At 40.0% G+C, this 60948-nt stretch overlaps 1 protein-coding gene across 2 annotated transcripts; it reads left to right on the forward strand.

The window, feature by feature from the left end:
- Positions 1–6453: 6453 nt before the first annotated feature.
- On the forward strand, positions 6454–59995 carry neurl1aa (neuralized E3 ubiquitin protein ligase 1Aa). 2 transcript variants are annotated; one of them, XM_034688954.1, is made up of 6 exons: positions 6454–6690; positions 19251–19501; positions 20867–21188; positions 40408–41136; positions 55425–55574; positions 56790–59995. In XM_034688954.1, exons 1-6 carry the CDS (start codon positions 6657–6659, stop codon positions 57029–57031), a joined length of 1728 nt encoding a protein of 575 aa, XP_034544845.1. In that variant the 5' UTR covers positions 6454–6656; the 3' UTR covers positions 57032–59995. The 2 variants fall into 2 exon arrangements, with proteins under 2 accessions (XP_034544845.1, XP_034544846.1); XM_034688955.1 differs by having other exon boundaries at positions 55425–55538.
- Positions 59996–60948: the final 953 nt, after the last annotated feature.

Here is a 60948-nt window from a genome sequence, read left to right on the forward strand (position 1 = left end):
CATTGAGGAGAAACAAAGGAGGACCCAAGACGCAGACTTAAAAATAAAACTGACTTAATAACAAAAACCCAAGATAGACAAACTAACACTATCAGCAAATCCACAGAAAAACAAGAGCACTTAGAACACAGGGAACACAGAACACATGAAAGACATAGAAAGAGGGAAGACAAACAATAATCCAGCAAGGGACAGGGGAAACAGAGAAACTAAATACACAGGGTAATCAACACAGGTGTGGAACAGAGGACATAGGTGAAACTAATCAGGGTGATCACAAAAGGAGGGAAACACACAAGGGCATGACGTAAATCTAAACTGGAGACGCAAGGATTCAGAACTACAAAATAAAACAGTAAACATAAGACTAGACTAAGAAAACACAACAAGAGACAAGGATCACTAAACAGACAAGGGAGACAAAGGATAACTAATACAGAATAAATACGGGGAGGAACCAAGGCATGAAACACAAGGAAAAAACTAAACTAACCAAACCATGACAGTATCAAACCATGACAGATGTGATTTTAAGATTTTCATTTATTTGTTTCCCTGCCTCCTTCATTGTTAAAAGTTTGTTCAAAATAAAAATAAAAAATACTGAGAATCAGCTTTTTTAACCAAGTATGTCAACACGTGAAGAACCAGATAGCACTTACACAAAGTGTAAATATAATACACTTAGACACAGGTAAAATGAGGACATCAAGCTTTATAGCATAGAGCAAAAATGACTGTAACACTCTGCAGCTTCAGAGCAGGCAGATATAGAGAAAGATACCAAAAATGTATTTGTATTAAACAGTTTGTTGATGTGCTATTCACACATCAAAAGCCAAGAGCTACTCCTAGAATTGAAGTGTAAGGGATTAAGAATTACCAGGTATAACTAGTTTACATTAACTCAAGTGGAGCAGCTGATATATGGTATCATTCTGTTGTGTATTGTTGACAAGTTGACTTTCATATTAAAGTAATTGTTATATTGTCAAATTCAAAAGTACATTTAAAATGAGTGGTGGGAGAATTTAGGCACATAGACTGTCAAACAATTAGAAAATGACACTGAGAAGTCATCCATTGGTTTGTTGTAGACAGTTTTAAAGCCTGGAGCCTTTTTGCAGCCTTCGGTTTTTGGAACCAGGAGTGACCGTGTTTGGACAGGAGGGTGGATATGCACCATGACTCCTGTGTCCTGTTGTGCTGGCAGCTTGTCAGTGATATCCATGCCCTAGAAGGTACCCTGTTTATTGTGCTTTTTTATTCCATATCTAAATGGGACCATGACGCTCAAACAACATACAACCTCACGCTGTTTTCAAGGAGACTTTAAACCAGTGACTGAGACATAAACTTGTTCAGAAATGTTGTTCACTTATGAAAAGCATGTGGTTTGTCCTATCTACACTAATAAACTGTATTCATCATATCTACAGCCTTTATTCCTGTGTGGACATGTAGCTAACTCTTAAAGTATTGTCAGAAATGTGAAGCACTCAAGTACTGCAAGAAAGCACAAGACCTGTTCAGAAGAGAGCAGAATTACATCTGTTGATGCGGTATCAGCCGGGGATGTCCACCTGTGGGCAGAGAAAATATGGTTGGAATTAAAGACACACATAAAATCCATTAAGTGTCAAGAAGTAGTAAATCAGCTGAAGCTGTGCATGCATACTCTCATGCCTGTATACTGCAGAACACTATGAGCCAAACCACATTGTCTGAGTAAGTTATATAATGCAATTTTATGTCTCAGAAATGCACTTCAAACATAATGCAGAGAGGACTGCAGGCCAAAGCAGGCTCTCTTATTTAAAGGTTAAGGCGGATAGCGTGGAAGCTGCATTATTAAAACAGGAAGTAAAAGGTAGAGTACAAAGGAAGGATGTTTCAGCATTGCATTCATGTACAGCACCAACGTCAACCCAGGCGAGGAAGTGCACTTAACTTCAGCTCTTTTCCTCTAGTGTGTATCTGCAAGGTTACACGACATAGCTCTGGTGTTTCTTCCTGAAGGTTGTCTGGCCAGCGTCCAGTCACGGCTCTTCTAATAGTCACGTCCTTGCGTGACAAAAGCTGTTATACCTTAGTGCAACTGAGGGGTTGTTTGTAGCATCTGGAAATGTTGAAACTTGGGCTGAAACAGTAAAAATGCATCTGTGATATCAAAGTTGAGAGTCTTGCAAAGTATCCACAAAGTTTTAATAAAAATAAAGTTGAGAAAATCTGTTTCTAAAAGGACTCAATTTCGGTCCAACTTTTACAAGGCTGTGTGAGTGAGGCAGATCACAAACACTGAAGACGTCTCTTTGGTATTAGCTAGAATTTATGCAGTGAGTTGGAATTGGATTTTAGGGGTGAACTTGGGTCAAAAACAGGGTAAAATCAGGTCTGAATGTTTTAAATTTCAACAATTCTCTGACTGGCAAAATATTCAGTTACAAAATCAGCATATTAGAATACACAATTTTTGTGTAGTTGTGAAAATGTGTTTATTTTCAGGGTGAAGGTTGGAGGGGAGTTATTCTTGTAAGGCTTTTTCTCAAAATAAATGTTCCACCGTTTGTTTGTAAGCAGTTAATGCACAGACATACACCCAACTGTTTTATTTCTCATTCAAAATCATAAATACTTCATATTCTGGGCTGCGTGATGTGAACAAGGACGTCCCAAAGCATAGTAATGGCACATGTTTAAAACATTTTTCAACAGAAGAAGTAAAAAGATGTGCATGTGAAGGCACTCCAGCTCTGCAGCTCTGACTATGACCTACTGGATGCTGAATGCTGAATGATATCTAATTAAAGAATAAAAGATCATAGCCGCTGATAATGTTGAGTACTGGGTTTGTATAATTCACTGTAGGTTTGAAACCAACATGTGCTTTTTTTTGCATTTAGTGACTGTGATGCACTGCTAACATGAGATACAACTTAAATTTGGCAATTTATATGTGTTTGAGTTTTATGATGAATTTTTAGATAAAAGCAAATTTCCCCGTGAAATTTGGTCCACCCACAATTACTGAGCCCACTTCTTCATCTTTTTTAAATGCCTGTTCAATGGTAGAATAGTCCTTTTTTGTGCTCTGGGTATTAATAAGAGCAACCCCCCAAACACTTACTGCAAAGGACAGATAAGAAAGAAAGCAAACACTCAGATTGGGATGTGAACATTTATTCGACTAAATGATTAAACGTCATTGGCTCTGATATTCAGCACCAGAATTATTACTTGGTTTAACAAGTTTTTATCAAGCTGAGAGCCTTTTTTAAACAACTGAAGGCACTACCAAAAGAAAATGTGCTACCTAAATAAAAAAAAAAGCCATTTCCAGCCTATTAACAAATCAAATCAAATAGATTACTTTAGCCAAAGCCCCACTAATAATAAGACCAATAGCCAATCATAGCATAGAATTTTGTGGTAGCTCCTGGGGTGACTAATCAGGCTTAATGAGGGGGCAGTGCCACTCCTGGCCAACCCTCTGGACATGCCCCTGGTGCCAGTCATATGTTGTATCCAAGCTATAGCACAAACAAGTGCCTCTAACTAGGGCTGTACATCTGGTGCCAGTCATATGTTGTGTCCAAGCTGTAGCACAAACAAGTGCCTCTAAACAGGGCTGTAGCTCTGATTACTGGCAAATGCATTAATGTCTTAATGCTCTGCTATCCATATGTAAACAAGCAAAGATGACCAACGGCATCTGGTCAACTCTACACAGCTTATAATACATTTCAAGCACAGGCTTATGGACATTAACCTCCCGGGAGGACAAAACGATGGTGGTGCTAGCTCTGCTAACCTTAGCCACACTCAGCAAACCAATATAACCACATGCTTAAGCGTGTTAAATCACTATGGCTCAAAAAGCTTTTATTTCTGAGTTTTTCTTACAAACAAGTCAGTTTGTCAGAAATAAAAATGTAATTTAAATGACAAAAAAATGAGTCATATCCCTGCACTCAAATACCACAGACATGAATAACCTTGAGCACTGGTTGACCATTTTCCTGATTTCTTGGTTCGTTCTAAAGATTATCTTGCCCATATTTGTGTGAGGTATGCAAAGATTGATTTTACTCCCCCCAACGTGCTCAGAAGACGATTGGGGCCACACTAGTTTGAAATCTTAAATATTAAACATGTTCAATATTTACAGTCAGATATCCTGTTGTGTCAGGAGAAACCTTGAAGACAGCCAGGCACGCACTCTTGATTGTTGCTTGGAATGTAATGATTGTCAGTCAGGAAACAAGCTGACTGCACTGAACTGATAGGAAGAGGAGTTGAACAGAAACTGCTAACTTCATGGATGTACTCGGTGAGCATGCAGCTTGCAAATTTAGCTTTACAAACAACCTTTACTCTTGTTTTTGGAGAGGGGAATCAGCTTGTGTCTGATGTGTTGTGTTGGTCATACCATTGCTCTCCAAACACTACAAGAACAAAAAATAACAACAACAAATATGTTATTATTTATCATAATGTGTTTCTCCCACATTTTCAACATCTGTTAAGAATTCAAAAATCTTTCAGTTTAGTCATCTTACTTAACTGATTCAATTTAAATGGTAATCCTTGTTTTTGTATACATGTACATTTAAATAGCTATTATTGGTCTATCTTAGTGTAGTCAGGTACCTAACTTTATTTTTTCTTGATATCTTAAAACTACATTCAAGTCAATTCAGATTATTTAAAATCCTTAAAAATATCTGAAAACAGATGTGACTATTTTGCCTCTGCTCTTTACAATAACTGCCTCTACAGCCAGTGTGTGCACCATGTGTGTCTATAGCATCTCATTTAGCTATTCAGACGTTGACAATGTGGTCCTGATTTCTTTTTGGTAAACAACCCAGTCATCTAGAGTATTTGTTATGGTTACGCGGTTGTGATTATTAAAAGTGGTGGTAAAATGAGGACATGTAAATATTAGCTGCATGGATTTCACATTTATTGCTTCAAACATAAACATGAATGCACAGCACTACACAGTCATTGGTTTAAGTATCATTCAGCCTGTCGTGTTTACAAAAAGACTTCTGTGTAATATCATCACAACCCTGAAGTGAATACAACCAGAAACATAGCCGGACCTTGATGAGTGTTTTGTTCAAATACAAAATGTAATTTTCAGAGTCTTTATGATGAATCAACCAGACACAAAGACTGATCATTCCTAATAAATTATACAATATATGACTAAAATAATACAACTTTGTAAATAATCTAACATACCACAGCCAAATACCATTATTACATTTACTTCAGCATAGCATTTAAACTTTAAAAATTACTTATTAAACAGCATTTCTTCTATTTGCTATGACTACTTTATAAATGTGATGACAACAGGCCAAACTCACATTCAACTAGCTTAATGAGTAATATCTTAAATGAGCATCACCTCCAGAGCATATATAAAGTTATTCTATGGAAATTAGACAATATCGTATTCCAGTTATTTCATAACACCCTAAATTGTTCCGTATTTCATGATAATTATCACACATTTCATAACTGATAGTACTTTTGAAATAAACACACATCACTTGTCACCACGTTAACCTGACAGCATGACCCCTTTTTCAGTTTTTGTGTTATTGTAACACAAAAACAAATGTAGCATGATAGATAGTTCAGGTTAAGAGTTGCTGATGGTGACAGAGCTAGTTGTACCAGGCTTAGTAAGCTGGTTGCTAACTGTGGCTGGCCAATATGCTGTGGCCAGTATGACTTTCACCAAGTAAAATTTAATGTTAAACCATCAGTTCTACTGTCTGATTTAGTTCACCCTGTCCTTAATAGGGCCATTATCGTAGGGCCTGCGGCTCCAGGCCTAAAGTAAACACAGTGGTGTCTGAGATTGGGGGCTGTGAGGTCACCAGGGATACGTGATGACAGCTCAAGTCAAAGATCTGACTCTTGAGGGGTCACCCAGTCCGTCTGCCAGAGGCCTGAGGCACATAAGGAAGTATGTAGGGTGAAGGAGTGAGTGCTGAGAGCAAAGAATGTGACCACTTGCTCTCTGGTGGTCTGGATCCATACTTAGCCTCAGACTTGTGTCTGCTTTATTTTTCAATGAACATGGTCAGTGAGGAAGGACATTAAAAAGGTATTTTATAGTTTTTACTGCCAATTGGAACCACAGTAGGCTATTTGTATAAAATAAAATGCATTTTATCCATTGCTTTTATCAGTAATATGCCTGAGTCTTCATAAAGATACAAATGAATACATCTCTGCAGAACAAAGGCACATATTGAAATACCTCCTGGTTATTTCCTTCCCTCTAGCTCCACAAATACTCCCAGTAATGGCAGCGGTTCAGTGCGGCAGTGACAGTGTTAAAAGCGCTCAGCTAGTCTCCACCTTTTATGCAAATGTCTGTGTGAGTGAGTGGGATCCGAGGCGGAGACAGTGCTCAGTGAATGGGGGGGAGTTGCCTTCACGGATGTGTCCCTGCGCTCACAAGCAGGAGGTGTGGGTCTCTTGTCTCCGCTGTTTAGCATCTATTCGGAGCAAAGAAGCGATAGGCTGTCTTTGAATGCGAACGTGCAATCATGTCACGAGCGCTGGACAGTGCAAACAGAGCATCTGAATAATCCATAAAGGCGATAAGCAGACTCCAAAGGAATAAAGCAATGGGTGGCCAGATAACGCGAAATGCCTTTTACGGTAAGATATAGACGTTTTAGCTCTAAGCTTTGGCTGTGTATTTAAAATATATGCTGTATTGTTTCATTTCCTACCCTCTGCTTTGTTTATTTTATTTTAAAGAGTGGTTTAATGCTTATGTCGTGGCTATGTTTACAGTGCTGACACTGTTATCAGGTACCATATTGCCACTACAGCCTATTCTTTGGTCACGATTACGTCACTCCCCTTAATTAGAATAGGGTTCTGGAGACGCGCAGCTGTGTTCAATTGTCTTTAGATTAACGCAATGCATCAAAGAAGATGTCACCCCCTCTTAACGCTCTATTAAAGGTCTTTTCCTCTACAAAGCTTTTATTAACCGGTTATATTGTGCGGAATAGGAAGCTCGAATATGTGAGTGAAGGATGTAAAGTTGTGGTGTTTCCCTCTGCCATGCTCTGTGCTCTGCTCTGCTCTGCTCTCTGCTGTGGTTTTCCCTCATTAATAAAAAAAAAAAAAAAAGGCAGAGCGTGCAGCTGTGCTTCACAAAATCGATACACTGATTTCCTATCACATCAATCTGGATGCTCACAGTGAGGTCGTGGAGTCCATCACACATGATGCTTTTTGGCTAAAAGCAAAACAGCTGACTGTTTTGAAAAAAAAAAAGTATGAAGTAGGTTACTTTGATTTGATTCGAAAAGTAGGTTGTGTTATTTTTTTGCAGAAATAAATGGACATTAGTCTTTTTGAGTATGGATACAGCAGTCTTTTGGTTTTAGAGCTCAGGGGGCTTTGTGGATTTACTTTCAGTGTATAAAGAGTGAAAGTCAACAGTGTAGCTTCTGTGTGGCTCATAGGAAAATGTGGGCTAGCCTGTGTATCTTGTTTGATCTTTTCTTTGTTGACTATCAGAAACCTCCTTTCATATGTTTTTTTATACTTTATATATATATATATATATATATATATATATATATATATATATATATATATATTGTTACTTTATTAAATGATAAAAGCAGTGCAGAGGCTAAAAAGAGACAGTACTATCCAGAACTCCAGAACTAGTATTAGGATACTAATGTTACGTACATATAAGGCAGCCTTTGGGAGTTAAGCCAAGTCCCTGTTTCTACAGCCTCTCCTGGTTCTGACCACCTGATCTGTCTAATTAAAGCCTCAGGATTAATCCAATTAGTTAAAGAGGGACAGACTACAGCAGGAAGAGACGGCTATGCATCCTTCACATTAGGATCAAGGTCACACAATCACTCTCTGGTGTATGTGTGTCTAAATAGAACCTGATTAATTACCTATTGACTCACTCTGTGGACATGCTTCTTTTATTTAAGTTTAGTTCTTATCATCTTAAGAAAGGCCATGCAGGGTGAGTAAGGTGTTTGTCATTTAAACAGAGCAGGATCCCTCAGGACTGATATAGATTTGACTTTTGAAGTTGACAATTAACCTTTCTTTGAGGATTCTGCACTGGTATGATAATGTAGCTCTAATATACATCTTAAACTAGCTGTAGTTTGAAAGAAGAACTGCAAGGTGAGATGCTTTGCTGAATTTTCTGCAGACAGTGCTGAGAGTCTTCTGAGCTGGACAAATTACATAACCCCCCTCTGCATCGACTCAAGTAAAGTTTTCTCTATGATATGCTCTATAAATAGATTTAATATTCATGTGCATCTGAAATCCATTTCCATCTGCCTGATATTTCTTGAACATTCTGGTACATTTCATTGCTTTGGAATCCCAGAACATTATCCATAAATCAAGTAGCACCAAATAATTGGCCAATTTCAAGTTCTTTAGAGAAATACACAGTAAGCTGGTTATTATTGCAAAACATTTTGCAATAACAAGATTTCTGTACATGATCCTGCTTATTACTTTAGTAAGTATGAAAGAAATCAGTAACTCACACACACTGAAGTGATCAGAGGTGTGTATTTGCAAGATTGTTGCGTAAAAATTATGAATAGGTTTACGTTGTAGTGCATTGCTATGTATGGACGTAGAAACAAGGAGATATAATATTCTAGGAAGTCTTCCATCATAAAAAAGACCACACCAAGCACACTGAGTGTGAGTCAGACAACATTTGTCTTTCAAGCATACACAAAAGCATGATCTGTGTTTTATTTATCATTCCCTGAAACATTAAACACTGCGTCTTTTTAGTAAAGAAAATAACATCCCTCATCAAGTGCATACCAAGAACTTACAGTCTTGTATTTTGGAGGGGTAATTCAATATTAAAAGACATAACATCATGGTCTAAGTATATCTCTAATTACTTGTAATCCAAAAAGTTGTTTAGAAATTTTGAAGGGAATTTAATTTAAATCTAGCGTTTAAACTTCATTCATAGAAATATGAAAAGTAAGATGGTGTGACTTAAGCAGTAAATAGTTATTAATAACTACAGACAACAGTAAGACTAATAATACAAATAAAGTAGTAATTAAAGCTTTGCAAAATGACTTCTTAGTTACATTTACAGATTTGAGTTAGTAAGTAGATAGGGCTAAATTTGATAGCAGAGTTGCTATGGTAACTCATGGCCATTGATAGAAAGCATAATTTGGATGCTTCTGCTGCTTCTTTTTGGAGCTGAAAACAAAGAGACAAATTTAACAAAAGCAGATTTTACTGTAATGTTAAATCCTGTTTTGTTAACTCATATTGTAATAAAGATATACTTCCTCAATCCTAATCTATATCTATTAAAATGTCACTGTCCTACATCTGTGTTCACTGTACACATGTTGGTTTTGAGGAATTCTCTCTAGGTTTGAGAGAGGTGTGACTTACTGAAGAACACATTATGCTTTCTACATTTGCACCTCTGCAGGCTGTTGTTCTCAGGTGTGAAGCAGCAGAGCACATCCAAGCCCTGTTTGCTGGCGTGGTTACATAATTGAGTCTGCCCGAGTGTGTGGGAGCTCCACTTCTGTGCTCCTGATTGACTGAAAGTGGGCCAGTGTCTGAGGCTGAACAGGCTCATTCCATGCAGCGTCTGGCTCTGCTCGGTGTGAATTGGATTCAGTATTAAAAAAAAGTTGGGGACTAAGCTGAGGAGGTGTGTAACAAAATAAAGTTTCTTTACGTTCAATAATGAGATGTGATCATGTTATTGCATGCAAAGTAAAGGTGAAAAGGTGAAAGCAGTAATACAGCATGCAGGTCACCATTTAAAACATCTCAATTTTCTTCCTCTAACTCCTTCCTTTCTTTCTCTATGAGACCAAGAGCCAGAAAGACCAGGCTTTAATCAGGCCTGGACAGTTTCTATGGAGTGACAGAAACACATGTCTCAGGGTCAGGTGGCATTGTTAAGAGTGTGTGTCAGTGACACCCATAAAATTCTTACAACCTCTGACTCCAGGCACCATGTTCTGGAGCAACAATCTGTCACCTGCACCAACACACAGGGAGAAAATCCCCTTAAATTTACACACGTGTGTGCACCCTTCTCTGTCTGGAAGTGTGTGTCTGTGCGTGTGTTTGTGAGCTCAGCCTTTACCTCATCCTCTCGATGGGTCACCTTATAGGCAGTGCCCACATAATGACTTGCAGCCAGCACTGAATAGCATCTTGCCTGCTTTCAGTCGATACACACTGCATATCATTACGCCCCTCCTCAGCCTGCTTTCTTTCACTGCCAAACCTCACTGGGCCGCATTGGGCTCCATTGTTTGCATGCAGTATACAATGTTATTACTTATTGATCACTGTTGTGTAATGCTGTTCGTGCAGAGAATGCAGCAACAGCAGGACAACTAAAGGATGATGTCAGGCGAACTTCATCATCTCTGCTGTCTCACCTTTCACTGCCAGGTCATCTGTGTGTGAATTATTGAAAGAAGAGTGTCACTCTAGTGTATATCCACAATGAGAAACTGGACAGTGAGTAAAGACGCATTCATTCTTTCTGCATGTAGTCATATTTTCAATATGCATTATGTATTAGTACGAGGGTCTGTGTTTTACAGACACATTTCTTCCAACACTAGTTAGTTTAACTTTATTTAAGATCTTGGAAAATAAGAGGCTGAACAGTGCTGCAGAACAGTTGTGCTGAATGTCAGGAAATTAAATGGGCAGAAGGCAACTTATTTGATAAATCACTCACCCATATAGAGTCTTTGCTGCAATGGACCCAAACTTTGGTTTCCAGCTCGTGGCCTTTTGCAGTAGGTCGCTTTCACTATCTCTCTCCCAAGAAACGTGGTAGAAAATGTTTTCGCATTTCACTGTCCAGTCCAATATATAACAAGAAGGGGCAAGGACAATGACAGTTCATTTTGTAGAGCAGGCGCCCAGTATACAGAGGTTAAGTCTTTGACCCACTAGTCAGTGGTTCATCTCCCAAGTTGCAACAATTTGGTGCATGTCATCTCCATTCTCTCATCCCCACATTTCCTCTTTTTTTCAGCTATCCTAACAATAGGAAAGGTAAATTATATATTAAAACAAATACTCAAGCAAAAAACTGCAATATTTCCTCATCATTTAAATCCATGGCTGCAACCAACTGTTATTTCCATTCTTGAGTACTCTGCATTTTCTCTATAGAGCATACGACTGTTCTCTGCCTTCCAAATGATGCAAAACAAGCCACATTCGTGAAATGTAGTAACAGAAAAATGGCAATCATCACGCAACAACAGTACTAGCAACACAGCCTTCATGGGGCTTATATTGAAACCATGTTATAGGTATTGAGTTCACTGTGCAGAGCTACAGCCACACAAGCTTCACTTTCAACTGAAATTATATTAGTAGTACTCTGAACATGACAGAATCCATTGATTTGATTCTTCGAGTTAAAAGGTGGTCCTGTTGACAGACAGTCTTTGTACCTGATTCACTTTCCACCAAAAAGGAAGATCAGAGTGGGGTTGCAGTCTGAGAAATGCTTGACTTGAATTTTTATAAGTCGACAGGGATTATTTTTTTTAGCATTCTAGTCAGTAGAAGAAGACAACGGGGGGATCAAGAAAATCCCTCTGAAAAATAGATCTGCGTCTGGACGACAGATAAAGATGAGAACAAAGTCTGGATGAAAGAACGAAATTAAGAAAACGGCAGCTCAGGCTCATTTGTGTGCTATCACAACACCAAAGAGCAAAACAATAAACCACAGGTTAGCAGTTTATGTCAGGTGAATGGTTTAAAATTACACCTGATGCTGCTTAGACTAATGTCCTCATGGTAAGTCCCCAACCAAGCCAACCACATTACCATGGGCACAAGTCATTTGTCACCACATCAACACTGAGCTTATAGTTGTGTTCACAATGCTGCCTAGCAACACATCCAGCCCTTTGGTTACCACCAACATAATGAGTGATGAGTCTGTAATGAGTGTCAGCAGGTAGCATAGCAGCAGCAGCTTCAGTTACTGTCACTGCCACCACAGTAGGAACCTTTCTGTCATTGAGACACGCAGCTGATCAAGTTTCATATGCTGGCTCTGTGTCCGTGTGTCATCTGTCACACATGTACAAAAGCACATGTGAGGACCTTTGGAGATGAGTTAGAAGACGAAATATCATCCGCTGTGAAAGTCTGAGCACCTACAAGTGCACAAAGTCATCTTTCCTCCGCTGTATTTTTAAGCATCTCAGCTTATATGATAATGTATTTGTGATTAATCGTAGCTATTATTGCGTGATTCATTTCACAGTTGGTGTTACATCAGGCTGAGATGCCATTTTGTCATGAGTCAGTGGGATTGAATACATCATCCAGACACTGCTATGTAAACATCATTAAGATGTTGTTTGTCATTGCCCTCCAGGCTTGTTGGCAGTGTTGTAAATGGCACTGTCATAATAAAGAACTTAAGCAGGAAGGGAAACATTTTACATTGGTAACCTTTGTTATAAAGGAAACTCATGCTTTGATATCCCTCCTGAGAAGGTGCTGATTACAGTTTGATAAGAGATGCAATTAAGGAGAAGACAGGGAGTAAAAACACTGCAAAAATAAGTTTTCTTAACAACTTGTTTTGGTGATTTATCTAAAGCACAGTGGTACATTAACAACAATTTACACTAATGGCTCCATCTGTTCACAGTGATAGATTTCACTTTAGCAATTTTATGTAACAGCCAAGGCTACTCGGCATGATTGCAAATGCATACACAGACTGTTAGAGTGTGTGTGTGTGTGTGTGTGTGTGCCTGTGTTTTTACCGAAGTCTCAGAGGATGAGTGCTAAGCTGGGCTTTAGATAGCAACAAGTGCAGGCTGTGGGTTGGTACGTGGGCTACCTGTGCTTCATAAAATCTGCTGCTGTTGTGACTGAATGTTACAGACTCGTCATGTTTCCACCGTGCTAAAATTAGTCATAATGGTTACATGGTGGAGATCTGGGTCAATGGTATCTGCAAATAGTTGTAAAGCTTTGCTCCAGCATACCTAGGACAACAAAATACAACAGACAAAGTTTAGTACACAATGGAACCAAATTGCATGTCATAGGTTTCAGTGGTAGTGGATATGCAGACTGCAAACATTCTTTTTCCTTACTTGGTGAAAGAAGAGCACTGCACTTTCAGTTATTGCAAGAATCTGGATTATATCCAGAGCATATACAGAGATTTATTGACATGCTTTTATATAAGGAAAAATACTGAGCACAAATTTAATATAGTGTGTCCAGAAGTGTCAACTGTTGCATAGGGTATACTTTAAATAGATTAAAATATACTTCCATGCCAAACTTGAAACATATGGACTCATTTGGATGGAGTATTACATATCTGTGGTACATCATCACTCTTTGTCACTGATGCAGAAAATGTTTGAGCTGGCATCAAAACATGAATTCAGTCATCTAGGAAAAATATCTCAACTTCATATTCTGATGGTATAAAATCGGTCCCATTGTGGAGATTAGATATGCCCCATATATGACATTTTGCAATATGCGGTTAGACAATATCCAGTACAAATGTCATCATTGATGGCCAATACTAGACCATTTCTGAGAAAAAACATCCCCAGATTCTGCAGTGCTGTGTGCTGTGAGGTGGCAGAGCATCATAAGGGATCAGAAGCCATCATTGCAGTAAGTTTGCAGTCGAGGGTTGGGGGGGAAAAGGATCAGCTTTTTAGTAAAACTTGAAGCATCTATGTGATTGTGAAGATTTTGAAAGTCCCAACCATTGCTTTTAGCTCACCACGAATGATTTACTGCAATAATTAAGTATCCCCAGCCCCCGTTTACTAGGTGCTCTCTCTAGTATTAAAAATGAGCACTGCTAGAGCTGTATAGAATTGTCATGTTAGAAAACATTCCTTCTTGTCAGGTACGCTAAAAAGTTCAGAGTTTTGTATTTAGCTCCAGTCCTCAGTATTTATTTGCAAATCAATAAACCCTGTACATGCAATCAATCCAAACCTTTCTGCACACAAGCATTAAATATTTGCCAACAATAATCAACCTAATTTCTCATAATACGGCTTAACTGTTATCGAATGAGCATTTTTATTTAGAGGAAAGCTTTCAATTTTGTGTCTGCGCAACCAGGAAGTCATTTGTCCACCAAATACTCAGTAAATATTGGAATAGTTTTCTCCCACCTATAAAATCCTCTTTGCATGGTAAACCACTTAGCTGATGGCGGGTGAGTAATGGCTATACAACTCTTGATAAAAAACACACGCACAGAGACACACCGCTCAGCTCTCACTCAACATTGTGAGCTAAATAAACCGGTGAGAGATTAGCTTGCTGCTCGACAGAGATGTTCATTGGAGTATGACAGGTTTTAGCCGCACACAAGCCTGTGTATTGTGATGAGAGATTGGAGCTGTTGTGTGTTTGGGTGTTGTTATTAGTGGGATAAAGACCTCTACACTCTGGGGCAGATGAGTACAAGCTTTTTACCCTGTTTGATTATAATGAAACATCCTTGACCTTTGGCAAAATGGCTCCTGTGAGGCTGTTAAACTGCTTTCCCTGATAACAAATGCATAAAGCAGTTTTTTAAGAGGCCCCTGACAGAAAGATGTTAAAGAGGAGCCATTTTCAAGCCTTTTACATCAAGGGGTCACATTTTGGGTGCCACAGACATAAGCATACTCAAGGATTTGTGTTGCTGCGGTAATTGGAGGGCTGAGAGCAGACGTGAGGCTCCAGACTGCTTTGAGCTGCTGAACAACTTAAAACTTCAATATGGGATTTGAGAGTTGCACTGAATCCTAAACAGGGGCACCTTACCCAGACATAAAAAGCTTTCACTGCCACAAAAGGGCTATTTTCCTCAAATCATCACAAGGTACAAACAACTTATATTTTGCTGTCACATACTCTCAGGCCATTTTCAGACAGACTATAGCCTTCAGGCAAAACAAAATAAAGTGTAGTGATGCTGTTGGAGTTTTGCTGCAGGGTGCCTGTGAGCAGAGAAAATACAAAGCATTGTGGTGTGCGGGCTTATAAGTTATACTTCTCCATAGTAGGACTTAAAAACTGACAACTCTAGTCTCCATCATAGACACTCTATCATATGCTGCAATGCCAAATTTGAATGCTTTTTCCTAAGATACATACTTGCATGCAAAACAAACCAAGATAATATCACCTTTTACACTTATTAATCAACACTTCTTTGGCAAACTCTTACTGCTGTTTACAAAGAGAAACCAGACCAACATTAGCATTTTGAGGCCAACATTTATTCCCTTCAGCTCTATTCTTCTGTGATGGGCAAATGCATACAGAAAAAAATACAATAATTTTAACATTATAGCAAGAAATAACCTCCAAATACATACCACCTCAAATCAATTATGTGCAAGGTGCTGTGACATAACCTTCTCTTTAGGGGCACAATCAGGGGCACTGCCAGGGATTTTGGACCCCATTAAAAGTGACCCATGCATCTTCAGGTGGCCAGCCTGAGTTCAGTTCCAACTCATAGTCCTTTGCAGTGACATTCCCATTTGCATCTCTTTACCCAGTTTCCTACTCTACCCAATGTCGTGTACTCGATAAAGGCATGAAAGTAGAAAAAGAAACATAAAAAAGGCCTGGTCATATCTTAAAGGAAACTTAATTTTCACCTTTCATTATTACAGTCTGGGACATGTATAGAGTAGCCTTGCATGATTTGCATTTCAAAAAGCTCCTTATTTATCTTATTACAGCATCTCATTTCCGTACTTTTCAGCCTTTGTCTGAAACGCTTTGTTTTGGCTGTTTTTCCAGTGATATAAAGTTAGACACAGCTTGTGGGTGTTACTTTTTACACAGCTTTGTAGTCATGAAACAACCTATAGTTATGCCTTTACAGAAAATGTCTAAGGCTAGCTGTTAGCTTCCCATATAAAGCTATTAGCAGCTACCTATTGTTACATTACCTGTTGGCACAATGTTACTTACAGCTTGTGGTTCAAGCCGTCATGGAAGGTCTTTATGAATGGATCAGTTCCAGGTTTCAGTAACAGCTGAGATGCTAATCCAGCTCATTCTGGCCCTTGTTTACAGAGGATTCATCAATGAAGGGGCAAACACAAACAGCTACCTTGTGGCTGTTGTTGTCCCCAAAACAGAAAAACGTTCTACTGTTTTCTGGTGACTTTGTCTTTGGAAAGAGAAATAGCTTTGACTTCCCTTCACAACAGAACCCTTACGAGCAACTTTCAGAGACATACTGAGTCAACAAAGTGCAGAGTCAAGGAAAAAGTATTAAAAATAATATTGCAACTGAGTTTACAACATTATGTTTTTTTTATGATACTGTAAAGATTATTTTTCTCCATATTTCTTGTCAAAATTTTCAATTTGTTTGTTGTATTTTGTTTGGATAGGTCTGCTGAGGAGAGATAAGAAAAATGGGGATGATAGAGTGGGGATTACATGCACCAAATATTTCTAGGTCAGGGTCAAGCCAGCGACTAATATGTTGTGGATTTTGCCTCTGTTATTAGTCACCTGCTTTACAAACTAAGCAAGACCAGCATCTTGAGTCATATGTTCTTAGATTCAGTCTTTAGATGCTAATACTTGCAGCAGTATTTTGTGTAAAAACTCCTCACAGTTACATGACATATTGTTATCCATATCTATCAGGATTAGCACAAAAACAACGAGCACTGATCTATAAAATCAGGCAAAAACGTTAAAGTCACCTTACTAACAATGTAGCCTGATGTATTGAATCATATTCATCCCTGTGATAGATATCACATCCCCAGATTCCACATAATGTTGCTGTCTATTTCTTACATCACATAAACAAGCCAACAATACAATGTTTAAGTACTGGACGGTGAAGTTAACCAGTTTAGAGGCAACTTTCAGTCAGATGCTTAGGTTGTTGTTTCAATAACAGGCTGAAAGTCGCCAGTTAACAGGGCCACACCTCAAACCGTAACACCGATGTCTGCCCATACATTACTTAAACTTGGTAGTGTTGGCTAGCTAACGTAATGCAAGACAGTAAGACATGATAACAATATGTTCCCACCCTGAACGGGATGTCCCGAGAGGACAGCCGCCTTGGGATTAAGCTGTATTGGATCAAATACAGTAAAACTAAACTCTCCCTCTTTCTGTACAACTTACATAACAGGGAAGGGCAAAATGTCACAAAGCTTAAATACGCTTAATCCGGTGTAGCTCCTTCATTGACTTGCAAATACAAATAGCTGCAAAGCTTTTGCGTCTTAGAGGATGTGTCTTTGGTCAAGGTATGGTAAAACAGGATTAAAAGATGCATAAGGATGAAAGACATTGAGTCAAAGATGTACAGTTACTGATTTGTGTCCCTTTGTTTAAATGGACTTAGTGGAAAAAACACAGAAGCTGAGATTCAAAAAGCTAGAGTCTGTGACTATAAATATCATGTTGTTGTGTCTGAGTAAACAAAAGGCATCTGCTGTATCCCAGCCTATGCTTGCAAAGTGAAAGAGTGCACCGATCAAGACCTTTAGATACGAGGGGTTGCTAAGGAACATGAATTCACACATAGCCTGTTTCTCTCCACAGCAGCTGCGTCCCTTTACAGCCCGATAATGCATTCAGCTCAATCTGCCCGGGACCATGTGAGCCACATTCAGCAACTGCTCTCCTGTGGCTCCGCTTAAGACAAAAGGCCTCAACGATGCTCTTAGGTTGGGTCCAGATTGAACAGTAGACACTTTACAGGATGAAAAACTGGACGGGTCGTCATGAGATAAACACAGACGAGAGGGAGAAGAGGGGGACAAAGAAAGAGAAGGGACACAAAGCTTTAGGACCGGCTGCATGGTCTTATCAGGACTCAACAGGACAACTGCTGCTGCCAGTGTTGTGTTTCATCTGTATGTTTGTCAAACTGTCTTCCAGGTCCAGAGCTTTATAAACTTAGTATCAACTATTGCTTTCTTTTTTAATTTTAATCATTATTTTTTATAAACAAGCACCTGCTATTGAGTTAAATAAAACTCCATTTCTCTTAAGGACTGAAATACTGTTGGAATCAAAAATATACAGAATTTCATAGATGATTGATGATCTTCTATTATATTCCAGAGATTCGTGGCCAAACATTTGGTGCTGAAATGTTCCCAGAATAGCTGAGTGGAGTTTGATTGCAGAGAGAAATCAACTTGCTGATACATCAGGGTAAACACAGGTTTTACTGATGCTTATGCTGATGTATCAGCCTCTCAGGATTGAAGAGATGGGGCTTCTGTCTTGCCAGTAAATCAAACAGGGAGACATCTATCATAGAAGAGACAGACACGCCAATTTCTACACTGACAGAGGCTTGAATTGCCCGTAATGCAACACAGCTGTGAGAGCTTTGAGTGGGACTATCTCTCAACCCATAATCACAATTACCTCTGCCAATATTATTGCTCTCTTGGCCCACAAGTCAGACTCTACTGAATACAAAATATGCAGGTGAGAGCTCTGAAGAATATTTGGCCTAATAATGCATACAAAAGCAGACCAGAAAATTGGGAGAATGTGGGCACAACAGGAGATAGATTAAACATGCTCACCACAAAATTGCTGGAATTTTGAAACACAATTGCTGAAACTTCTGGAAATCATTTGACAACCCCAGAATTGTGAAATATTACATATTGGAGCAGAATCAGATGGTGAAATATTGATAGACTCTCTGTTAAAGTCATTTTACTCCAGCTTTGCTTCAGAATACTAATCTAACAATTTTAGCAGTGATATATTTTGATTGGTTGTATACAAGATGAAAGCAAATGATACAGTCAGCATGGACCATCTTATGCTTGTTGGGGAACAGTTTTCTTGGTGCATAACTGAAGATTATAATTTCTATACATGTTCAGTAATCATGACCTGTTATTTTCTGTTCACCCTGCAGAGCCCAGTATGAATATGGCTGATTAGCTCATTACTCAACTGCTCACATATGATCAACAAAAGTTTAGATCAGGAAGGAATATCTGAGGTTATTTTCTGTGATGCAAAATTTTCAACAGGTTTTAAATGAAAACATCAGGGAATAATTGCAATGCTCAAACATAACCTGTTTTTAATAAGGAGGTATTGTGTCATAGTAAAGCTAATCCTTCTCTTTGCTTTTCTCTCCCCAACAGACTCCCTTGGTGGCCCGTTTCCATCCACATCACACCGATGTCACCACAAACCCAAGAGGTGTCTGCCTATCCAGTGTGGCAGCGTTGGAGGGCCTCTTCCAATCAGCCCACTTCTATTCCATCCAAATGCCAAGGGGTCCCAAATTGTCATGGACCTGGCCCAGAAGACAGTAAAGAGGCAGGCCAGTTTTTGCAACGCCATCACCTTCACCAACAGGCCCATTACCCTGTATGAGCAAGTCCGCCTCAAGGTACTTTTTGACAGAGAGAAGCACTTGAGCCACTAAAAGTTTTGAGCTTTTAAACTGTCAAGCTATCATTCTGGGTTTCTCTGAAGTTTACACTTAAAATGTGGAGTCACTCAATTCACTGTGGTGGATGTCAAGCTTAGGATGAAAAGATCAGATGCTGACATATTTTCTCACTTCGGACTTCCAGGATTCAACATCTTCACACACAGGATATTTAACAAATCTCAATAACTTCACTTCTTCTTAATTGATAAGAAACTGAGAAGACAAAAGTAAAAATACAGAGGGACATTGAGCCATTGGGCCATATTTCAAGTTAAAAAAAAGTTTTTGGTAGAAATGTTTGTCTTTCCAAATATATTGGAACTACTGGTTAAGTTGACATACAACTTGTAACCAGTAATACACTTTTAGAATACCATTGTGTATAAGACATAGCATCCAGAACAGATAAAGCATACAGAATGTAGACTTTCTACCCAAAGGACTGTGCATATTTTGCACACACTCTACAAACTGTGCAACTTGGACAGAAAGACACAGGCTATTATAAATAGCAGATCAAGAGTTAAATCCACCCCAAACCATGCTTTGCATTTATTGAGGAAAAAATGGTCACTGTCTTTGAAAACAAACTTAATTCCAACAACACTTCTTATTTCTCATACAACTGTGGTCAGAGTCACAGCTAGTGTGAATATTTTAACATCTGCAGAGAGTTGGTGGTAACTGTGCGGCAGTATTTATGTGTGATGTCATTTCCAAGTCATGATGACAACAATTCCACTTCTGGATGACGTAAAGCTGAAATATCTGTACATAAAGGCTGTTAATATTACAACTGTACTTTAAGATACTAATTCAGACACATTCAGACACATTTTTCCACATATGTGGAGATGGTCTGGAACCGTTAAATGAGCTTTGTGATAAACAATGACACTTGTATCACATCTGTCATGAATTGACTCCACAACACACACACAAGTAAGAAGTGTCTCAACCCCTGACGGCCCATCTCGAAAATCCGACACGTAAACATGAGCTAACTGCACAAAGCTGCAAAAAAAAATGAGTGTGTTTGCGCTTCAATATCATAGCCTATTATGCTTTATGAATTAGACCTTGAGCCAGAGCATTGGAAAACGATGTGCAGTTCTTGGTACTACTAGCTGCAATCTCTTAGTAAATTCCTCTCTAAGTGTGATGTTGTATGAATATGGTGAATGAAAACTGAACTATTCAGTCTGCATTGGGTAAGAAGTGAAGACTCTGTACATTCAAAAACAATTTGTAGATTCCTTGTTTAGGATTTAAACTTTTGTTAAATGGAAGGAAAAAAGCTTTTGGTTGTATTCTCTTCAGATCACTAAAAAGCAGTGCTGTTGGAGCGGGGCTCTACGTCTTGGCTTCACCTCCAAAGACCCCTCCAGGATAAACCCGGACAACCTACCCAAATACGCCTGCCCCGACCTGGTGTCACAGACCGGCTTCTGGGCCAAAGCGCTGCCTGAGGAGTTTGCCAACGAGGGCAACGTCATCGCTTTTTGGGTTGACAAGAAGGGCAGAGTCTTCTACCGCATCAATGAATCCAACCCCATGCTGTTCTTCAGTGGAGTCCGCACAGCTGAGCCCCTCTGGGCACTCATTGATGTTTATGGTCTGACCCGTGGAGTGCAGCTGCTAGGTAAGAGGAAACATAAAATAATTCACTAGGCTGAGTGGACAACAGGCCTCAATCGGTGCTGCAGAGTAAGCAGCACCGTTTGAGGCACAATTGCAGTATTTATGGGAAATATGCTGAGTTGGAATAAACCTGTCTTATCCTTTTAAGGCCTTGTTTTGTAGGGGGCCCTGTGCCTCCGATAGCTTTTATATATATTGGAAAACATAATGCTTACATTGTGTGACATTGTGCATATTTTACCACAACTGTAAATCTGGGAACAGGGGACTGAGTAGCAGTAAAACATCCACAGCCCCCAAAGATCTGCAGGTTTGTAACAATGGATTTTATACAAGCAGTGTTCTCTAGATATAACCTTTGGCTAACAACAACAAACTAACAACCAATATCTTTTTTAAGTCTCCCCTTAAATTACAATGATTAGATATAAGATATTTGATACACATTTGAATGATTAAATTTGATGTAATTTTGCTCAATCCATGATAGAAGTATTAGCAGTTGTGATGTTGCCTTCATTTTTACTCAAAAGTTAACCTCTAAAGGAGTTTTTGGAAAGCTACGAGGTGTTTAGGTATCTACAGTTTTGCTTTTGCTTCCTGCTTTCCTGAAGAGTAAAACACAGGTGTTCTTGTATCCTCATGTTTACAGCAAACAGGTCCTCAAACAGGTCCCCTAGAGGTTACCTTTCCTGTCTTCCTCTCTTTGTGTACAGTAAAGCCTTCCATGAAGGATTGGAATAACAATGAACAAAGGCTATCTATATCTGACCATGTTTGGCTCCTTATGTTTACACTAAAGCCATAGTGCTGTGTATTATCAAGGTATGCTAGGTAGCTTAACATACATAACATAGAGACATAGCACAAGATAGTATAGCCGAGGCTTTGATCTGAAAGAATGTATACACATATTTCTTTTCCCTGGAGAGTCAGTGCTGTCATCCCCGCTGTACTTGTAAAAATAGACCAGGGGTCACATGTCCCATAGATAGCACATTTGATTGTAATTGTGCTCTGTGTTGATTGACAGTGGTATCTCTAGGCCAGTGGGGGTGGTTGTGTAATGTCTTGAGCACGAGGGAGCCATACTCTTTGTTTCAACCCTCCTTCTGATTTACTCTCTCTTAATGTTAAATGGCACTTGAGGTTCGTAGATTATGTTGACAAGTCTGATTACCATATTCAATCAACTCTGCCCTAATTAATTGCTGTTTGCAAAAGGAACAAAGCCTAATCAGATGAAGGGACGCAAAATGGTCTAAATATAAAAAAGCAGAGGCCAACCAGCTGAGTTAGCACCCCAAGGTTTGCTCTGATTGAAGTCTCTGTAACACTGACCTCTTTCAAACATTGCTCTTAGCACCACCTCAATCAAACTTCATCTAACTTAAGTCTTTGTAAAGTCAGGCCATATGCAGGGCTGCCAACAGAGCAGTGCTCCTGTTCCTCAGGGGGCCAACTGACTGACATCTGCCCCCACAAACGGAGGGCTGTTCAGAAGGGTGGAACGCTACCGAAGGTCAAGATAGAACTACATCATCCAGACGAGACTCAGCCCTGTGTGATGTTGAATGACTGATTGTGTCATGCCTGTGCATCACGTTTCTATGCAATGCTTCAGGAACCTTTCCCTATCCACAGATAAGCCCTGAGGCTTTTACATCTGAGCCTTTTTCTCCACTTCCACTCCTTACTTTATCTGGCATTTGAGGAGCTGTTGTTTTTCTATGCAGCCTTGAATTCTTAATAAAGCCCATAGCTTAAGAAGTATGGAGTCAAAGGAGGGTCCCGAAAAGAATAAATAAATAAATAAATATTCAAAGGAATTGGAAAATGTGTTAAAAACATTTTTTTTTTTTTTTTTAATGTATGTTTTTTTAGATACATTTGCATTTGGCTATATCAATTTTTATTGTTATTACTATACATCTTGAAACAAGCTGTCTATCAACTTACTGTGTCTTCCTTCCCAAGCTTTTACTGATATTACTAACTATGATAATACTACTAAAAAAATCATTATATCATCAACATTTCAAAGAAAGCTGGGACAGGGACAACAAAAAACTGAAAAGTTGTTTAATGATAAATAAAAATAATAAAAATAAAAATAATAAATGAATAAAAAACAGAGGAACATTGCCCAGCTAATTAAGTTAATTTGCATTGTGTTAGTAAGATGTCTGGGTATAAAAGACATTCCAGAGAGGCTGAGTCTTCCAGAAGCAAAGATGGAAAGTGAGCAAGTAGTTTATCAATTTCAGAATGATGTTCTCCAGCATAAAATTGCAAAGAATTGTGGGGTCGTATCTTCCACAGTACAGAATATTGTTTAAAAGCAGACATAACTCTGTATTTGAGATCACTGCATAGGATCAAAGCGACTTAAAAAAACATTGTATATTAACACAGTATGTTGCTACATCCACTAATGCAGGCTAAAATTAAACCATGCAAACAGGAAACCATATAGAAACATCTCTGGGCCTGAGCCCATTTAAGATGGACTGAGGGGAAGTGTAAAATTTCCCTGTGGTCTGACAAATAAAAGTTTGACATTCTTTTTGGAAATCTTGGACTGCCTTCAGTCTTGACTCGTCACCCTTTGAAAAAAATTGGCTCATCATTCAAAGAAGAATATGGCAAAGAAGACCCTGAACTGTTGAGCAGCTGAAATCCTATATCAGGCAAGAATGGGACAACACTTAACTTTCAAAACTAAGAACTGGTCCACAGTTCCCAAACATTTACTGAGTGTTAAAAGACAAGTTGATTCAACACAATGATTACCATGCTCCTGACCAAACCTTTTGGAAATGTTTTACTGACATGTAATCTAAAATAAGTACATATTATTCATAAAACAATCACATTACTCACTTTTGGGTTTTATATTTATTTTTTTAAACCTTGATTTACCATGGCTGTATTAGATGTTATTTTTATGGTTCTCCTGTGACTATTTACAGGCATCAAATCTCCAATACAAGAGGTAAAATAAGGTGTTAAGCATTTCCTTTATTATTTGCTGTTCCTGATGATATTCCAACACCTAAATAGCCCCCCTAAAACACATTTTGATTCAGTAAATGAGAAAGATATTCTAAAATTTCAGACATTTATCTTTATGCCTGTTTTCACTTTAATTTAGATCTTTTATAACATTTTCAGTCAAAGTATCCAATTCTCCAGCATTCCTCACTTCCATTATCTGCTGCTGTGACTACCACATTCATTTCCCCTCAAGGATCAATAACATTTATATTCTCCCCATTTCAGCATTTTTCAGCTCTGAATGAGATTATAAATGTGCCTCCTTTGGAAATACTATAATCCTCACTACACAAAGATTGAATTAAAATTCTATGGTGGATTAACTTCCTTGCTCAAAGACATTTTGTACAGCTTGTGTATGAAGTGCTTTCACTATGTAAATTAGCAGGGGGGCTCTTGTAGCGTCTCTTGTGTCTCCTCCATTCAGCAGGGACACAAAGTGTTCACACAAACACACTTACACAAAAATGCACACAACTCTTACATCCCTTTAAATGCTTCTTTTTCCAGCCTTTACATCGTGTTTCCTATTGCATGTAATCCATTCCAGTTAATGGACCCTGTGTGTATGCTGCTCTCGCTGTGGCTGTGTATTTAGAGTAGGTTTTTTCATCAACACTTAGCAGGGTGTTTTGCTCTATAATGACTAATGGTTCGACAAGTGGAAGGCAGTTTTGTAATAGGAGCTCATTTTTAGTTATCCTTCCAGCTAGTTCCTGCTCTTACAACCCACAGAGTATTAATTTTATCCTTTTACCAACCACTAAATCAACATGAACCTACGTTCAATTCATACACAGAAACTGGAGGTGGGAATCACCAAGGGCCTGATGTTATTATGTTGTCATGATATTTTCAGTTAGGATACAATGTCATTGCAAATGTAAACAGTTGGCACTATATTGAGAATTTCAATGACATAAAGTGAAATGAATTACCATAACCCATTTCCAAATCATGTCTTAAAGGGACAGTCTGTTTAATCTAGTAAAATGGTGGTTTCAGTCCATCCATGTGATGGATTGTTCCAAAAAACAGTACACAAATTAAAAAGACAAAGAGCAGCAGTTAGAATTTCAAAATAAATTGTCAAATATATGAGTTACATGCAAATAAACAGTGCAAATTGAAATAACAATAGTTCAGTCTGACAACTCACATTTATTGGTTTGCAATGCTTATTGCAGCAGCAGAATAGTGTTTGTGTTTGGGGGTTAGGCTCTCACCTCATCACTCCTGGCATTTTTATTTTAAGAAATTAAAGAGTATTGACAAAGTTTCATAAACCCCTTGTAAAAGCTTGCAGGTGATGTTGGGTGGCAGTGGAGCTGAATGTCTATGTGGAGTGCTGATGCAGGGCAGCAGTGGTGGATCAGAAAAGTTAAATGTCAGTCAACAAAGTCAATTAACAAGAGGATTACTGCGGAATACTTAAGTCTACTGTGGGTCAACCCTATTATTTGGGTTAACAATACCACTTAAGGGTGCCAGGTTAGCTAAGCTCATCCCAGTGGTCTAAGACCGTTTCCTAGGTCCAGGCAGCATTTTGTATTTGTTATTACCCTACGCCTCTCCACACGTTCTATCAGTCTCTCTCTCAGGAGCTGGCCTATCAAATAAAGGCAAAATGTTCCGATATCTTTATAAAGTCTTTAACTGTGTCTATTGTTTGGTGCTGGATTGATCGGGTAGAGTGTGTTCATGTGTTACCTAGAGAAAAGCTGGCTACTAATTCCAAACATGTGGTCGATTAAAGCAGTCAGAGGGGACAAAATAGATAATATGTTAGTCTTTGAAATCAAGTTTTAAAAAAAGGGAAAATGGCTTTATATCTTGGCGGAACTAAAGAAGTGTGTCTAAGATCACTGTGAGTTTATATATACAGGGGACCTTGACATTATTGCTTTGCCATTTGACCAATTTTACGTGTAGGAATATTGATTAGTGCAGCTTCATTAGTTGTATATTGTAAATATTGAGCACAAGCTCCCCTTACTTTCAGAAGTGTCATTCTGTAATACTTAATTGCCATGAAAATTCTAGCTGCCCTAATTTTAGAAATTCCTACCCATTCGTCTTTGTGTTTTGGGTTGTGTCATCTGTTCATCATCCGTAGGCTGTTCGGAGGTCAGAGCAGGAGTAGAGGAGTGAATGATGACCCCCTAGGAGACATTTGGAAAGCCTTTGATGGAGACGGGTTGAAATAGAAACCGTAATGATTCATGCGATAATCCGGCCTCGCAGGAATCACCACAAAGATTTATCATACATGACATGAATGATGGGGGGCAGGGGTGATTTAGTGGTTCCGCACCTCCACGGGCATACTGACAGCAAGTCAAGATATCCCCCTCCCACCTTCCATCCTTTCATCCTGCTAATGAGGCTGAGGGAAAACAATGAAGATACATCAACATCATAGCCTCGATAAAAACAAACTAATGTAGGACAGAATGCCTGAACTCATCTGTGCTCTTTGTGCCTCCAGGCTCTATCTTTTCTTGTTGTCCACTTCAGTCATAATATCTCGGGACCACCTGAGAGGAAAATGTCATATTTGGAATATTCACTTTGAATAAAGAATGAACTGAATATATCTTGGTGTTTATAGGTTTATTTTTGGCCATAACACAAAAAGTATTGCAATTTATAACTCAATTTCACATAAATCTTGAACAGTATCTCATTTATTTCAATTGTTATATTGTCCAGCAAATATTGCATTATATTTCTATTTATAATTTATTTTCCATTTTTATATATAATTGTATTTATTCTATCATTATTATGGAAGTATATGTTTAGTCTTTTATTGAGGTTTAATTTCTGTTTCTGCCCTGGTTGTACATCACTTTGTTCATTGTTTTTTCCAGTATGCTTTTAAAATAAATTCTACTTGACTTGATTGGACTTTACTGTACCAGAAATTATGACAAAGACAAGTTTCAACCCAAAGGTCAAAGGTCAACTTACTTTTGACAATACAGTGTTTTGGAGAAAGTCATTGCTGGCAATTTTTTTCCCCAAGCAGCAACCTTTTAGGGTTGAAAAACTTAAGCCACAGCAGAAATGTGACAAACTGCAATTCCTTGCATAATTTAAGGAGCAAGGATGGTTTGACTGACAGGCGAGCAAGTTGTGGCTGTTTGCAGGGCAACTAAGGCCTCAACTAGAGCACTTTTCCTGTTTCTAGATCAGCTGAAAGTTGATTGGAGACTACCATCTCTGTGCTTTAAATCGCATTTTCAAAAACCCGCGGGTGATGTCACAAAGAGTGCATCCATGTTTTACACAGTCTATGGCAAAAACTTTCTTAACTTCAGGCCGCTTTATTAAGTGATTTTTTTTAGGGGGAACCTCTACTGATCCTTCAATATACACTCAAGGCTACATTTTCATACTATGTTAAGTTTACACCCAGTATATCTGAAAATTTTAAATCATCCCAGTTCTCATGTATAGAAATTAAATGTCAGTATTCATTGCAACAGCAGACTGTGCCGCTTCCCTTTTAAAGTGAGTGTTCCCCTTACACATGACTGAGGTCAGCTGTCACTCACTGCTACAGCGCCAGGGGGGTGATATGAAGAGACAAGATTACTGGTGCAAAGTGGTACAAAAGTTACACAAGTACCGGACAATTGACGTGGAGTTCTGATGCTTTTTTAAGAAAAAGGTTATTAATACAGCGGGGACATTAAACAACTGAGAAACATACAGTAAAAAGACATCTGTTAGTACCAAGCGGCAACCTCCGGTCTCAAACGATGAAGCCCATGCGGAAGTGTTATAAACTGCAATACATCAAGAATCCGCTTGAGGCTGGCTGCAGAAACACCAGAAACTACATAGACATGAATGGGAAAAAGACGATCTTTGTAGCATTAATAAACATGTTTACAGCCTGGTTCAAAAAAACGCTTGGCCCTACGAAGCTAATCTCCGTATCAGCACACACTGTACGGGGGGTGAATTTTTTTCTAACTTGATGGTTCAGAAGATATAAAGATTTCGAGTTTTTGCCCAAATAAGGACATGACTGACGTGACTCCCGGTCGGGAACACATAGCTATTGGCTAGGAGGCTCACACTACGTCACACTCTGCCTGGTTGAGTTCCGCATTTCCAATATGGCTGCTGCCGTCGATTGGCTTCAAAACAGCTCTCAGGAGCAGATGGGTGAGGTCACGGATACTACGTCCATATTTTATACAGTCTATGGTTAGTACTGGTATGTTATAGAAAAACGGATCCAAGGTATGCCCTCTATATAGAAGTATCAACCAGCCAATAGACTGCGGGCTATTTTAATTATTATGGTATTTCAATACTGATACCCGAAGCCCTTCAGGTAGACTTGTGATCAAATTTAATTCACACTAAATATGAAAATGTAATTTTAAAAACATGAATGAAGTTAAAAGATGTTAAAATCAACAACCTCCATTGTCTTTCGAGAATTTGTTCCATCATTGTTTTAAATTGTAATTGTTTTCCTCTTAAAACACGATTGGGTCTTCAAAAAGTTTTATTTAGTAAGGGGGCACTCATTTTGGCCACTCATTGTTTTGGTGAAGGAATCATCACAAAGCAGAGTCAGGTGTGTGCCTGATTGCCCCTGATTTGGAGCAGGTGTGGGAAGCTTACTGTTGGACTCTGGTGCCTTGTGCTGACTTATTGGCTCTAGTTGAACTAATGGAGTTAGTGAAAGGATGATGCATTCTCTGTGTTCTCTGCATTGTGTTGTTTGCCTAAGCATCACAAAACCTCTCTGGCAGTTTGCCCTCTATTTCTTGCTTCTATAAGAAAAAAGTTTTGTAGGCGTTGGGCTGGACTTTAGTCTCTCTCCTCTTCTAAGGCATCTCTAGTAGCCACTGAGTTTTTGTTCAGGAGTTATCTCTGATAATTGGTCTTTGGTCATCTTATTTGAGCCAATATAGTAACTCAAGTTTAATCTCCTCCCCTTTCATCTTCTCAGCTGATCATTAAATCTACAATCATTGGGCAGTCCAATAATTAGAAACTCAATATTTGAAGTTTTGTTACTAAGTACTGTTTAACTAGAAGAGAACCTTGTGTGGTATCAGGCTTCAGCAAGTTAAGCGCTCACTGTCAGCAGATAAACATGGAATTTGTTCTTTGACACCCAGACAATGTGTGCTTTATCACCATTTTTAACACCTGCGAATCTATTGGAGAAAGATCTGAGCTAATGTAAGTGAAGAAACTGATCCTATAGCAGCCAAGGAATGCCAATCTGAGATGTTTCCTCTACATTCGCCTCGTCACCACTGACATGCTGTGAAAGGTTCAAACAGAATGGCCCTGCTATGTCAGCTGACGCGCTGTCACAGATAAGCTACCTCCTCTGACATGTGTTGTGAAAGACATAAACAAACGAGTCATTTCTGCAGTGCCTTCATCCATCAAGCCTTCACACATTGTTTTCCTCTCATTGAAGCACTTCAGTCTGCAGGATTAGTTTTCCTTTCACCTAGCCCACATCTGTCATCTTTACACAAAAGCTTGTTTCTACAATCAATGATGTTTCATCCTGCAAGATAAACAGTTGTGTGGTTACATAAAAGAGGGGAGGATTTCAAGGTTTCAGCGCAGATTTGAGTGTCAGATTATGTTTTGTAAGAAACCTGCATCATATTTTCTGCTTGATTTAATAAAATTGTTCTTCTATTGCTCCTCTGTCAATCATCCGGAGTGACTGAAAACGCAGCTCCCTGATGGTACAATGGGACCTCATTCTCTGGTCAAGAGCTACTGTGTAATTCAATCCATCACCTGAGGACAATCTCACATAACACATGTCAGAAGCTCTTTAGTTTCCCTCCTCCGCTGAGTGTAAAAGCATTTTTCTTGATGAAATTCAGAGATAGCCTCTTTTTCTGAACACTGTGTTTTGTATGAACTGAATTAACTGCTCTGCTTCTTTGTGGTGAAAGCTAGATTGGCCGGCTCCTTCTTTCCGACTCAGCCTGGTTGTGAGGTGTTAGCTGCCTCAAGGCTTTGCAATCAGACTTCATTCTCTTGTCCTTCAGGGAAGTCCCACAGAGGGCCCCTCTTGATTAAAGCTCCACTGTGACTGACTCACACAATCTGAGTCCTGCTGCCTGCACAACAGCTGGAATTGCTCTGTTTGCTCAGCCTCCTCCTGATGTCAAGTAAAGCTCTGCTGTGCGTGCGTGCATGTGTCTGTTGTGTGTGTGCGTGTGTGTGTGTGTGTGTGTGTGTGTGAACATTATGAGAGTGACAGCTAACCTTAGGACTGGGACTTGGGTTTATATTAAACAACCTTTTCTAGTTTGTTGGATTTCAACCCTATGGGGACAGCTTCAGTCTGCCCTTAAAACGATCCTGCCAAGCCCCTGCAATATTATATTTGCCCGGTTCAAGACCAGGTGCGGTAGATCCCCTGCTGCCTTTAGGTGTCTAAACAGAGACAGGCCCTAATCTGACACCCTTTCTCTGCAGCAGAATCCTGACTAGAGTAACAGCCTTGCAGTGTGCTTCTGTATATCTGTCAGTTTACATCAATCCATGTTTCACATAAATGATAAGGCAACTGAAGCCAGGCAGGACAGTGGTATGGTTAAATATTTGAAAGGCTACATTACCATGAAAAGAAGAAGACAGGATAGACAGGTCCACATTTAACAGCAGAGCATCACAAACACTTACAAGAAGGCATTATACCAGATCTTTGTCTATCTTGGTATTTTTCTACAGGACATGTAATTGTCGGTAGACGTGAACAGGTATGAGAGGGGAGATTTTTCATTGTTAACTTGATGACATCATCCTCCTGTAAGCAAAGGAAAAATATAAAACCTAAGGTTAGAAAAAACAAAACCTCTAGACACTACTTATACTTTCTGATGTGAGGGTTCAACTTGACATTTCACCTTTGACTAGTAAGACTGAATCAGAAAATAGGCCTCCAGGTATTTACAAGTACAGGGGGAGCCTTGGCCTTTATAAAACACGGACGTAGTTCCTGTGACGTCACTCATCGGTTTCTGAAGAGATCAATCTAACTGAGCAAATCTAAGAACAGGTGAAGAGGGTGAAGAGAGCTGAGGCCTTAGCTTAGCCTATGTGCCTTCTAAACAGCTACATCCTTCCCACCTGTCAGTCAAATCAGCTAATACCCTTATTAAGCCTGATTATGCAAAACTCTCACTGTCAATATGATCTAAACAGATGAGACATAAAAAATGAATGAGTATAATTGGAATTAACACTGACTATCTCAAGCAAAGAACACCCTGCTGAAGCCTACATTAAAATTACTCTTTTTTTACTGCAAAATCACAAAACTAGGAAAGTGTTTGTATTTTTTTTTAGTAAAATTGTCCTACCAGGTTTTTCTAAAAAGTCTGGATAAATGTTATATTTTAGGATATCACAAGCCAAACATGAGACCTGGATTGCTTGTGATTAAAAAAATCTGCTTCTGAGATTTTTTCAAACTTACTGTTGCACTACTCATCACATACACACCACATCCAAACACTGATGACAGAGGTTGCTTGAGATAGTCAGTGTTTGGTGTTCTTTGCTTTTAGCAAGCCTAGAGTGGACACTTAGTAAAGCTGTTCGTTTTTTTTGTACTTATGATTTGACTTTCATTTTCTTTACACCTGATGGTTGCCGCTTTTTTTTAGAGGCACCTTCCTTATTGGATATTGTAAGTCGAGGAGCCGCTGAATGAGCTGCAGCCGTATTAAGTTGGTGCACAGCTTGCTCAAAGGTTTTAAGATTAGGATTTCTTCATTGTTAGTTATCCACTGCATTTTTTTTGTTTTGTTCTACCAGTAGAAGAATAGTCCCTTGCTCTCCAAAACAAATGACAAGGGTAATTTAAGCCATTAAAAAAGTGTATGAGTCAGCAGATCTCTGGCGGCTGCAGGCAAAGTTGGCAACAACCGTAGGTCACTAGCTGACTTCAACTCGCCATGCTGTTAAATGTTTCTGTTTTTAAGAACATGTGTTAGATATGAAGCAGAGGGAAATTTTATATTCCCATTTTAAAATCTCTCAGACTGGACCAGCAGCTCCGTTAGAACAGGCTGTACAGTATTCTAGTAAAAGGGTGATAATGATGTATGAAATTTGGATTGAACCAGTTGTTCTGATGTTGCCTCTGTTTTGGTGTGATGTTAGAGGGAGAATAAAGAAAGTCAGTGAGCACAACTTAAAAACTTCATCAGCTCTGTGTGTTTGCTCTTCTCTTCCCTCATCAGTTGCAGCTGTTTTAATTTTAGCACAGGGTTACAAAGGGGCTTGTAACTGCAGAGTAGGAAACTTGATGGATAAAAGTATGATTATAACTTCCCAGTGGATCTGATAAAACAATCTTTAAAATAAAGTGTCATCATGAAAGCCTAAAAATGTCCCCAGAAACAGACTGTCTGCATTCTTGAATATTTGATATAATAACTCAGAACTCATGAAATGATTCTGTTTTTTGCTCACTGACTTTCTTCAGCTCTCTGGACAATGCTCTGGCTCCAGTCCTGGGACTTCACTAACATGAAGTCATCTGGAATGATAGAGGTCTATTAGAGCTGTTTGTTGTATTTTCCAGCTCAGAGAGAGAGAGACAGACCAAGGTTCTCATACTTCTGGGAGAAGACGATTACTTTCAGTGAAATGATGATTTGATTATTGCGCGCACTTGACTGGCACTGTTGTTTGACTTGGCAAGACTCAGCCTCCCAGTTAATAGCAGCACTTACGAACCCTGATGCTTCACACACGCCCTCCAACAAAAACACACAGAGCAGAAAAGCTGTAGTAAATCTGCCTTTTTGTACTTGTGTAGGAAATGTTGTAGGTCCAGACTTTTAAAGACCTCTAGAGATCAAGCAAAGCAAGTTTAGTGATGTTGTGTGTCTTGGCTTGAGCTCTGTATAATTTATGATGGTTGTTGGTCAGAGAGCGAAACAGGCCAAGAGGAACCAATTAGATTTGTATAATTTGGCATTCAGAACCACTTTTAAATGAGTGCACCTTGGCTGGATACTCCACTACACGTGTTTCCTCTCCAAAGGGACAGATAAGAAGGCATCTGTAAAATAACACTGTTTTCAATCTGATTAAAGGTTAGACATTTAACAGAAAAGTTAAAGGGTTAAAAGTAACTCAATATCACAGACACAATAAATAAAACACAGATGCAGCCACTGTGAAGTACGCCATTGGTTTTTCGGGCCGCTTCCTTGAAATATAAGATTGAATATTTGTCTCTGCACTTTTTCTTTTGTTAGTATTGGGACAGGAGATTAAAGCTTTAGAGAATTGTGGGTTAGCAAATGCTAAGTTAGCAGCTTGTACAGGAAAATAATAGGATGCATTCATAACTCGAGGACAAGAAGCTCCTGTGATGCATCAAAAAATGTTTGTCAATACAAATTATTTTGCGCTGAACAACCACTCTCTTCTTCTTTGTCCTCCAACCAGTGCATTTATCACAGCCACTAGCTAAATACAAGAAATGTGTATGTCCCTAGTTTGTCCGTTCTGAGCTACGGTAGAAAGATGGCGGTGCAATATGGATGCTTCCCTGTAGATATAAAAGGCTCAATATGAGTTAACAGATTATACAGTAATTTAAACATACTTATAAATGTTATATTTGACACCAAGTCTGTTCTGTCATCAAATACACACTGCACCTTTAAGTGAGGATATAAACAATCTCTTCAGTCATCTAGTCTTTGAAAACAACATGCTCAACAAGGTCTGATACAGGTAACTATGGCAGCAACTTGTCCATCCCAGGTAATCATGATCTAAATCATACTCTTTGTTGTCTTTACTACTTTGGCTTTGCTTTGGCATTGACAGGTTATTTAGCAATGCCAAAATCCCTTGGTTAGGTTGGGGGAAAATATGAAGTTTTTGGATTAACAAGTACTAAAGTGAATATGTTAGAGCACCTTGTCATGGGACTTGAACCCTGCTGTTGCACCAAATCAGCAGGATGTAAGCACCTTTGTCTCTCAGGATTTTAGGTTGTTGATTTGTGCATCTTTGTCGGACGCAAATCTGCTTTCAGTGCAAAGTCTCCAGACTGGGCTTTCTCTGTAGAAACCCCCTTTGACTCGTATGTCCTACAACCTCCATATATGTCTTGGAAAAACTGCATTTTTGTGTTTTTCTTTTTCTTTCTAGATTTGATGAGTTACTCTGGTTAAAATAATGTATTTTGCATGGCATTTTGCACAAGGACTGAGGTACCTTACCTGATCTGAGAAGAACTTTTTGAATTTTGTGATTATTCTGAGAATGAAAAAAGCAAAAGTAGGTGGATGGATCTGTGTTAAGTGTCTGATGAAGACTGGTCATAAATAATTATCAGCCTTCATCCCTGCCTGATCCCAGCAATAAAACAGGGTGGCTTTAATTTAAGAACCTTATGATGGAGGTTATTAACACTGAGGTCCTGGCATTCTGATTGGCAGAGAAGGGGCGGCGCATGCTGAATTCTGTCGATGACCTAAGGGACAAGGCTTTTGTGACTTACCGGGCGTTCTGCCCGGCTCTTTGTTATGACCATGTGTCGCCCTGGGAGCCTGCTGCTCTTTCCAAAAGCCCCGGGTTCAAAGCTGCCCAGCCTGATCAGGGAGTGAGGATTGGATCAGCGCCAGGAAATAAAGAACATCCCAAACATCTCGCACAAAGACCCCTCTGACTCCATCTCTCTCCTGCTACCCCTCTCTTTCCCACTCCCTCTCTTTACTGTTCTATATGTCTGTCTTTCTCTCACTATAGGCCGGTCAGTTTGCGTGTCTTAAACCCCAGGTTGCTCACCGAGCTATACACAGCCTCTTTCTTCCTCAAATACCCTGGGTTGTCTCCCTGACTCTGTACTTTAACTGTGCCTATCAAAATCTCCCTGGATATCCATCTCTACCTTCTGTCTTCATAGCTGATCCCATCTGAACAATTCCCTTAACAGCCTCTCTCCTCATGTCCTCCTGTCTCCTTTGCTCCTCTACTCTTCCTCCTCCTCTCAGATCACTGTAAGATTTCTCTTTTCATTTTCTCTTCCTACTTCCAGCTCTCACTTCACCTCTGCCGACATTAGATGAAACCCTCGGGAGACTATGGATAAAGATAAGCCCTGTGAGATAGATTGTGTGCGTGAGACAGAGTAAATCCTCCGCTCGACCCCCTCCTTCTCGAGCTCTGGCTCAAAGTCCTGGCACGTTCCGTCTGCTCAGGCTAGCAAAGCCACTAAGCCAGCCTCTACCTCTATACACCTCCCCATGCTCAGCGTTAGCTAACCTGCTTTGCAGCTAGTCCCTAATCACAAACATTTACTGCATGAGCCAAGGCCTATGCAGGGGCCAAAACAGACACACTGCCACTCCCAATCCAATCTCCCGCCACCCTTGTCCATGTATTTGTGATGGATTAGCCCAACAGGTGCTTAATTATTCTAATTTAAAACGCTCCAAAAAGGAACTGGGGACAGAAAAGGCAAGGCAAACGGGTCTCAATGTATGAAACGTTTTATAAAACAGCTGACCCATAACTCTGAAACTCTCCTTCTTCAGTTGATTAATGGTTCAAACCAACAGGTGCTAAGTTTTTGTTTGAAATTCAATCAAAGGGAAGAATCAGGTGATGAATCCCCCCCCCCCACACACACATACACCACCCCCTTTCCAAACCGCCACAGGCTCATAGTGTCAGCAGCTGCATCTTCCACGGCCCCATTACAAAGTCTTCCTACATGAGAGAGAAGACACACACAAACACAAACACACACACAAACACACACACTGTTAAATGCTTTCAAAGTGCACAATTCTGGCCTTAGCCAATAGAAAAGAGCATCTGTGTGCTGAATTTGAAGGGGACCAATAGGACAAAAGGACTGTATCAGCCAAAAAAAACGCAGGTGCACCATGATTAGCGAGCAGCAGCTGGTGAGGTCACAAACGGCCGCACACTCAAAGTGCATATACAAACATGCACACACATACACACAAGCTTTTCCAAATTCTCAGTGAATGTTTTCCAGCCCTTTTCATTCCTCTCTCTGTCCTCTGAGCTAAAAACAAGTTTTCAGAGCGCATTAAGTACCAAAGTGCCTCCGTCTCACCGGCCTTTGATGAATAGAGAAGCCAAAAAGAAGAATACACAGCACACAGGCTGATATGGGTCTGAAATGACTACTCTTTGAAAAGAAAGAGAAGGAAAGGATATGAAAGGGACATAAACCCTCAGAGAAGTTTTTCAAAAATAACCTATAAAAGGCCATATTTTTAAAGAGGAATCAATTTACCGTGTGTTTGTGTTCACACATGCTGCATTTGAGTTAGAGTCGAAGTGACACACACAGAGAGAGATTGAGCGACACACAGACACAGACACACACACACACACACACACACACACACACACACACACACACACACACACACACACACACACACACACACACACACAGAGCTAGATGATCTGTGGCTTTTTAAAAAGCGTCCACAGGCTCCTTTCAACATAAATCCAGCATTGTCACAGGCAGCCACCCTTTCTCCATCCTGGATTTACCTCTCCACTCTGTTCTCTCGCTCTCTCTCCATCCTCTGTTATCCCTTGAGACATGTCATCATCCTCTCTGCAGCCTGCAGGTCTCACAACATCGTAAGACCCATCGTAATCCAATTTAGGATGGAGTGATGGGCAGCAGTGAAACGGCCTGCTCTTGGAGTCACACACACACACAATTTTGTTTGGTGATGTCATTCAAATCCCTCAATAACTCAGAGCGAGTGGGTCGCCGTCGGCCTCGCTTCACAATCACTTTGTGGTTGAGCAGTTAGCAATGTTGCTACTGGGTCTGTGACTAAAGGAAAGCCATTCCCTAATCATCAGAGAGCAGAATTTTAGCCACAATGAGGTCTCACCGCTTCATTAAAGGCCTGCCTTCAGCAAATGGCTCTCTGTCTGATGAAATGGCATAACGTCGGGAAATGGCAGATTGAGCAGTCCAATTACAACTTAACAACCATACATTGACAGTCTCTGTTCATTTCCACAGCCTGGCCTTTGTGTTCTTTTGAGGGGTTTAAGTGGAGGCCGAGAGTCCATCAGGAGAAATCGACAGCAGAGGAAATAGTAAATGAAACCCATGCTGGCATGCTAGTCATCTTCAGCCAGCCTCAGGGACTCGCAGTTAGCTCCAGCACACTTCTGAGCACAGAGGTGTTTAATGGTTGATTAGCAGTCTCGGGGAGCTGCCCCTGTGCTCCAAAGGCACTGTCCTCTCCATTTTATGCCCCTCTGAAAAATCAATTAGCACAATCACAGGGCCTTAGTTCCATTAAACATTAATCACAGAGCGTCTTGCTCAGGGTTAGCAGCTAACATTAATTGACGGCTGACATGACTCAGAGGGAGAGGTGATTACATCTCAGCTTTACTGTGTTCAAGGGCTCATCAGACACATCAGACAGCATTTTAGCAAGGATGCAGCAAATCAGACACGTCACTAAATGAGGATCAAACACTGATGAGGTTAATGTCGTCTTCAATTCAGTTTAACACAGTTTAAGTCTGATACTTGATGTCAGCTGCTGTCTTTGTAGATGTCTGCATGGTGTACTTGAAGGTTAACTTCAGAAACTTGGTGCAAGGAAAGAGGTTAAGTTAGATCTTAGGGTCTTTGTCGATAGTGCTAGGGTCACTATTCAAAGGTCATATGCTTTTAGCATAATTTTCCCCAAGGGTCTGTTGTCGTAATCCTAATTTGGCCACAAGACTTTAGTGCACGGCTACTAAAAATAGGGATGGAAACATTTGTGCTGTCCTCCAGATTAGTTAAATTTACCCATGGAGTCTTGAACACTAGCTTTGGTTATCCATCAATATGAGTCATGCTTATAAAAGAAGATACTTCATTACTGGTGGTGAAACTTATCTTGAGAGTCATTAGTTTACTTCTGCCTTTAGATAACGACTTAAATACTTAGATACTTAAAATGTTAGTCTCTATCTGGTCATAGAAAATGAAGCCAAACATGGAGGAGAAGATACTGCAGTAACTCAAGATTCCACTTGAGGCAGGCTCCAAGGATTCCCCATCAGGTCCTTTTATTAAAATGTCAATAATTAAGGCAGAATTTAACATGTGTGGTTCAAAAAACAGTTTTAGCCAGTCTTATCTTTTCATATACACTGTATGAGAGGTGACATTTGTATAATGCATTCTTATTGAATTAAGGCTAAGAGTTATACAAACATTTTGCTTGACAGGTGGGCGTGTCATAGCTGTTTGCCAGGAGTCTCAGGGCCCACCTCAGCACCATCTCTTTGCCTGATTCTAGACTGATCAAAAGCTAGGTTGAGTCAGCATTTCCACCATCGGGCTTTAAAACACCTCTTCAGAACACACACAAGTGATGTCATAAAGACTACACCCGTGCCTGGCTGTTGGTTAAAAGATAGAGGATGTCGGCTGCTACGGCCAGTAACCTTTAATTATGGATTAGTGGACATTTTTCCTCTGAAACCCTGGACAACTGTGAGAACATCTATTCCTGACTCTGTACCGCACTGAAACGTGACATCACTTTTGTAGCACTCCATTGTAGGGAACCAAGACAACACAACAGCATGTGTGTCAGTATCACCACTAGTTTGCACACCAGTTTCAAAACAACGCCCCAGAAAATCCTCTCCTGTTTCAATCCTGAGACAATAGATACGATGCAGAATCCTACCAACTGTCAATCCAACAGAGCTGCATTTAACTACTTCCCACATCAGTGTGTGCTCATAGTGATGAGAGACTAATCCCAGAATACTTGTTATAACCAAATTTCAAACTAGATAGTGAATCAAACTGCTTCTGTTGGTCTAATACTTTGTTTTTGCTTAGCTATCTTGACTGTGTTGTAGCTTGTATGTTGCACTGCTCCAGTGTACATCTAATGTTCGGCAGCCCCTGGTAATTGAGGGTAAGAGGTTCATCAGGAGTCAGGCTCTCGGGTATTGGTCAGATACAGGGGCTGACTGTCCACAGAAAGAGTCTGAGGCTGGGCCCCGTCTTTCATCTGCCATCCTCCCTATAGCCTGCCCTTTTTTGTCTTAACTGCTCCTCTGAAGGTCTTTCTTTGAATGAGCTAGGTCTCTACTATCTGCATGACCTCCTGAGTGTGTGTGTGTGTGTGTGTGTGTGTGTGTGTGTGTGTGTGTGTGTGTGTGTGTGTGTGTGTGTGTGTGTGTGTGTGTGGGTGTGTGTGTGTGTGTGTATGGGTGGGTGGGTGGGTGGGTGGGTGTGTGTGTGTCAGAGGGTGGGGGGGTAGCAGAGATTATTTTCTCGCTCTTCTCTGTCTCTTGTTTCCTCTGCCACTCCTGCAAATACACATGGCTTCACATCACACACAGTGCCAGACAGCCCAGCCCTTCTGCACACTCAGAGGAACAGGGGTCTCTCTCAGGATGCCGGCTAATTTTATCCCCAAAAGGGGTGAGGAGGGGGAGGTACATTCGGAGGTGTTATTTTAAAATGAGACTGTAAGCAGCCTTAGGGCATCTTATCAGATTCACTGGTGCATGTATTTATGTGCATGTGACCTGAACTCTGGCTATTAGATACACGTAATGGCAGACATGGCTCCCTCTGTGGAGTGATACTGTACTATGGATTGCAAAGAATGCAACCAACTCACACCCATACACACACACATACACACACAAATTCACCCACGCTGGTGTTCAGTTTTGTTCCATGAAAGTAATTTATTCCTTGCTAACTGACACGTACCACATTATCTGTATAAAACTCCCTGATTCAGCTCTGTGCCCATATAAAAACAAGCAAGTACTTTTCTTTCATTTCTTTTTCTTTAAATACTCTTCCTGACAGTCTCATTTGCCGCTGAGATGAGTAATTAGAGCTACCCGACATTTGTGCAACTGAAGTTAAATTGCTCTCTCTTTTTTATCATTATCTTGTTGTCAGAGTAGCTGCAGATTCAGCCCTTCCTAGAACTGGATTCTTACAATTTGGATCCGGCTGACTACAGACTTCATCCCCACAGTCCTCAGGCAAATTGCTAATCAAAGCAAAACACAGCAAGACCACTATTAACCGCTGTTCTCTCTTCTTTATATCTCCCCTCCCTTTCCAGAAAGTGAAATTGTTCCTCCAGACTGCCTGCGCCCACGCTCCTTCACCACCGTGCGCTCCTCCTCCCTGCGTCGTGAAGCTGATGACTCCCGTCTGTCCGTCAGTCTGTGTGACCTCAACCTGCAGCAGGAGGATGGACGCCCGCCCCATAATAATGCCCACCGCCACACCCTCCACCTGGCCTCAGCATCCTCCTCTTCCACCTGTCCCATACCACAGAACTCCCTCAACTCCCAGCAGTCCTCTCTGCTTCCGTCCTCTCTGGAGAGTGATCTCCACTTCCATCAGCTGCGTGGTGCTCACATCAAGACTCTAGACGAGCAGACGGTGGCTCGATCTGAGCACGCACGAGAGGAGCGCACTCTCGTCTTCACCAATCGTCCTCTGCGCACCGGAGAGACTGTCTTTATTAAAGTCACTAAGTCCAGCCCGGCACGCTCTGGATCGTTGTCTTATGGTGTGACGTCATGTGACCCGGCTGTTCTGCGTCCCAGTGATCTGCCCTATAACCCAGAGGCTCTGGTGGACAGGAAGGAGTTCTGGGCAGTGTGTCGGGTGCCTACGCCTCTCCAGAGCAGCGACATCCTGGGCTTCTTGGTCAACCAGGAAGGGGAGGTCATCCTCAGCCACAACGGCACCAACGTGGGCATGCAGGTGTGTGTGGACAATTCCCGCCCACTCTGGATGTTCTTTGGTCTGCACGGGGCTGTGACTCAGCTGAAGATTCTGGGTAAGTGAAGTCACATGAAATACAAGTCCCGATTTTACTATGTGCGTTTTATAGAGTTTAAACTCTGGGGATTCAAACAGTTGCAAGAGCCAAGAAGGAGCAGTCAGAGCTGATACAGGAAAGGCTGAGATGTTCTGAGCTTAGTCCAAACTAAATTTTATGTCCAAAAATGAAAATCATCAGAAAAAGCCTCCCAATTTTTCTCACCATTTTTAACAAAAGCTTCCTCTAGCTAGTTCCCTCCTGCCTATCAAACATCTCTCAAACTGAATGCTCCACTTCAGGCATGCTATTACGCCAGCTTCAGACCAGCTGTGTGTGCAGCATGTGACAGTTCTGTTAAGGGTTCCTATTCATTTAGGCACACATGTTAACAGATCAAAGGCTTTACACTGCTGGAGTAAGCAGGACATCTTACACGCAAGTTCTTTACAGAAGTGGCTTGCCTGCTTTTACCACAAATGGACAGTTCATTTACCTTATATCAACTTATGTGTGTCCACATCTACAGAATAGTTCTCAGTTATGAAATGCAAGGTACCAGAACACTGACAGTATGCATTACTTTATCTTTTCTGTGGAGAGACAAGCCATGTTTTCACACTCTTAGAAACAGTGCTATTACTCAATTCATCGTGGATATAAGTAGTGAGGTTTCAGCAGGACAGAAGGTGGAACTGTGGCCAGAGCAATAGCAATGCATAATTAAACCAGTTGTAGCAGTTTCCAAAGATCATGAAGACAAATATCGAACACAGGGTAAAAACATATTGAAAGGTATGAAGTGTTTACAGTTTGAAAATAATTCAAATCGACATGATGGACATTAAAGCGTGTCAGCAAGACCATCTTCATCATTTCCAACTTTGTTAAATTCACTTAAAACTGAACTCGTGTCATCATGTGTTAACATCTACCTCCAGTAAGTGTCCCATGTGGAGTAATGAGCACCTTCACTTCTCTGACAGCATGCTTTATCTTGTGAATAATCCCACTTGAAGCAGTAATTTATGGTGGAAATAACCATCCTTTTAGCCCAGCGATGCGTCCCGGGTCAGGAACTCACAGATCAGGATATTGATCTTCATTTGGCCGGGCACACCACAGTTGAGACCTCCAAGCCCAGTGCTTAATTCACTTACTCCCCGGGGTTGAAATCTATTTGTGCTAAGTGTTGATTGCTCTGACAGTATGCCGATGGAGGGAAACCACATCCACCCAACGTGTGGAAATTACAGCTGTGGCCATGACCAGAACCAAAGGGTCAAGAGTTAGAGTGCATTTATTACTTTGTTTGTCACAATATTTACAGCTGAGTTCTTGAAGCAGGAAGCTTCTGCACACGTACATACAGTAGGATAATACGTGTACAGCCTGTCATGATTACAGAGGGCTGAAAAACAGGAAGTGAGAGAGAAGAGGTGGGGAGAGATGGGACCAGTACACAACAGGGATGACAAGATTTCACAGCGGGGAGGACAATTTGCCTGCCAATGGTGTGCCGGGGTTTTGTGTACCTGCAGTTTGTGCTGCTGCTCTAAATGTTGATAATAACAGGGTGCACTGGAAGGGTGTGTGGCAGCTCAGTCCTGGCATTTTATTTCTGCCTATACTAAACATACTGCCTGCCTACAAGGGGCAGGCAGCTGTGAGCAGAGCGGGGGAAGGCATTGCTTTGCAAACTACCAACATTCGCACTATGGAAGTTCAACAACAGCGTAGCCCCAGGAGAGAGAAATCTAGTTTGGTATACAGAAACTGCTAAGAAAAATAGTTACAACTTCACAATTATATACAACACAAACACATAGCAAAGTAAGAGATGGCAAAAGGTGCTTCAAAACCTGCTCACCTTTTCAAAGGTCAGTATTCAAAATTCAAAAAACACACCCCGCTGTTCACGGGAAGATTTAGGAATGTTGTATTTCTTCATGATGTCCATCAGTCTGACACCTACCATCAAGAGAGTCCAGGCAGGGGAATTAAACCAAGCAGGAATACTCAGCCAGATGAATCCCTAAAATATAGATTACTACAAGTAGAAATTAGCAGTATTTGAATAATGGAAACATCTTGCGGAAACCTTTGTGTCTTTGCATGCAGACAAAACTCCAGGCAATATTGTAGTTACTTTTAAACAAAGTTTATTGCGTATTATCTGACAACCTTGCATGTTCCTATTCTTTTCTGGCCCTGAGTTATATGATGTATGTTTAATTTCAGTGTTTCGCCACACAAATTGTTGCAAAGAATTGAGTCACAATAGAAAAATGAATTTAGTCAAACTCCCAGCAGGCCCCTGCAAAATATAGTCAAAATGCAGTTTGTTTAAGATGCTGTTCACTAGTCTTCAGATGTCTGTTGGGGGAGGGGCAACACTCAAGAAAGTGAGGAGTTAAAGACAGCTTTGCAACAAGCTATCGTTATGACTGCCACTCTAAAAGGCAATTTTCCCCAAATCTGCCAAAAAAGTCCCAAGAATTGGTGGTATGATGCAAGTAAACACATGCTCCTGATGTCATTATTTTTTAACAAGCTATGGTTGTACACATTCACCTTGTGGAAGCACAGCAGTTGACAGTAAGAAGGCACATTCTTTGTCAGCTGTATAATGCGGATTGGCGCGTGCAGCAGTGAAGGCTGTCTTCTATTAATGCAGCCCTAAAGAGGCATAACAGGCAAAACAGCAGCGGCCTTTCAAAGATGTCACAAGTGTTTGTCTGTGGAGGAAGAGGCGTCTATAAATACATCCTGCTTTTCTTCAGTGACAGCGGTGAAAAGGAAGCAGACGTTAAAAGAGGTTAGAGGGGAACAACCTCAGCTTTAACTCGACATGCGAGAGAGAGAGAGAGAGAGAGAGAGAGAGAGAGAGAGAGAGAGAGAGAGAGAGAGAGAGAGAGAGAGAGAGAGAGAGAGAGAGAGAGAGAGAGAGAGAGAGAGAGAGAGAGAGAGAGAGAGAGAGAGAGAGAGAGAGAGAGAGAGAGAGAGAGAGAGAGAGAGAGAGAGAGAGAGAGAGAGAGAGAGAGAGAGAGAATAAACCTTTATCTCCTCAAATACTTTATTTTGAACAAGAGTGTCACAAAAAGGGATTCACTGTGGGCTAATTTTGTCCTCTGTTAGCTGGACAAGTGACGGCAAAGTAACCATGACAGCAGCTCAAGTAGGCTTCAAAATACAGTAGAGAGTATTATCTGTTAGTCATAGCAATCACTGCAAAAGCCAAAATACAGATATTCTGCTATCATGACGTCATGTGTTTTAATTAAGGCTGCCTCCAGGTGTCAACAGTTCCAGCTATCTGTCCACAAGACCCAGAGGCCGCTCACTTTTTTAGTCTTTGCTCTGTTTTTTATGCACACAGAGTAAGTTAAGAGCAACAGCAGGGCAAACTGTAAACTTCATAAAATTGGTCTCAAAATGACCCCTAGGTTTACTCTCTTCTCAAGAGTTTTCCTGGTGGCTGACTCATCCTAAGATGTTTCTTCCTCTCCAAAACAAACAGACTCTAGCCAGTAAAAACACTAAATAAGGCAGCTCACATTAGATATCAGCCCTTCCAAGACACAGGACATCAGAAGGGAGCCGAGAGCTGAGCTTCTGATATCTTGTTTTTAAGTTCTAGGGTTGTTTTTATTTTAAGATTCCTTAAATGTTTATCACTCACTCCTCCTTAAATGATTGAATAAATCAGTTTTATTTTCAAAAACAGCACATATGTGACGCTCTTTGGAAGGGCTTCAGGGGCTCTGAGCAGAGGAGACGCTAACTTTACCTCACTAGATGACTCAAGTCTTTCATCAGGCTGAATGATACAGTTAAAGCTCCTCTCTGGAGTTTCCCTCTGGTATTGGAACAGAATGAAATTTGAACTGATGCTTCTTTATGAGCCACAAAGGCAAACAAAACCATCAGCATAGAGATTGACGATTTCTATATACTTTTAATGTCTGAAACAGCTGCCTTGGGGCAAGTGTCAGAGGAAAGCTGCAGTAAAACAGCCTTTTTTTACAATTTCCATGAAAAATATTCTTGATGAGTGATATGTTTATTTTATTTCAGTCTTGGAACCCATCAGCAATCATCATCTGATGACACTGCTCTGGAAACAGATGGCATCTTTTCAGTAATTCCAGTGTGGTCAGGGGTTATGATTATTACTTCCAGCCAAGACTTGCTACTCTGTGCTGCGTTTACGTGTGCAGCATAAACACTTTCATTTCTTGGTCTATTACATCCTACAGAGAAGCCCCTGTCGTATAAATCTAGAAATAACCTAGTTTCTTGAGATTTACAAGTTACAGGTCTTACATTTTGGAATAATGACATCCCAACAAAGATGTGTACAAAGTAAAAATTGAGGCCTGTCTTTAAGAGGAGAAACTAAATCAAATTTTAAAATGTTTTTGTTGAGCAGAGTTTGGAGCAATCGTTTCCAATGCATTCCAGGTAGTTGGGGAAATCCAGTCACTGACGGGCTTCAGCGATACAATGTCGAGCAGATTTGATACTGACGTTAACCTTTTTTTTGCTAGAACTGTTTGTTTGCTGCACTTGCAAAAGTAGTGGAGATGTCATTTTGGCGATATGGTTTCCACCTGCTTTTGCTCCCTGTTAAGACTGTTTAATCTGCACTTTGGGCTTGGACCGTAATACAGAAAAAAAGATGTCCCCCGGTATAAAAAATAGCAAATGTATCTTTTTCATTCCCATCAAAAAAAAGCTGCTCCTCAATTCAATAAATGCCTAAAAAATAGAAACCCAAATGGAAAATTCCTCACAGGAACTTTTACAATGGGAAGGTGCTTTAACTTGAAACACGGGGATGGCTGCAAATATCTGAATGCCCATCTCACAGCTTGCACATAATTTAAACAGGGAAAGAAGTGTATCTCGAGTCATACCTGAGACTTGTGTTTGTTGATGGTGGAGATTGGTAAGTAGCCAAAAAGCTTACTGAATTGCTAAATTGTACTCAAATTCAAAATTAGTCATCTCCTCTTAAACTAAACAAGGAGAGCCTTCCTTACACCCTCTAAATGTCTTAAAGCTACAGTAAACTTGTGTTAAATTCCTGTGTTGTCACAGATGGATCACCTACTTTACGATTAAATTACATTTCAGTTTGGCAACCGTGCAGAACAGACCACCTGCTTTTTCTATTTGCATTTCTAACAATCATTTACTGAAACCAGAGAGCCTGACAGCACAACAACACAGGAACAGCAGAACAATGAAACCGGTCGGAGGCACGTCTCCCTATCAGAGCAGATCTTTGAATTCCCACTGAGGTGTGAATCATCTTTATATTTACCAGCTGCTTCCAATCAGGAAGCAGCTCTTATCTCGCTCCTACAACCTGTGATCTATTGCTTTGTGTTGGCGGGAGAGCATTTTAGCTTTTAGTTAGGCTTGTTTTGAGACCATGCTTTCTACCTGGCACGAGGGATGTTAGACCTGAAAGCTCGACTCTCCCAGTGGACTCCTGCTCTTCAGGATGGAGAGATAAAGCCATTATCACAGAGGCCCCTTGCTTCAAAGAAAGCACCAAGTAATGGAGCTCTCTAATTGGAACAGACACTCTCAAACAGAAACATGAGGTTAGCTCAGGTCAGCCTGGAGTGCTCAGACAGGTTAATGGTAGTGAATAAAATCAATACTGCATTACTTCCATTGGTGCTTAAGGCAGGAAAAGTAATACAAAGTTCATAATTGTAAATTAAAATGTCTGCATTTCTGTTTAAATCTTTTTGGAGATATTGAAGTAAGTAGTGTGCGTCTTTGTGGCTTTACAAAGGTGTCAGATGTCCTTCTTCAAAAAGCATTTGCATACATTTAAAATGTTTACAGCCATGTTTTCTAGCTTTTAATCCCCCAATGCACAACCTTTTGTCTAATTATGTTGCTTCTTTGTGCACCATGCATTTATCACGTTGCCTGCATGCTCAGCTGAGTGCACTTGTTGGATACACTCACGGAAACGTTGGCGCCCTTAGTGGTCACAATCTCAGCAGGACACCTTTAATTTAACCTTCAGAACAAGACTTAAAGTCAGTAGCTGTGTGGCATTTAAGCCCACAGGCCTTGAGAGAAACACACTTGTTGGACAGATGACTAAGAGAAAAACAAGAACAAAGACCATAATTCTACTTTAATCATCAAAATGGTTTTACTTTTTTCAGCCTAAATCTATACGTTTGTAATTGTATCTCAATCTAAATCTATTTAGAATTAATTTAAGATCAACAGAGATGTATGTTAATATCAATAACATAAGATTGTATCTATATTAATGGATGCAAACATGCTTACCTTCTTTTTGAATTTTAACAGTGATGTTAAAAATGTTCTGTCTTGATTTGATAGGTTCATACAATATATGAATCCTTTACTTACTGTTGATTTGACCATAAATAACTTTGGCATCACTACCAGTAAACAAAATTGACATTGTCAATTGCCTCATGATGATCTGTCTGAAAATGCTCTTTTAGTGTCATTGATCCATGTGAAAATGGTGCTTGCTTTAGTCACTGTATGGCTGTAGAACCACTTATTAGATTGTGCTTACATTCACCTCTTCCATTTAAGTGAATAGACTCTAGACCTGCTGCTGGTCTCCCAGAGTGGTGGATCAGATAAGACTTGTAACACAGATACAGGAACAAACTCTCCTTTCTTCTCTGGAGTTGTCATCATGTTAGCATGCTGGCGTTCGTTTATTCAGTTGAATTTGAATAAAAGAGATGTGGACTATCATGACTTCAACAAGTAGGTTAATTCTTTACCTGCACTTGACTGGGATGTGTGTGCTAAAACTAAGCCAGTCCCTGGTTCAGTCCAAGTATTAAACAAGTGCTTTAGAAGAAGACTACACAAAGTTAACTCTAAACAAAACAATACATTAACAAAGTGATCACTAGGTGCTACATACTCTGAATAACTGACTCTAACTCTGAGTCTGCAGATGGTCTCTTCCAATTAGCTGATGGTTTCCCAGCAGTTGCGCACCAGTCACACTTCTCAAACTGGCAGCACAGTTGGATGAGATCAAGTCTGGGGGATGCACCATGCAGAACAAACATACTTACTGATATTCAAAGAACACTCTAGAATAGATTCATCAACCACACACAAGAGAGGTTAAGGCTGTTGGTGTAACAGATAGGTTTAACTTGGAGTGATAGCAATATTCAAAATAAAAGTCTAGTTTGATTGGCTATTCATTCAATTTTGAAAAATGTAGAAGAGATATCCTAGGACTGTGATTTACATTACAATATTCTATTCTAAATATTCTGAGTCTAAAAGCATTACATCATAACTCTGAAGTATTCGTTGTTCGGACTTTACAGTTGAAAGAATTCATCCTGAAGGTAATATTGCAGAAACATTCATAACAAGAGGAATAAGAAGACTATAGTTGTATTTCCTTTTAAAATGTTGGTCTGACAGACTGATCAAATGATCGCCATCATCAGGACACCAGCAGCAGCACAGCAGTGTTTGAGGGTGGTTTAGTCTGACATAAATAAAAGTGACAGTATTTGTGTTTTATAAACTCTTCATGCCAAGACATGTCACTTACACTCAACACCACAGAGACACACCAACTCTTTACCATCATGTCACAACTGCACTTTTCTCGATTGTCAAAATATGTACCATTAGTGTGATTATACCAACAAAAAAAAGCAGGCCAGCTGACAGTTGAACTCTGAGAGAGACAGATATTGAAGGGACCTTATGCCTCGTGGCGCGGAAATAGGACACCCATCCAGTGACCCACTTCGCATGTATTATAGATTCCATTAAAATGTCAGCGCGTTCGTGCTCGAGTGAAACCTCTCACCACCCACTTCCTCATGTACAGCAGCTGCCACCCTCCTCTCTCCTCCTCTTCTTAACTTCTGCCATCTTAGCTTCTGTCTTCTCCTCCTCTTTTTCCTAAGTTTCAAATCTTTTTGTTTTCATCAATACTTTTTGTGTAAAAAACCATCATGAACTTCTGTCTGTCCAACAAAAAAGTGCTGATATATGCACAAGCCAAATATATGCGCATTTATACAATATAATATGACAGCAGACTGATAAGCTGCACTTGTATGTTAGCTCGTAGGTGGTAGCTCAAACTTAAAGTACTTCAATGATATCACCTCTGAATTGTCAACTGAGTCTTGTGGTAGTTTTTTAAAGTGAAATCATTCAAAAGCACTGCAGTGTTGTTAGTTTCCATCATGGCGGCAGCAGGAAGCAGAAGGATGCTGCTGCAACTTAACGATGGTGCGCCAAAAGGGACAAAATTTATTATATCTTTAAAGCATCAGATTTTGACCTTAATCACATCAGGAGTAGCATGGAAACCCATTTTGTTTTTTCTAAAACTTGCCCCTATCCATCTTTATGATGGTTAAATATTTCATATTGCCTCAAATACTGACTTATCTTTGAATAATGTTAAACCAAAATGACTTAATGTCCACCCATTGTGATATTTGAAGCCAAAAAAAAACCACCTCCACAGGCACTGACATAATCTGTCGTGCAACCCAGGTATGCACAGAAGTAACCTGGCTGGTGAAATCTCGGGGCTGATAACACAACCATAACACCAACCAAAACATTCATTAAACTCACTGATAAAACATTGAAGATCCCTCAGGTGGGTACAATCCACAGCAGAACAGACTCTCGGGTTGATTTGAAACAGTCACTTCAGGCCATCCACTGTTTTTGAAACAAAAAAATTACTAAGTGAAACCATGTTTTAAAAAATTATTTAAAGTATATTGTGATTTTATAGTTTGGCCTCTTTCCCCTATTAGCATTATGGAGGCAGGGTTTATGATTTATACTGCAGCCAATCAGCAAAGGGAGTTCAGAATCTTTTGGCCTCAAAGCAAAAGTGCTCATAAGGCATCCTTTTTCATAGACAGTCCATGTGCTAAGCTGTACTAAATGAACATTCTGTTTCGAGAGTCATGAGTGACTGAATTGTAATTGGATAACTCTATGATTATTTTTTCAGAGCCAGAGCCAGAACTTCTGTCCATTTGCCCTCCAGATTAAATGACGAGCTGTTGTTTGTTTGAAGGTCAAAAAATATTTTTACCAAGCTTTTACTTCATTTTTATGCCACAAAGGAACCAACGTCCACATCTAACATCTCAACTGTTGTTTATTTAGAATGATATTGCTGTTTTCATTATTTTTCAAGCAGTGGTTTATGAAAGGTTGGCATTTTCTGCATCTGCAAGCTTTGCAATAGATAAGATACAGGGTTAAAGCCATGCAGATAGATAACAAGATATTCTTCAGAGGCTTGCTCTAAACTTTTTTTTACCAGTCCAACCATCTTGTGAAATGTTGTGCTGGCAGTTATTGATATGTGTTCGTATATATATATATATATATATATATATTTATTTATGGAAGCATACGCATTCTACTTACCACACCTGATAGAGAGATAAACAACTCAGGGATGTACGACTGTGTCCTTCTTCTAAAACAGCTCATTTGTCTCTAAAGATTATATCTCAAGCTCAGAAAAAAACAAGACTATTAACATTTTAAGCAGCAGGGCAAAACATGACCTCAAAGTAACACCCTCTGAACTGTTTTCCTCTCATCCAATCTAAACACTGGCAGACAAAAACAAGCCTAAGTGCACATTTGTCCTGATAGCACCTCAGAACAAGAGATTCTCTGCAATTAGATTAACAGCCACCCAGTGTCTAATGGCTTGTGTTTGGGGATAGAATTTCACAGTGGAAACCTTAATGTAAACTGTTTGTCCTTCCCAATTCTTTTTTCTGTTGCTTTTCCAGTCTTCAAACAGGCCTGGATATGTGTCATTTCACTTATTCACTTTAGGTTTTAATGTAAAAAGTTTGTCTCCCTAAACACACAAACAAACTCTAAGCCCAAAACCCTTGACCTCCTCCGTCCTCCTCTACACTCCTCAGCCCCACCCTTCTCCCTCGCCACATACTCTGCATACCTCCCAAGCTTTAAAAGAGAAGGCTCTCCCCATAGATGTATGTGCCAAAGATGGATGGGTGGGTGGATGGCTAGATGGATAGATAGCAGCAGAGATGTGGCCACAGAGAGGCAGTTTGTCCTCACAGCTGTTCGCACAGGTCGCTTTAATCTAGTGGAGAACAGGCGGGATCAGGGCCGGGCACCATAGATCCTGCCTCAGCTGCCCGCAATGGGAGGTGCCTGCCTGCCAGAAGGATTAGCAGGGAGAGATGGACAGAGAGGGGGAGAGGGGAGGGAGAGGGGACGCAGAGGGAATAAGGATTCAGTTCCACAGGGGAACCTCTTTGGGTCGAGTAATCCGGTGAGAGGTGAAACATGACAAGTGCAGCAGCACCTTGTAGTGGTGGCACAGGGGTTTACTTATCAACACTCACAGCATGAAGGCATTAATCTGAGCCTTTCAGTTATATATTGTCTTCTATGAGGCATGTTGTGCATGTATTCACTGCAGTTTTCTTTAGCTGCTTTGATTCCCCTTTTGACTGGGATCTTATTATACTGGTACTGAAGAAGGCTTTGATGAGAACTTATGTGTTAAACATGTGTCTTTTAAAGGTGTAATTTTAGCAAAGTGTAAGTTAGTAACATTTTCCAATCAGCAGCCTTTTTTGGAGGGGATGCTAAGTAACCATTAACCCCTCTTAGTTTCTCTAAGCCTCACGTTTGGTGCTACTGCTTTCAAAGAGTTAAATTGCCCCTGCTACTGTATTGGGATGGCTGTGGCTGTGGCTCCGTGTTAAGTTGGTCATCTCTCTATTGGAAGGCTGGTGGTTTACTCCCAGTGCCCATTGTCCACATGTCAAAGTGTCCTTGGGCAAGACACTGAACCCCACGTTGCTCCAAGTGAATAGACAGCCATGTGTGAATGCTTGTGAATGTGATTAGTTAATTAGCTTTGATAGGCACTTTACACAGCATCCTCTGCCATCAGTGTATGAATGTGGTGTGGTGAATGCAAGAGACTGGGTAAGAGACTTGTGATAAGTGTTATAGAAGTACACTCCATTTCCCATTTTATTTTGCAGGGCTTGCTTCATTGAGTTTGCTGGTGCTCATTTTAATAAGTCGGGAGAGTTTGAATATTATAGCATAACATTTATTATGAAAATATATTTTCAACTAATGCAAAAAGTTTAGACAAATTGTGAACAAGCCTGCAGATGGTTGTCTGCTTGTATGACCTCATGTCACTCACTGACTATGTTTGAGGACATTTTTGTGTCATACATAAAAGATATACCAACCCCATGTGCACGGCTGTTTAAGATTGGTTTCCATCATTGTCTCAGGCTTTACTAAGATTCCTTTTGATTCTTTGAATGTTAAAAGGCTCAGCCTCTCTCTGATGCTTTTTTAATACTCAGTCATGTTATTAACATGTTGCCAGTTAACCTAATAAATGTGAGAAGTTCCACCAAACACTTTCATCAGCATTTCACATCATATCCAGTCTTTGGTAGCAAAGCATCAAACTTAAAAGAAGCATATCATTTATGTAATAAAAGCTTGTAATTCTGTCCGTCAGTATACTCCATTATGAAAATACATCTTTTTTAAAGTTATTTACAGGGGGTTTCTCACATTATTCAATGGGACAGCTGAGGTAGTCACAGAGTGAGGGATGACGTAGCAAATAGTCATTCCCAGGAGTGGAATCAGGGAACACTACAGCAGAAATGATAAGCTAGGATATGGATAATCTCAACCTGTCACATTCAGCATAATACTGATAAGTGTTACTCATCCATATTTTTCTTAATTTACATAATTCACAAACTGCATTATTTTGGTGACTGGAGTATTCACTTAAATGATACATCCTGCAGCTATTAAATAAATAAAACATGATTCTGTGTTTTTATGTGAGCTGTGCCAAAAAAATCCATTGACATTAAAATAAGACATAGTGTTGTCCAGCTGATATGCAATACAGCAGTGACTGTCTTTTGCCCCATGTATGCTCATACTTGCGGCTTGCAGAGCTTGTCATGCGCACACCAGGACATCAAGTATCATTCTGCTCAGGGCGTCCCCCTCCACAAACAAACAATGCTCCAGGTGACCTCTTACATCATGTTACACACTGTACATGGAGCCTAAAACAGGCACTCTTAAGGGTGCCAGGGGGCTTGGGAGCACCAGGGTAACCCTGGTATGCAAACAAAAGAGATTCCTGTCTAACCCCGCTCGTACTTAAAATACCACATCAAACAGCAGCTGATACCAATTTATACGAGTGACATGAGGACTTGCCAACTGTGACCAAAACACTGCTAGTCTTTATGACCTGGCTTTTATGGGCCAGGTTCTATAAATGCCAATGACCCATCATTGATTTGGCCCTGAAATAAAATTAGCCCCTGTCTGGTGTCCAGGGGCATCGGATGGATTGATCGGACTGCTGGTGTAGATGGCAGCAGAGATGTGGTCTGGCAGACTGCTGGGACATTCGTTAGTGTGGGACTGTCATCATGATGTTACTGGTCAGTGTTGACTGTGACTCTGCCACAACAGATGACTCTGCTCTCACTTTTTTTCTCCCTCTGTCAGCTGTCCTAGAGGACAGACATGCCATGAAATATTCCTGAGTGAGATTCACCACAGTGAATAGATGCTTTTTAATAAAAGTGGGTCTTGAAATAGGATTGTGAAATGTGAACACAGCAGCTGATTTGTGATGCTGTCGTTGTTCTATATCTGACAGCGAGCTTGAGGGTTGGTAATTAAAGTAATCAGCATTTATGTTTGGAGGCAGCAAAGCATTTGATGGGATGCCTTACTGATGATTATATGGTTGCTCTATAAGGCTGTTCATTTGCATTTTAATTTGCTGGGTATATTGGTGTCTCTGCAATACCTTTGATGGTAAACTAAGTTATTCCTAATGGGAGTGAACACCCCAAGATTAGTGACTTAAGACAGCCTGGGGGAAACATTAAATTAAGTATTTTATTAGTAGGAACAGCATTTATACTGTTAAATGTTTTAGAGCCACATTTATTGTTTTTGTTTTAAAGTTGCTTATTATTTTTGGGTTTTGTAGCCACAAAGGAGTAAAAGAAAAAAAACTGAAAATGCAATATTTAACATACACTTTTAAATTAAACTGGTACGTCTTCTTTGTTGGCATAGAGTTGCCTCTTTACTTATTCAGCAGACATGAAGCAAGAATGACATTATTCTGAGTGTCTGGCTGCCATGTAAGGGGCAATTAATGGTGAGCAGATTAGGTAGGTTAGGTAAAAGAGAATCCCTACGGGGTGAGACAAACTTTAGTTTTTGAATCACACTTAGCAAATGATGCAGGTCCAGCCTGTACCTTTTTCCTTCTCTTATATCAACTTATTTTGCAATCAAAACAAACCACAGCAACTAAAACAGGCTAACAGGCTTACAGCTGCAGAGTCTGGAATCATAATACAGCATTACAAATAACCCTTCTCACATTAAACATCCTGCCTTGATCTGTTATGAATATATAAATGAAGTGGTGCAGTCATGTTATGTTGATGACTTTGAGTCAAGTCTGTCATGTCAGTCATACAACAGCCCAACCTGTCTTTCTAGGCATTGTTGGCGTTTCAACATGTGTCTCCTAAACTTGTTCTTGGAATTCCCATTTGTTCCCACCATCCATCATGTAAATATAGGACATGGAAAGAATGGAGGATGCCTGCTTTGTTTTTAAAAGCACTTACCTAAAAAAGAAATGAGCGAAGGGCTCTGTTCTACAGTGATGGATATGTGTTCGTTTTACAGATGGATGCTTTCACAAATTCAAAGTGCTCTCTCAAAAACATGACCCCCGAAGAGTAAGAAATAAGCGTGCTTTATCTTATTGTTTTAGTTAAGTCAACAAAATGCATAATAGGGAAGAAGAGAAAAAGCTGACAGAAAGAAGAAATAGTTGCAGTCTTGTCCTGTGCCTTTGTGTTGCTTTAGCAACAAGTAAAACTCCTTTATTACTAAATATAAATCAGATCTCTTTGAATTTTTTATTCTTATTCTCTTTAGTGTCTTGGCTCTCAAAGTCTTGGCTCCTACTCCAAGCTTTTTTCTCAGTTGTGCACTTTACTCTGTGCAGTATGTAACATCCTATTACCCTACTATGTCATGTAAGATTATCAGTAGAGACGACACAATCAATCTCCAATAACATTTTCAAGACAAATTTCACTACATTAACTGTATCTTGCAGTGGAGGAATTCAAGTGAACTAATTCCCCGTGTTTTTCTGCTCCAACTAGGTTCCACTCATCTGGGTGATCAGCATGCCACATCGAACCCCAGCTCCCCCCCCTCCTCTCCACACACCCCCAGTGCCCTGGGCAGTGGAAGCTCTGATCCAGTGCTGAACGGAGGTCTGTGCTCCGCCGCTTACTGCAGCTCAGCTGGGGGTAGGTACACCTAGAGAGGAAGCTGCTGCTGCAGAAGAAGAAAATCAATCACCCCACAGGGAACTGAGGGGAAGCCATTATAGGACAGTAGCAGATGTCATCCTGCAGTAGTTAGGAACAATGGCCGGCACTTCATTGTCCCCTGATGTTGCAACTGTTCAGCACGTGTTGTAATGTTGCAATGTTATGCAGATGGGCCTGACGTAGTGTGTTTTTGTTTGTGAAAGTGCAAAACTAAACAAAATTCACTCCATGCCCTGAGAAAGTTGACATAGCCAATGTGATGTCACTAGTTTTTCATTTGGCCATACCTTGTTTTAACCATAGCATGTGAAGTTTGTGGATGTGGGTTACTGAAGCTCTATTGGCAGACAATTCCTTTATTGCCAGTTTTATCACAGTAGAACTATAATCTAAAAACTGAGCAGCATTCTGTATCAAAGAAGAAGCAGGCTCATTTTCTGATAAACTTACATCTAACTTATTCTTTTAACCTATGGAGTTGCCCCCTACTGGACATCATGTACATGCAGAATCTTGGTACTTTGGTATAACAAGAGATGTAATTTCAAAAGTCTACAACCATGTCTAATACAATCACCATTTAGTTCCACTGTATTCTGTGTTTTAATGAGCTATTTGAGTCAGTAGCAAGATCTGTGATTCCCCCCACACACACCACACCAGCAGCTTTCCTTTTCTTAATACACACAGCAGCGTGTCCTCCCCCACCTCATAGCATTTCTCTTTTCCATACGTGTCTGATCTTTTGATATTATCTATCAGCAGCACGTTTCATAAAGATGCCCAAACACAACTCCTGTTTTGAGATCTTTCGCTCAACATTTCATCATCACAACAGTTTATCCGTGCAAAGATGAGTCTTGTTAATGATGTTTCATATTGATCCAAAACTAAGATAGTGCATAACAATCAGGAGCAACCAGCTGCACATAACTTTTAAACAGCGATATGAGGAGGAGCTCTCTCTCTCTCTGATCAACTGCAAAACATGTGCTGCAGGTCAAGAGGAGCAGAGTGCAATTAGATATCCTCTATTTCAGTGGTCTTGCATGGCATCTTATATAGAAGAAAAATGTTAAATTGGTTGCTTGGGTAGCCTACCTAGGTATCAGCTAGGTATGGGAAAAAAAACTAAGCTTGTTTAATCTCCCAATGTTTCCCAATCTGACATTTGTTTTAATTTCATTCCAGGAACAAACCCAAACTCGCCAGTCAGCCTCCCAAAGTCACCTACCTTCCCAGCAGGCCATAGTCCTTGGTCAGAAGAGTGCTCTATCTGCTATGAGAACATGGTGGACACGGTCATCTACTCCTGTGGACATATGTGTCTGTGCTACACTTGTGGCATCAAACTCAAGAAGATGTCCAACGCCTGCTGTCCCATCTGCAGAAGGCAGATCAAAGACATCATCAAGACCTACAGGAGCACGTAAAACGGCAAGATGGCTGACGGAAAGACGGCCTCCCTTAGAAACAGCATAATCCCAGAGTCAGGGAAATGAATGTCTAAATTCAGGGAATATGAACTCTGGTACACAATTCTTGTTGGTTGAACCTTTCCAAAGCCGGTACTGCTTTTCTGGAAGGTCTTTTTCTTTTAGAGTCACAGATGCAGCCTCCCTGCAGAGGCGGCACCTAGAGTGACACGGGAAGTTCCACTGAGAACTTCAATTCAGCCAGAAGTGTTGACTCTCTCCTGGGATCTTGAAAGACTCTGAAGGAGACAACCAGTTTCAAAATTCTGTATTTTGTTGAGCCATGTTGTCGGATTTAGGGACTGCTCCAGTTTGGGGCTGAATTTCTCATCAGTAGTTCTCTTAGAGGAAGCTCTGGATATGTCTCAGACCTGGTGCAGAGTTCTGACTTAATGTAAGCAGTCATTAAGGAAAGCACACCTGCACCAGGTTACATCTCAGTATTTCACAACTTGTGTCTGTGTGTTACTGAGACATTACGAGGAAAAATCAGTCAGATAAGATGCAGTGATGGATTTCTGTAATTGTTGTGTTGATTATCAGTGAGTGATGTGCTTAGAGATGCAAGACAGTGCTGAGTAAATTAAGTAGGATTGTAAAACCTCTTGTACTCGTATAATCTAATGTACCGTAATGGTAGTTCTATTGCAAATGTCGGTGGTAGCTATGTTGTTGTGCTAGCTAGATGCTCGCTCTGCAATGTGGTATGTTGCACTGAACTCTGCTTCATCTTCTCCAAAATGCCCCGTTATTGACAGAGGAAAATGACACAATCTACAAACCTGCAACTAGCTCAGCAGCTCAGAATCTGTGAAAGGAAATAGAAAGAGGAAAAAGTAATCTGGATTCACCTCAGGGTTAGCAATCTTTTGTAATAAGATATGAATTATTTCCCCCAATTTTACCTGTACCCATGCCCAGTGCACTGTGAGCACTCATGACAAAGTGAGTTTCTCTGAAATAGTACAATATATTCAGTCAAAAGATTGTCTCCACACTATCAGGATCAACCACAGACACAACACAGCCTCCTGCCTTAACCCAGAAATGGTTCATTTGTCACATGCAGATGTTTCATTTTCTGTGTTGTTCCAAAGCCCCAGACGAATTACCAAATATTGCTGTTGTGTGGCACACACTGTTTACTCAGAGGAGAAAAAGCACACAAACTTAAAGATATTTTTGTAAGATAACTCCATGACATTTCCAATATTTATCTATTAGATATTTATAAACCTTTTGTCAGGCCTTTCATCAGAAACAAAGATCATTTACAGAAATCAGTTCAGGGGCAAAGTTCAAATAAAGCTCATATTTTACATATTTATGTGATCCCTTTTCCCTGACTTCAGTTGAAAATGTCTTCACACATCCTCCAGACGTAACAGCTGTAAAAAACAAGACCTCAGCAGTAAGCCATAGCTTATTCCAGAACACATCTCAAAGCTGAGCGGCTGTTTTTTTTACAAGTTAAATTATACTTCATTTTGTAGATAATCACTAAATGGGGCTCAAACCTATGCTGCTATGGTGTTTGCCAGCTGTCCTTACTGGGCGAGCACCGTAAGTGATATTTCACACATCCCTCCTCCCACACTTCAGTTTAATTACGCTACTGCTTGAAGTGGTAAATCGCATCTGAATGTCATCTTTCTGTATTTAGAGAGATTTTTATCTGTGTGCTTGAATTGTAAAATGAAACAAAAAAAGTTGTGTTTCTCTTTCTTTTTTTTTCCTTGAAGTGGGGGAAGTGTTTTGATTGACAATAATGATTCTAAGATTTGTTTTCTTGCTTACCCGAAAAATTAGAATCTAAATTCATTCTTGTTTTATTCTAGTGAGAATAAAGAAGATTGCTTGTACCTTGGTGCAATAAGAAATATTGCAGTACACAATCAAAAACTCAGCGCTTTGGGATGCAAGTTAAAAAAATCTTGGTTATATTACAATCCCTGTATTTCAGGTGTTTTTACTTTTGTTTGTTTGTTTAATTTTGTAATTTATCTTCTTGTGTGTGAGCCCATGTTAGAGAGCCCTCCTTACCTTTCTATATTTATATTTCTTATCATTAAATAGTCTGGAAGCCATCACTGTATGGGAACGATAAATGTCACTTTATAAAGCTACTGATTGTAATCTTGTAAATGTTTAGGCCAGCGTTGATGTCTTTAGGCTCAACCTTGGCTTGTTTTATTTCGTGCAGACTCTCTGACCAAAATTTTCTTTATTTTTTGAATACAAAGTTTCAATGTTATTCTCTCTATGTAAAATTATGTTTATAAAAATGATATCCAACAATTATTTTACAGCATTAATTGGCAAACTCAATCTACAGGTTGAACTAGGCTAATAATAATTTAAAAAAACATTGGCTGAAGATTTTTTACTTGGGAATTATCTGCACACTCATTTTAATAAAATTATGTAATGCCATTTTTCAGTTTAAATTTGCATTTAAAATCCTCCACAAGCTCCTTGAATGTTATAATCCTGTACATTACTATTTATTTATTCCTTCAAACCTGCTTTTCTTGAGTGTTTGCTTTCTTTCTACCTTGCCTCTATAGAGATATGAGTGTGTCTGTCCAGTCTCACTGCAGCACATTTAGAGGTTCTTTCTGTAGATTCTTGGTACTTTCCTTGTCATGCATGAGTTATCTGTTCACTCTGCGTGAACAACGGGACCAACAGTAGACGAGCATCAGAGTGGAACGCAGTTAGTGTTCATGTAGACTGAAAGCAGTGGCTAGAAATAATATTTATCTGTATGGCCATCGTTGTGACACAGCAGCTTAAATACTTTGCAGACCTGTATTTTCTTTCTTTTTCTTTAGAAACAAAAAAAGTGTTTGTTTGTGAGCTCTGTTCAGTGTGAGTCGGCTGATTGTGGTTAATAAACTTTCCAGATGTGTTGGAGCATAATTGTCTGTTTCATGATTGAAATGATACTTACGCAGTTACATGATAAAGCTGATTTGTTACAATTAATCCAATTGAATTGGAGAAGATCATAGAAGAAGGATTTCAACTGCAAAAAAGCAAAAATTCCCCCATTAGCTTGAATATGAGACAACACTTTTTTATTCAAAAGGTATTAAAAGCAATATCCATCCATCCATTATCTTGACCACTTATCCAATTAGGGGTTGCGGGGGCTGGAGTCTTTTCCAGCTGTCATAGGGCACAAGACAGGGTACACCCTGGACAGGTTTTTCAGACATAGCACTGACAGTTATTAACTTTTAAAGGTGTCATAAACCAGTTGACTTATTTACATGATTTGTCATACATGTCAATAGTAACCATTCAAAAATGCCAGAAAAAACTAACACTGAAGAGCAGCACTAGCAGTGCTTTTGTTTGCTTCTCTGGATACTGTTATTCTCCTTTAGACTCTGTTTTGGTCTCCACCAACTCTTGAAAACATGTCAGGCACAGTATTTTGGCTTTACATATGATTCAAATCATAAGGTCTTGGCCTAAGTTGCTGGGTGCACCAGTCATCTCAATCGTTGCTGTAAAGCTGAAATTAAAATTCTGAGCTGTACCACATCTGTCTTTTGTAGTCTTTCATCATAGTTAAATCAAAGTTGTTGAAAGTTTTAAGTCTTGGATCGTTCAGTGATGTGAATGTGGTCAACAACATATGGGTGAGCCCTCTCCAGAACCAAACAGGAGGCAAAGTAAAAATGAAAGCCATTGTACACACAGAGCAGCTGCCACCAAGTGCTAACTGAGCACAACGTGTCGGTTGAACACTTCCTCGCTGAGACACAGACAGAAGGAACAGAGGCTCACTTAGCCTCAGTAGAAGTTAATCTACATTCCAGCTCATAATTGGAACCCTGCTAAAGTTAACCCCTCACTTGGTACAG

This window comes from Notolabrus celidotus, chromosome 7, assembly GCF_009762535.1.
Source record: "Notolabrus celidotus isolate fNotCel1 chromosome 7, fNotCel1.pri, whole genome shotgun sequence".
In the NCBI taxonomy this organism is placed as follows: Eukaryota; Metazoa; Chordata; class Actinopteri; order Labriformes; family Labridae; genus Notolabrus; species Notolabrus celidotus.

Coding starts and splice junctions, on each gene's coding strand:
- neurl1aa (XM_034688954.1), top strand. CDS start 6,657: ATGGGTGGCCAGATAACGCGAAATGCCTTTTACG. Junction 6,691..19,250: donor AACGCGAAATGCCTTTTACG/GTAAGATATAGA, acceptor TCTCCCCAACAG/ACTCCCTTGGTGGCCCGTTT. Junction 19,502..20,866: donor ATGAGCAAGTCCGCCTCAAG/GTACTTTTTGAC, acceptor TATTCTCTTCAG/ATCACTAAAAAGCAGTGCTG.